Here is a 61,563-nt window from a genome sequence, read left to right as displayed (position 1 = left end):
TATCAATAACTTCAATCATATATTCTTAATCTTTGGTTAACATATTAATTGAGGGTTCATTTTCATCACCGTAACATTGGGATGTTGTATGTAATTCGCTCTATTTGTAATTCATCTGCTTTGTAGATGTATCATTTTCGAAGAAGTTGTTTCCAATAGAACCTTATTTAATTTTTGTTCTATTTCTTCATCTAGATTTAAATTATTGATTTTTCTTTTAATTTTACAATATTTTGAGATATGTCCTGGTTTTCCACATCTATAACATTTTATTGTTTTATCAATTTTGTTTTCTGTTTTTTATTGTTTATTTCCTTTTCGTGTTTTCTATATTTGGGTTTTTTATAATATTCTGAAATATTCTTTTTCCTATTTTTTGGCTTTACAGGGCAACATGTTTTTGAAGAAGAAGGTTCATTCCTAATGTCAAATTGGTGGCAGAATGATCCTAATTCCTTTCTACATTGATATCTTTCTTTCTTAAATTGTTTTTGTAATTTTAAATCTTGAAAAATTTTTAATCCTTCTTTTTGGGTGAAACTAATTAGTTCACCATATGTAAGCTTTTCATATGGAATAATACCTTTGTAATTTTCTCTTATTTGATTTCTAACTTTTTCTCCTAATAAAGTGGGAAGTCCTGCTAGAAACTTTTCTTTCCAAAATGGTTGTTGGTTATCATATCTTTGCATAACTCTAGTCATAAAGATATATTTATACCATTTAAAATCGGTTAATCTTTTGCATTTTAAATTTGATAATAGTTCTGAATTTCTATCTTTAAGATGAGAATGACCTCCTATAAAGTGTTTAGAAATTGAGAAAATTAAAGTTGCTACTACATCTTGGATTTCTCTTCCTTGTTCATCTAAAATAATTCTTCCTTAGTCATCCTTTTTTATTGCTTTTAAAATTTCTTCCTGTTAGGTTTTAGTGAGTGCATGATCCCACCATCCTTTTAATTGACCAATAAATCTAGCAACTAAAAGATTAGCTATAGCATGATCACTGATTAATCCATTTTGATTTTGGGTTTTATAAACATTTGAAACCATTGTCATTTGTTGTAATAAACTAAAAATATTGTATTCAGACATTCCATCTATATTCCATTCATAAATTGTATTAGCATTGTATTTATTCTGGAAAACAGGTTTTTCTTCTATGTTAAGATCAGATGCAGTGGTTTTTGGATAATATAATTTTTTGGTTCTTTCCAAGCCATCTTATTAATTTGTTGTTCATCTGACTGGTCAGAGTTAGATTGGGAGGATTGGTGTAATGTATTTACTGAATGTTGGGCTTGTATTGGGGTATCAGGGGCAATTAATTCAGACTTGTAACTTTCCAAAGCATCAAGTTTATTTTGGATTTCTGTTAAGAAATCATTTTGGGATTTTTGGAAAGGTTTTGGAATCTCATAAGGTGTGAATATTGGTTCTTTAGAACTTTTTTCAGTTATCTCTTTTACTGGTTCTTTCCTGATCGGTTGACTTTCCACCAAATTCTCAATATAATCTAATTGGTTTCCTATTGTATGAAGATTGATATTTGTATAATTATTTTATTCTACTATCATTTTAATATCTTTTGATGAGATTTGTTCTCCTACATTAGGAGCCCTCATTCTTAAAGGATTTGCTTTTGTTCCAGTATTTTTGTGAAGATATTGAACCTCCATTAAAGGGGGATGTCGAGATTCAACTTCTCCTTTATTAGTCTGCCATCTAGTATTATGTTTTATTGTATTAACAAATTCTGAATAATATTTTCAAACCATTCAAAGAATTTTATATGGATTTTATGGGTATTCATAAATTTATAATATTCTTGAAGAATACTTTCTTTTTTATCATTATAATTTTTAAAGTAATCTTCTATTTTTTGCTTATTTTTGTTGGAATAGAAGTGCTTTCTACACCATTTGATGTGCGCACGCTCTCATTTTCCTTCCATTTTCGTTCTTTTGTTTTACCCATATTTTACCATGACTATTTCTTTAATTCCTTGCTGTTTTCTTGTTGCAGGAACGTGCTTACAACATTCCTAGATCCGTAACATACGAAGATAGTCTGTTTCGTTAGGCTACATCGTATCACCATTCTTTGTTTATCTCAAATTTTTTTTCTAAAACAAATATTTCTGAATTTTCTCATTGTCTTGCATTATTAGTCATTGATGAATATGTTGGTGACATGTTAGGTGAATTTTGGGGACTCTCCTTCTGTCTGGCATAGATAGGTTGAGCTATATTTGAGGAATTATCTATTCCTTGTAAATTGGTTCTAAATGTTGTTAGGATAGAAGAGACAGAGGCTCTGGTTGTCTTAAAATCTATTGTTTGTGTTTCTGGATTTGACTCTTCTTCTAAATTTGAACTCTGAAAAGTTGTGCTGGCATTTCCTATTTCGAAGGAATATCTTAGAGGCATTCTTTATGGCCTGTTGAATTTTAATTCAACTGTGCCATCTTGGTGCTGAGAGATTTCACTTGATGAAGTGTTTCTCATGGGAGTTGGTGCCACAAGGTCTGTAGCACCCTCAAGTTTCCACTTATCAGGAAGGTTTATCTCATGCCATTGTATTGTTCTTGGGATTGTGGTATGAGATCTTGTGGTATCTGTTTCTATTAAGAGGGTTTCTCCTTTTGGGATTTAGAGTAAAGCCTTGGTATTAACAACAGAATACATAGCTTTGAAATGGAATCTATAGACTAATGTTAATACTTCCATACCAGGAAGTATTTTATAATTATGGGTATGTATTTGGTAGGTCAAAGTGTAACACCCCTAACCCGTATCCGTCGCCGAATTAGGGTTACGAGGCATTACCGAACAAATACAACCATTTTTTAAAACCAACTGATCACAAACATGAAAATTAAATCATTTTCGCATAGCTATTTATAATTTACAATCAACATCTAACCAACATCGTACTCAAACCTATACATGCCATAAGATCAAGTTCAAATATTTAACAAAATACCAAAAGGGGTCGAAAGTGTGATAGACTATGCTGATGATCCCCGAGCTCGTAATGCGTCTCCAAAATCTATAAAAACAAATGGACAAAAACAATCAAAGTAAGCTTTTATAGCTTAGTAAGTCTATAGCATATCTAAAATACATATAAAAGAATCATATAATTCTTAAAATAAATTTATTGAAATCACAATTATAAATTATAATTACTAATCGAACATTGCTATATTAAGTCATCTTGTTTAAATCTAAAAGGATGTGTATTTATCTAATACACATGAACGGACAAATGTATATACATTATATGCATATAATCAATTTACTAACATAATCATTAATCGCATATACTTGATTTCTATAGTACTTATTGTTCGCCTTCATCGGATCCATTTAAATATAATTGTTCAAATACATATACCAAAAGCATAATAATTTTATACTTGATCAACTATAAGTGCCGAATGCACATATACACCTATACCCACCTATGCCAAATGCATACATATATACACATATATATCCAATAATTTCATGACAACCGATATATATATACATACTCACTATTCACAAGGACTCGAACGATTATATACTCATCAACCACCTTAAAACAATGTTCATAAACTTATCCATTTCATATAAACAAAAGTATATATATTTATACCCAATGCATAGAATCACTTAATTTAAGCAGATTCACGGCACTTCACCGATAGGCTTATAGTTTAATTCAGGTTCACCTAAGACTTAGCACCGCTAGGCTTGTAGCTCGATTCAGTTCACCAAGCACTTAGCACGCTAGACGTATAGTTCGATTCAATTCACCGGCATTTAGCACGCTAGACGATAGTCCGATTCAATTCACCAGGCACTTAGCACGCTAGACGATAGTCCGAATAATTTCACGGCAATAAATCCGATAGTCATTTCTCGTTGAAATTGAATTATATTCAATTCAGCATAATGTACATGCACTTAAAACATACTTGCATAATTCACAACAATAATTTCAGTCAAAGAGTCAGTAATTCATATTCGAACTATATATGTATATAAATCTATACATAAAATTCAGCTCAAAATTTATAACCTATATCTTTAAACCACATAGGTACATGAATTTCAAACACCAAAATCCAGCTCAATAACTTCATGATTCAACCTAACAAATTTATGTATATAACTTTATATCTAATTTCAATACAATAACTTATACATGTACGTATATACATATTCGAATCTAACATATACATATATAATTTCATACTTAAATATATTCAAGACTTATTCATGAGTATACATGTATATTACAACTCACGTGTACATATATATACACATTCATACCTTTAACCAAGTCCAAGGCTTTATACATGTATATGCTTATATATATATTCGGACCTTATGTTTACATATATATTATATATATAAATACCTTTGATTAAAAACAAGTATTTATACATATATATATTTTCGAACATGATACATATATATATATATTTATATCATTCATACTTAAACAAAATTCAATCCATATACTTTCAATTTCAGCTCACCAAATTACTATAGATATACATCCATATATACTGATTTAATAACCTCAAATTGCTAATAGACTTACCTCGGATATCAGCGGACACGATCGACTATTCGATTACTTTCATTTTCCCCCGATCCAAATTCGTTTTCTTCTTTTCTTGATCTAAACATAATCAAATTTAACCTTTTTATTCATCAAAACATTCAATTAAGTTCAAAAATACATAAATGGGAAAATTACCATTTTGCCCCTAACCTTTTGCACTTTTTGCAATTTAGTCTTTTTTGCATAAAACACAAAATACACAAAATTTGCCCATACCACACAAGAGCCGAATATTCATGGTTCTCATACAAGTCCACACATTGCATTTATTTCACACTTTAGTCCCTCAAAAATTTATTTTCACAATTTAACCCTAAATACTCAAATTCATCAAAAATCCCAAGACAAAACATGTTAATCTAAGACATATCTTTCATTATTCATCATCAAACATCACAAAACACAAATATTCATCAATGGCATAACTCAAAATATTCATCAAAATCAGAAATTCAAGCATGGGTCGGGTAGTATTCAAAGCAACGATATCAAAACGTAAAATCATCAAAACCAAGCAAAAACATACCTTAATTAGACCTAGAGATAGCCGAACCTTGTTGTTCTCTTTTCTTTTCTTTTCTATATTCGCCAAGATGAAGAACATGGCATTTAAAATTTGTTATATTAAACATATATTAGCCTTATTTTTAATTTACTATATTAACCTTTACATATATATATATAACATATATAATAAGGTTACATTAGTCCTTTGCCACCCACTAACTTACATAGTGGACTAATTGCATAATAAAACCTCTAAATTATAAAGACAACAACAATTAGGTGCTTTTATAATTAACCCCTAAATTTTTATTTTACGCGATTAAGCCCTTTTATTAAATCGGACACTTAAACGACGAAATTAAAACACGAAAATTTCACACAATCAAATGCACACAAAATAAACACACAAAATAATATTAATAATATTTTTCTAATTCAGATTTGTGGTCCCGAAACCACTATTCCGATTAGGGTCAAAAACCGGGTTGTTACACAAAGATTGTAAAATATTTTTGTCAGTCAAAGAGACCATAAAATTTGGATAACAATTAAAATGTATCGGGCCTGTACGTAGGCTTGTTTCTATAGTTCCTAATAATGAGTCATTAAACATGATGTGTCTTTGGTCTCTTAAGACAACTAAAATTGAGGTATTTTTAATGGCTTCAACACTAAGAGGTTTGACACCAACCTGGATTAGTCCAAAATGAACATATTTGTATCTTTGTTCTTTGAGTTTATTAATGACGACTCTATCTAATAATTGGATTGTTTCATATTCTTTTTGACTAGGTAAACTCCTTTATTTTGTTTTTATAACGTAACTGCAAAAAGCATTTAAATTTTCAAAAGTTATTTTCTTGTAGACTTGGTTTGTTGGTACTCTTGGAAGAGTCCAATTATCAAATCTTTGGGGAATATTTTCATAATGTTCTTCTTGTTCATTAACAGTGTTATTTGAGGTTTGGTCAGATTTTTGAGATTGATTGGAAACAAAGCTTGTAGAAGAATTGGTTCTTCTAAGGAAAGGAATCATTCTTTGTCTTCTTATTTCCTACAACGGGGTTCTACTATCTGAATTTCCAGATTATTAAAGTTGACAACAGGGATACTTTGTCCTTGACACTCCTAACACATGGCTAATTGGACAGTGTATCAATTCTTAGCAAAATAATAACACATTAATGAAGACAGTTAAACCAGAACTCAGAAATATTGAAAACAAATTTAATATTTTTGAAACTTAAAAATACATGCTCTTCCTTGGCTCTGATACCATACTATCCCGAAGATCTGAGGATCGGGTTTGGAATGAGATAATTGTAATTTAAAATTTATAATAAAAATTTTAAAACTTAAATTTTGAAAACTTAAAAATTTGGAGAAACTTTGAAACTTTGGAGAAACGAGTTTTGATTTCTGAAATGGGTATTTAGAGTCCTGTAATCGTAACTTGAAATTTGTAATAAAAATTTTAAAACTTAAATTTTGAAAACTTAAAAATTTGGAGAAACTTTGAAACTTTGGAGAAACGAGTTTTGATTTCTGAAATGGGAATTTCGAGTCCTATTTTTCATTCTGAATCTAATAGCCTTTTATAGAGGGCTATTATCTCTTTACATCATTTGAACCGGGAAATTTTCCCTTTCATCATTACATTTTAGACTTTGATTAAAACTTTTCAGAGAATATATTCTCGATTACAAAAATACAAATTACAAAGAATATTTACTATTCATGCATCTTTTCTTGCAGAGGAATATTTAAATATATTAAGAAAATCATTACCTATTAAAAATATATATTAAGTATATTAAAATTTTAAATATATTAAAATTTTAAAATTGATTATACTTAACATTTTTTAATATATTTAAAATTTTACAAAACTTAAAAAAAATCACATTGGAAACTGGTGGCGCCAACTTATTTGGCTCCAGAAAATGGAAAATTTTTTTGAAGTCTCCCATTTTTTCAAAAATTATAGTATTTTCTTGATATTTATATAGGTGACGGCATTCTACATGGCTTCACCAAAAAAATAATTTTTTTATCCCGATTGCTAAGGTGGCATGTTGGTGGCGCCAAACTCTTTGGCTCCACCAACTTTCACTGTAGATTTTAGGTCATTTACGTATTTAATAAAAAAATTTGGTCATTTATGTAATTAATTAAATTTTTTAGGTTAATTTTATAAAAAAAGCCCATAAACTAAACATCTCATTATGGGTCCCCTTATATTATTTTTTATTTTAATATATATCATAATTAAAGATAAGTATTCTTTTATACATTTAATTTTTAATTATAATTTAACATAAATATAAATATTTTATCATTTAATTTAAATATATTTTTAAATAATTTATTATATATATTTCAATATGATGTCCTTAATAGCCATTTTCTATTACAGTTGCACTTAATCCAAATATATTGCACTATTGATTTTAATTTTAGTGCTTCAGTATCTCATCTCACCGCTATAATAACTAGTCTTATCGCAACCTCTGTTTTTAATCTTATCGAAGATAAACACATTACCCATCCAAAAAAGGCTTTACAATTTATTTTATTAGACTTGTGTTGTAAGTCCATTGATACATAGATGTCCATAACCCCCTCAAATTTATCCTATTGTAACCCTTAAAGAATGAATGCATATTTATAACCCCTAAATTTATTATTTTGTAACCCCTAAATCATTTATAGTACCTTAATATTGGTTATTAATGCTTGTAACTTATGGTACTTAAAGCCTTATAAATAAAAGGCATGTACAAGCTTATTGTATCCCAAGTGAAAATTGAATCATCCTTCCATTTATTTATCTTTCTTTTTCTCTTAATCTTGTAACTATAATACGTTATCGACGAGCCTCTACAAGTTCATAGTGAAGTTCACATCATTGAGACTATATATAACTTGCCCATAAAGCTCCAGTTGAACTATATATATTTTCATCATTATTTTATTGTTTATCATGCTTCAGAGAAAGAGAAATATTCAAAGCATGCAAATCAATTTTATATACATATTAAAATGATAATTATATATACATATTTTTAAGGTTACTAAAAGAAATTTCAATTATTTCAATTTGTTTTAAGTTATTATTACGACTATTCTTTTCTATGTCAATATTTGACATATTATTATTTCGCAAATTTGGTATATATATTTGGATTGTTTTATTATTGAGAATGTTTATTGTTTTACATTTTTTATTTTTATTTAGTGATTATAATGTCAAATTTTACCAAACTTGAATTTGTAGCCCTAAACATCTTTGGCAGAATTTATTTGTAATGGGTGTTAGATGTTGAAATTCACCTAGATGCTGAAAGTCTAGGGAATACTATATTAGAAGATGAAGAAACATCTAATCAAAACAAGGAAAAAGTAATGATTTTCATCTGTCATCATCTACACGAAGGATTAAAAGTGGAATATCTCACTATGAAAGACCCTCTTGAGTTGTGGAATAATCTGAAAGAACAATTTGACCATCAGAAAACGGTGGTACTCTCTAAAGCTCGTTACGATTGGATACACTTACGGTTGCAGGATTTTAAGACTGTAAAATAATATAATTTGAAACTTTTCAAAATTAGTTCTCAACTGAAATTATGTGGAGAAAACATAACTGAGGAGGACTTGTTAAAGAAAATATTTTCAACCTTTCATATTACTAATGTGCTCCTGCAGCAGCAATACTGTGAAAAAGGTTTTAAAAAGTATTTTGAATTGATTTTATGTCTTTTGGTGGCTAAACAAAATAATGAGTTGTTGATGAAAAACTACAGAATTCGTCCCACTAATTTTGCATCATTCCCTGAAGTGAATGTAGCAATACACAATAATTATGAAAATGGAAAATATAGAGGTTGCGGTTATGGTTGTGGTTCTAGACGTAATGGGGGACGTGGTCGAGGATGTACTAGTAACTGTTATCAGGTGGTCATAACTATGGTACTTTTAACCACCAGAAAAGGAATAACAATGAAGGACAAGAAAGAGGTGGTCAAAATAATCCTTCAAAGATTGTTGAGAATTTATCCTACCGATGTGGTATAAAAGGGCATTGGTCACGTACCTATGTACGTCTGAGCATTTAATGAAACTTTATCAAGCATCCATTAAGAGGAAGGAACATAATATTGAGACAAATTTTATATCTCAAAATGATGAAATGGAGGCAAGAGATGAAGATATTCACTATGACACTAAAACTAACCATGCCTATAAGGATTATGAATTTCATGACCTTAATGATATAACTCACCTAGATGTGGAAGATTTCTTCGAGAATCATTAGAAAAGTTTATATTATTTTGACATTTTTATGTTGTTTTAAGTATGTTTTATTTTTTTGCATAAAGAATAAGTTATATATATTCAATAAATATTTGCAATGTTTCTTATGTTATATTTTGTTTATTTTTATGAAGAATATGAATATTCAATAAAATTTTGATGGATTCAAAATCAATGGAGACATGTGTTTTGCAGATAGTGCTACAACACACACGATACTCAAAGATAAAAAAAATATTTTTCTCATTTGACAATAAGTGATGTAACACCCTAAACCCGGCCTCGACATCCAGACCAAGTCCAGAGAGTTATATCAACGATACTAAAACACCACATTTATAACACAGTCAGAATAAACCATTTAACACATAATATTCAACACAACAATTAAGTGAGTATACAATCTTTCCAAACATCATAATATCTTAGAATATCAAATCTCCTATTAGTAGTATTTAGAATAAAGATAAAAGCTTGACCTAGCTCCCATGGCACTGCCCCGTTCAAGTCTGAGAACCACCTGAAATTCAATCAATTATAAAGTGAGTTGTGAAATCAGTGCATAAAAGAAGTTTTTTCAACTAAAACACATTTATCAAATGGTTTTCAAATTCAAAGGTTCAATTTGGTAGCAAAAGCATTTCTAGTTCAAATTCGAGACAGATTAACCCGATATTCTACGAGCCAATATATTCTCAGAATCAAATCAAACTCATTAATGGGTAATTTCATTAGGTCAGCTGAAAATACCATACCCTAGATCTCTAGGGGTACTCATCTGTATACTCTATCAACCGAACTGACTAACCCAAAGGACAAATCACAGAGAACTCTCTAACAGTATTTTTAGCCACCAGACCTAAATTTGTAGAAACAACACTAGCTATATACGAGTGAGTAGAGTCAATATCAATGAGAGCATAGTATGAAATAGAATGAATAAAGAAGGTACCTGTAATGACTTCAGCATTATCGTTATCCTTGCGGTGTCTTGCCGCATAAACCAATGTCTGCTGACGAGTCTCAGCCTGACTTGCACCTCTACCTAATGCTCTTTGTCCTCTTCCAAACCCATTACCACCTCTACCGGTACCACGACCTCTAGATGGTTGCGAAACTAATCTCGGAGGCTGAACAGAACCCGAAGTTGGAGTCTGTGCTACGGCTAGCACCTGATTTGGTCGACGGGGGCAATCCTTAACCCGATGCTCTATTGACCCACAATGGAGGCACGTTTCTAACTTCCTCCAGCATTCGCCAAGATGGCGTTTCCCAAAATCACTACATAGTTGAATCTCAGTCACTACAGCTGGTGCCTTGGGCCTCGGGGGCCTGTCAAATTTTGTCTGTTTCTTAGGGCGTTGTCCAGAACTAAAGGGACCCGAATCCCTCTTAATCTTACTCTGGTCCCTCTCACGGCACGTCGCTCACACTTCAGTGGGCTTCACTTCTTCCACTATCTTTGATTTGTTAACCAGAATCACAAAAACCCACTCCCTTTGAGGAGCTATTAGAACTCGCAGAACATATCTCAATCCTTCCTCAAACCTCACGCACTTGTCATAGTCAGACGCTACCAAAGTCCGTGCATACCTACTCAGTCGTAACAACTTAACTTCATATTCAGCCATAGATTGGTTGCCCTACACTAGGCCCATAAACTTACGTCGGCGAACCTCAACATAACTCGCCCCCACATATTTACTCTGGAAGGTGTTCTTGAAATAATCTCAGTTAACCTATTTGTGCTGAGCACCTTGCTCAATTGTTAGCCACCACTGATAGGTTTCGTCCCGAAGTAAAGAGCAGCACTCCTCAATTTTTGAGTGGGGGTACAATCAAGATCAGTTGTAATACACTCGGTAGTCTCGAGCTAATATTCAACAACAGTAGGAGCGACTCTTATGACGCCCCTGAGCAATTCAGCCTGATTCAGAATAGGTCCCTGCGACCTTTTTCAATGCTTAATCATGGCCTGAGATAGTGCGTCATCCCTAGCCGTCGGAGTCTAGGACTCCATCTCAGCAGTGAGAGTACCAACTGTCTTCCCGGTCTCTAGGTTGGGCATACAACCTATAGAGGATGACTCTACTCAAGCTCCTTTTCGGCATTCTCGACGCCCTCAAGTACCACGTCCACGACTATCGCATGAACTTATTATGAAAATCTAGTTACAATGTTAGAGTGAACAAATCAGTTTAGACATCCAACAAGATGATTTCACTAGATCAAATCAAAACATTTAACCAGACAACAATTCAGGTAATATAATCATTATAACATAATTGAAATACTTACAAGGTCAGCGTCAGAGGCCCAATTATTCGCTAAAGTTTTAGTTTCCAAATTAAATAAGTTATCACCTAACTATTTTTATCACACAGTATGAGCCCAAGCACAGTTCGAGTGTTGACAAACCTGACTCTGATACCACTAAATGTAACACCCGACACTCGGCCTAGACATCCAAACCAAGTCCAGAGAGTTACATCAACGATACTAAAACACCACATTTATAACACAGTCAAAATAAACCATTTAACACATAATATCCAACACAACAATTAAGTGAGTATACAATCTTTCCAAACATCATAATATCTTAGAATATCAAATCTCCTACTAGTAGTATTTAGAAAAAAGATAAAAGCTTGACCGAGCTCCCGGGGCTCTGACCCGTTCAAGTCTGAGAACCACCTAAAACCTAATTAATACTAAAGTGAGTTGTAAACTCAGTGCATAAAATAAGTTTGTTCAACTAAAACACATTTATCAAATAGTTTCTGAATTTAAAGGTTGTAACAACCCGGTTTTTGACCCTAATCGGAATAGTGGTTTCGGGACCACAAATTCGAATTAGAAAAATATTATTAATATTAATTTGTGTGTTTATTTTGTGTGCATTTGATTGTGTGAAATTTTCGTGTTTTAATTTCGTCATTTAAGTGTCCGATTTAATAAAAGGGCTTAATCGCGTAAAATGAAAATTTAGGGGTTAATTATAAAAGCACCTAATTGTTGTTGTCTTTATAATTTAGAGGTTTTATTATGCAATTAGTCCACTATGTAAGTTAGTGGGTGGCAAAGGACTAATGTAACCTTATTATATATGTTATATATATATATGTAAAGGTTAATATAGTAAATTAAAAATAAGGCTAATATATGTTTAATATAACAAATTTTAAATGCCATGTTCTTCATCTTGGCCGAATATAGAAAAGAAAAAGAAAAGAAAAGAGAACAACAAGGTTCGGCTATCTCTAGGTCTAATTAAGGTATGTTTTTGCTTCGGTTTTTGATGATTTTTACGTTTTTGATATCGTTGCTTTGAATACTACCCGACCCATGCTTGAATTTCTGATTTTGATGAAAATTTTGAGTTATGCCATTGATGAATATTTGTGTTTTGTGATGTTTGATGATGAATAATGAAAGATATGTCTTAGATTAACATGATTTGTCTTGGGATTTTTGATGAATTTGAGTATTTAGGGTTAAATTGTGAAAATAAATTTTTGAGGGACTAAAGTGTGAAATAAATGCAATGTGTGGACTTGTATGAGAACCATGAATATTCGGCTCTTGTGTGGTATAGGCAAATTTTGTGTATTTTGTGTTTTGTGCAAAAAGGACTAAATTGCAAAAAGTGCAAAAGGTTAGGGGCAAAATGGTAATTTTCCCATTTATGTATTTTTGAACTTAATTGAATGTTTTGATGAATAAAAAGGTTAAATTTGATTATGTTTAGATCAAGAAACGAAGAAAACGAATTTGGATCGGGGAAAAATGAAAGTAATCGAATAGTCGATCGTGTCCGCTGATATCCGAGGTAAGTCTATTAGCAATTTGAGGTTATTAAATCAGTATATATGGATGTATATCTATAGTAATTTGGTGAGCTGAAATTGAAAGTATATGGATTGAATTTTGTTTAAGTATGAATGATATAAATATATATATATGTATCATGTTCGAAAATATATATATGTATAAATACTTGTTTTTAATCAAAGGTATTTATATATATAATATATATGTAAACATAAGGTCCTAATATATATATATATATATATATATATATAGCATATACATGTATAAAGCCTTGGACTTGGTTAAAGGTATGAATGTGTATATATATGTACACGAGTTGTAATATACATGTATACTCATGAATAAGTCTTGAATATATTTAAGTATGAAATTATATATGTATATGTTAGATTCAATATGTATATACGCACATGTATAAGTTATTGTATTGAAATTAGATATAAAGTTATATACATAAATTTGTTAGGTTGAATCATGAAGTTATTGAGCTGGATTTTGGTGTTTGAAATTCATGTACCTATGTGGTTTAAAGATATAGGTTATAAATTTTGAGCTGAATTTTTATGTATGGATTTATATACATACATAGTTCGAATATGAATTACAGCTCTTTGGACTGAAATTATTGTTGTGAATTATGCAAGTATGTTTTAAGTACATGTCTGTTACGCAGAATTGAATATAATTCAATTTCAACGGAGAAATGACTATCGGATTTATTGCCAGTGAAATTATTTAGACTATAGGTCTAGCAGGCTAAGTGCTGGTGAATTGAATCGGACTATACGTCTAGCAGGCTAAATGCCGGTGAATTGAATCGGACTATACGCCTAGCGTGCTAAGTGCTTATGAATCAAGCGCACATGCCTAGCAGGCTAAGTGCCGGTGAACTGAATTAAACTATAAGCCTATCAGGTGAAGTGCCAGTGATTCTGTTTAAATTAAGTGATTCTATGCATTGGGTATAAATATATATACTTTTGTTTATATGAAATGGATAAGTTTATGAACATTGTTTTAAGGTGGTTGATGAGTATATAATCGTTCGAGTCCTTGTGAATAGTGAGTATGTATATATATATCGGTTGTCATGAAATTGTTGGATATATATATGTGTATATATGTATGCATTCGGCATAGGTGGGTATAGGTGTATATGTGCATTCGGCACTTATAGTTGATCAAGTATAAAATTATTATGCTTTTGGTATATGTATTTGAACAATTATATTTAATTGGATCCGATGAAGGCGAACAATAAGTAGTATAGAAATCAAGATATGCAGCTTAATGATTATGTTAGTAAATTGATTATATGCATATAATGTATATACATTTGTCCGCTCATGTGTATTAGATAAATACACATCCTTTTAGATTTAAACAAGATGACTTAATATAGCAATGTTCGATTAGTAATTATAATTGATAATTGTGATTTCAATAAATTTATTTTAAGAATTATATGATTCTTTTATATGTATTTTAGATATGCTATAGACTTACTAAGCTATAAAAGCTTACTTTGATTGTTTTTGTCCATTTGTTTTTATAGATTTTGGAGACGCGTTACGAGCTCGGGGATCATCAGCATAGTCTATCACACTTTCGACCCCTTTTGGTATTTTGTTAAATATTTGAACTTGATCTTATGGCATGTATAGGTTTGAGTACGATGTTGGTTAGATGTTGATTGTAAATTATAAATAGCTATGCGAAAATGATTTAATTTTCATGTTTGTGATCAGTTGGTTTTAAAAAATGGCTGTATTTGTTCGGTAATGCCTCGTAACCCTAATTCGGCGACGGATACGGGTTAGGGGTGTTACAAGTTCGATTTGGTAACAAAAGCATTTCTAGTTCAAATTAGAGAGATTAATTACAGATGCAAAAATAATTTCATATACAGAACAAACCAGATTCAGATGCAGATATTCCTAACCCCCATCCACTACACATCATCTTTGGCCATCCCAACACATCATTAAGGGCATTTAATGCCCAGCCAACCCTACACAATATAGAGTGTTTGTTTGACATGTTTGTAGCTGCTAGATTGTAATGCGACGAAGCACTAAAATCATAATTATACGTATGGTGGCTTAGCCACTAATTCAGAGCAGATTACCTCATTCTTCACAATATCCCAACCTATGCAAATGCAAATGCAAATGCAAATGGAAAGTACAAATATCTACAATATGTATTCAATCATTCTAAATTATTTCACAAATGATAAAATAATTCAATATTAGAATAATATCACAGTACACATACAATTATGGCAGTCATACGTTAGTTATAGAGTATCAGAGAGTTCTCGTATAATCAAATTTAGATCATTTATACACTGGGGAAATAATATCAGTCTTAAGCAACACTCTTCACCTCAAAAATAGGTTTTGAGCCCTATTTATATGCCACACATGTCCTCTACCCGTGTAGTTTTAAAACATAAATAGATAGTTACACGGCCTGTACAATCGACCGTGTCCATGCCTGTGTAACTCACACGGCTTGGACACACGCCCGTCTACTTGACCGTATGGTCCTAAGTTACAAACAGTGAGTTACACAGCCTAGACACATGCCCGTGTCCTTTGCCTGTGTGAACCCTGCACTAATATGGCCACACACGCCCTAGATATACACTTACATGCCTTGCCCTGTGTCTCCAAATCGATGAACAGTGAGTTACACGACCACCCACACAGTCGTGTGGCTCACACAACCTGGACATACACTTGTGTGCTTGGCTATGTGGCGTTGACAGCCACCATTTTCACCGATTGAAACTCGTAAAATTAAGGTTTTTGGTATGCACCTGGTCTCGCTTTACCGGAAAAGTAATGCAGAGACTACCCGGAACCTAATTAACCATTTAGAAATCAATCAATTGACTAAAACAACTAGATTATGCAAACATTAATACTCAATCTGTAACAACCCGGTTTTTGACCCTAATCAGAATAGTGGTTTCGGGACCACAAATCCAAATTAGAAAAATATTATTAATAGTATTTTGTGTGTTTATTTCGTGTGCATTTGATTGTGTGAAATTTTCGTGTTTTAATTTCGTCGTTTAAGTGTCTGATTTAATAAAAGGGCTTCATCGCGTAAAATAAAAATTTAGGGGTTAATTATAAAAGCACCTAATTGTTGTTGTCTTTATAATTTAGAGGTTTTATTATGCAATTAGTCCACTATGTAAGTTAGTGGGTGGCAACGGACTAATGTAACCTTATTATATATGTTATATATATATATATATGTAAAGGTTAATATAGTAAATTAAAAATAAGGCTAATATATGTTTAATATAACAAATTTTAAATGCCATGTTCTTCATCTTGGCCGAATATAGAAAAGAAAAAGAAAAGAAAAGAAAAGAGAACAACAAGGTTCGGCTATCTCTAGGTTTAATTAAGGTATGTTTTTGCTTCGGTTTTTGATGATTTTTACGCTTTTGATATTGTTGCTTTGAATACTACCCACCCATGCTTGAATTTCGATTTTGATGAAAATTTTGAGTTATGCCATTGATGAATATTTGTGTTTTGTGATGTTTGATGATGAATAATGAAAGATATGTCTTAGATTAACATGTTTTGTCTTGGGATTTTTGATGAATTTGAGTATTTAGGGTTAAATTGTGAAAATAAATTTTTGAGGGACTAAAGTGTGAAATAAATGCAATGTGTGGACTTGTATGAGAACCATGAATATTCGGCTCTTGTGTGGTATGGGCAAATTTTGTGTATTTTGTGTTTTGTGCAAAAAGGACTAAATTGCAAAAAGTGCAAAAGGTTAGGGCAAAATGGTAATTTTCCCATTTATGTATTTTTGAACTTAATTGAATGTTTTGATGAATAAAAAGGTTAAATTTGATTATGTTTAGATCAAGAAACGAAGAAAACGAATTTGGATCGGGGAAAATGAAAGTAATCGAATAGTCGATCGTGTCCACGATATCCGAGGTAAGTCTATTAGCAATTTGAGGTTATTAAATCAAGATATATGGATGCATATCTATAGTAATTTGGTGAGCTGAAATTGAAAGTATATGGATTGAATTTTGTTTAAGTATGAATGATATAAATATATATATATGTATCATGTTCAAAATATATATATGTATAAATAATTGTTTTTAATCAAAGGTATTTATATATATAATATATATGTAAACATAAGGTCCTAATATATATATAAGCATATACATGTATAAAGCCTTGGACTTGGTTAAAGGTATGAATGTGTATATATATGTACACGCTGAGTTGTAATATACATGTATACTCATGAATAAGTCTTGAATATATTTAAGTATGAAATTATATATGTATATGTTAGATTCAATATGTATATACGTACATGTATAAGTTATTGTATTGAAATTAGATATAAAGTTATATACATAAATTTGTTAGGTTGAATCATGAAGTTATTGAGTGGATTTTGGTGTTTGAAATTCATGTACCTATGTGGTTTAAAGATATAGGTTATAAATTTTGAGCTGAATTTTTATGTATGGATTTATATACATACATAGTTCAATATGAATTACGACTCTTTGGACTGAAATTATTGTTGTGAATTATGCAAGTATGTTTTAAGTACATGTACATTACGCAGAATTGAATATAATTCAATTTCAACGGAGAAATGACTATCGGATTTATTGCCGTGAAATTATTCGACTATACGCCTAGCGTGCTAAGTCTTTGGTGAATTGAATCGGACTATACGCCTAGCGTGCTAAATGCCGGTGAATTGAATCGGACTATACGCTCTAGCGTGCTAAGTGCTTGAACTGAATCAAAGCTACATGCCTAGCAGTGCTAAGTGCCTATGAACCAATTAAACTATAAGCCTATCGTGAAGTGCCATGAATCTGCTTAAATTAAGTGATTCTATGCATTGGGTATAAATATATATACTTTTGTTTATATGAAATGGATAAGTTTATGAACATTGTTTTAAGGTGGTTGATGAGTATATAATCGTTCGAGTCCTTGTGAATAGTGAGTATGTATATATATATCGGTTGTCATGAAATTGTTGGATATATATATGTATATATGTATGCATTCGGCATAGGTGGGTATAGGTGTATATGTGCATTCGGCACTTATAGTTGATCAAGTATAAAATTATTATGCTTTTGGTATATGTATTTGAACAATTATATTTAAATGGATCCGATGAAGGCGAACAATAAGTAGGATAGAAATCAAGATATGCAGTTAATGATTATGTTAGTAAATTGATTATATGCATATAATGTATATACATTTGTCCGCTCATGTGTATTAGATAAATACACATCCTTTTAGATTTAAACAAGATGACTTAATATAGCAATGTTCGATTAGTAATTATAATTGATAATTGTGATTTCAATAAATTTATTTTAAGAATTATATGATTCTTTTATATGTATTTTAGATATGCTATAGACTTACTAAGCTATAAAAGCTTACTTTGATTGTTTTTGTCCATTTGTTTTATAGATTTTGGAGACGCGTTACTGAGCTCGGGATCATCAAAGATAGTCTATCACACTTTCGACCCTTTTGGTATTTTGTTAAATATTTGAACTTGATCTTATGGCATGTATAGGTTTGAGTACGATGTTGGTTAGATGTTGATTGTAAATTATAAATAGCTATGCTAAAATGATTTAATTTTCATGTTTGTGATCATTGGTTTTAAAAATGGTCAGTATTTGTTCTAGAATGCCTCGTAACCCTAATTCGACGACGGATACGGGTTAGGGGTGTTACAAGTTCGATTTGGTAACAAAAGCATTTCTAGTTCAAATTAGAGAGATTAATTACAGATGCAAAAATAATTTCATATACAGAACAAACCAGATTCAGATGCAGATATTCCTAACCCCCATCCACTACACATCATCTTTGGCCATCCCAACACATCATTAAGGGCATTTAATGCCCAGCCAACCCTACACAATATAGAGTGTTTGTTTGACATGTTTGTAGCTGCTAGATTGTAATGCGACGAAGCACTAAAATCATAATTATACATATGGTGGCTTAGCCACTAATTCAGAGCAGATTACCTCATTCTTCACAATATCCCAACCTATGCAAATGCAAATGCAAATGCAAATGGAAAGTACAAATATCTACAATATGTATTCAATCATTCTAAATTATTTCACAAATGATAAAATAATTCAATATTAGAATAATATCACAGTACACATACAATTATGGCAGTCATACGTTAGTTATAGAGTATCAGAGAGTTCTCGTATAATCAAATTTAGATCATTTATACACTGGGGAAATAATATCAGTCTTAAGCAACACTCTTCACCTCAAAAATAGGTTTTGAGCCCTATTTATATGCCACACATGTCCTCTACCCGTGTAGTTTTAAAACATAAATAGATAGTTACACGGCCTGTACAATCGACCGTGTCCATGCCTGTGTAACTCACACGGCTTGGACACACGCCCGTCTACTTGACCGTATGGTCCTAGGTTACAAACAGTGAGTTACACAGCCTAGACACATGCCCGTGTCCTTTGCCTGTGTGAACCCTGCACTAATATGGCCACACACGCCCTAGATATACACTTACATGCCTTGCCCTGTGTCTCCAAATCGATGAACAGTGAGTTACACGACCACCCACACAGTCGTGTGGCTCACACAACCTGGACATACACTTGTGTGCTTGGCTATGTGGAGTTGACAGCCACCATTTTCAGCGATTGAAACTCGTAAAATTAAGGTTTTTGGTATGCACCTGGTCTCGCTTTACCGGAAAAGTAATGCAGAGACTACCCGGAACCTAATTAACCATTTAGAAATCAATCAATTGACTAAAACAACTAGATTATGCAAACATTAATACTCAATCTGTAACAACCCGGTTTTTGACCCTAATCGGAATAGTGGTTTCGAGACCACAAATCCGAATTAGAAAAATATTATTAATATTATTTTGTGTGTTTATTTCGTGTGCATTTGATTGTGTGAAATTTTCGTGTTTTAATTTCGTCGTTTAAATGTCTGATTTAATAAAAGGGCTTAATCGCGTAAAATAAAAATTTAGGGGTTAATTATAAAAGCACCTAATTGTTGTTGTCTTTATAATTTAGAGGTTTTATTATGCAATTAGTCCACTATGTAAGTTAGTGGGTGGCAACGGACTAATGTAACCTTATTATATATGTTATATATATATATGTAAAGGTTAATATAGTAAATTAAAAATAAGGCTAATATATGTTTAATATAGCAAATTTTAAATGCCATGTTCTTCATCTTGGCCGAATATAGAAAAGAAAAAGAAAAGAAAAGAAAAGAGAACAACAAGGTTCGGCTATCTCTAGGTTTAATTAAGGTATGTTTTTGCTTCGGTTTTTGATGATTTTTACGTTTTTGATATTGTTGCTTTGAATACTACCCGACCCATGCTTGAATTTCTGATTTTGATGAATATTTTGAGTTATGCCATTGATGAATATTTGTGTTTTGTGATGTTTGATGATGAATAATGAAAGATATGTCTTAGATTAACATGTTTTGTCTTGGGATTTTTGATGAATTTGAGTATTTAGGGTTAAATTGTGAAAATAAATTTTTGAGGGACTAAAGTGTGAAATAAATGCAATGTGTGGACTTGTATGAGAACCATGAATATTCGGCTCTTGTGTGGTATGGGCAACTTTTGTGTATTTTGTGTTTTGTGCAAAAAGGACTAAATTGCAAAAAGTGCAAAAGGTTAGGGGCAAAATGGTAATTTTCCCATTTATGTATTTTTGAACTTAATTGAATGTTTTGATGAATAAAAAGGTTAAATTTGATTATGTTTAGATCAAGAAACGAAGAAAACGAATTTGGATCGGGGAAAAACGAAAGTAATCGAATAGTCGATCGTGTCCGCTGATATCCGAGGTAAGTCTATTAGCAATTTGAGGTTATTAAATCAGTATATATGCATGTATATCTATAGTAATTTGGTGAGCTAAAATTGAAAGTATATGGATTGAATTTTGTTTAAGTATGAATGATATAAATATATATATATGTATCATGTTCGAAAATATATATATGTATAAAAACTTGTTTTTAATCAAAGGTATTTATATATATAATATATATGTAAACATAAGGTTCAAATATATATATATATAGCATATACATGTATAGAGCCTTGGACTTGGTTAAAGGTATGAATGTGTATATATATGTACACGCTGAGTTGTAATATACATGTATACTCATGAATAAGTCTTGAATATATTTAAGTATGAAATTATATATGTATATGTTAGATTCAATATGTATATACGCATATGTATAAGTTATTGTATTGAAATTAGATATAAAGTTATATACATAAATTTGTTAGGTTGAATCATGAAGTTATTGAGTGGATTTTGGTGTTTGAAATTCATGTACCTATGTGGTTTAAAGATATAGGTTATAAATTTTGAGCTGAATTTTTATGTATGGATTTATATACATATATAGTTCAATATGAATTACTGACTCTTTGACTGAAATTATTGTTGTGAATTATGCAAGTATGTTTTAAGTACATGTCATTACGCAGAATTGAATATAATTCAATTTCAACGGAGAAATGACTATCGGATTTATTGCCGTGAAATTATTCGGACTATACGCCTAGCGTGCTAAGTGCCGGTGAATTGAATCGGACTATACGCCTAGCGTGCTAAATGCCGGTGAATTGAATCGGACTATACGCTAGCGTGCTAAGTGCCTTGAACTGAATCAAAGCTACAAGCCTAGCGTGCTAAGTGCCTATGAACCTAATTAAACTATAAGCCTATCGTGAAGTGCCGTGAATCTGCTTAAATTAAGTGATTCTATGCATTGGGTATAAATATATATACTTTTGTTTATATGAAATGGATAAGTTTATGAACATTGTTTTAAGGTGGTTGATGAGTATATAATCGTTCGAGTCCTTGTGAATAGTGAGTATGTATATATATATATCGGTTGTCATGAAATTGTTGGATATATATATATGTATATATGTATGCATTCGACATAGGTGGGTATAGGTGTATATGTGCATTCGCCCTTATAGTTGATCAAGTATAAAATTATTATGCTTTTGGTATATGTATTTGAACAATTATATTTAAATGGAACCGATGAAGTGCGAACAATAAGTACTATAGAAATCAAGATATGCGTTAATGATTATGTTAGTAAATTGATTATATGCATATAATGTATATACATTTGTCCGCTCATGTGTATTAGATAAATACACATCCTTTTAGATTTAAACAAGATGACTTAATATAGCAATGTTCGATTAGTAATTATAATTGATAATTGTGATTTCAATAAATTTATTTTAAGAATTATATGATTCTTTTATATGTATTTTAGATATGCTATAGACTTACTAAGCTATAAAACTTACTTTGATTGTTTTTGTCCATTTGTTTTATAGATTTTGGAGACGCTACATGAGCTCGGGGATCATCAGCATAGTCTATCACACTTTCGACCCCTTTTGGTATTTTGTTAAATATTTGAACTTGATCTTATGGCATGTATAGGTTTGAGTACGATGTTGGTTAGATGTTGATTGTAAATTATAAATAGCTATGCGAAAATGATTTAATTTTCATGTTTGTGATCAGTTGGTTTTAAAAAATAGTTGTATTTGTTCGGTAATGTCTCGTACCCTAATTCGGCGACGAATACGGGTTAGAGGTGTTACATTTTATTGGTATCAGAGCTACGGTTTAGTCGATTCTTGGACTAACGTAGCATGTATGAGTCTGGGTATACATGTCATATTTTTATACCGAGATAGTGTGATGACTGCTGATGTCTAAAAATGTGTTTTCGTATAGTAATGGATCCCGCTCGAGCCGTAGCCGATGATGTTGAGAGTATAGCGCCTGCTCCCGCACAAGGGACAGAGCCGGTAGGTTCTCGACCGACCTCGAGTAACCGGGAGGGAGAGGCTAAACAAGCCTTCTACCAAATGATGAATGACTGGTTTACTCAATATGTCCGAACTAATCCGGTTGCACAACAACCTCCACCCCCGACTAATCCAACTTCGATTCCTGTTAAACCTCAAGTAAGTGATCCGATGAGATTACTTAAGCCTCCTGTTGACAAAATTCGAAAACACGGGGCCGAAGAGTTCAGAGCTACTGATGATGATGATGCTGAGCGAAATGAAATCGCTTGATAATACTATTCGAGTGTTTGATGAGTTATCTTGCACCCCGATGAGTGCTTGAAATGTGCCATATCTTTGCTACGGACACCGTGATATCACCGGTGGAATACACTAGTATCGGTGGTTCCGAAAGAGTGAGTGACCTGGGAATTCTTTCAGATTGAGTTCCGTAAGAAATACATCAGCCAGAGATTCATTGATCAGAAGCGTAAGGAATTTCTTGAATTGAAACAGGGTCGTATGACAGTGACAGAATATCAGCAAAAATTTGTGAGACTCAGTAGATATGCTCGAGAATGTATTTCGACTGAAGCTATCATGTGTAAAAGATTTGAAGATGGGCTGAATGAAGAGTTGGTATACTTGAGATAAAAGAGTTCGTAGTACTTGTTGAACAAGCTTGTAAAGCTGAGGAGCTCGGGAAAGAGAAGAGGAAAGCTGACTATGAAGCTCGAGATTCTCGTAAAAGATCATTCAGTAAATCATTCCAGTCGACCTCAAGGAAATCCAGAGAGGATCATAGCCGATCTAAAGCTACTGCAGGGTTTCCTAAGTATGATCGAGATCGACCCCCTGTGAGTTCACGAGCTACTTCAGTTGCTAGCGTTGGTAGTGTTCGACAAAATAGATCAGAGTGCAAGCATTGTGGGAAATGGCATCCTGGAGATTGCAGATTACATGATCGGTCTTGCTTTAAGTGCGGTTCAAAGGATCATTTCATTCGAGAGTGTCCGATGGTAGCTGAGCAAAACACTATGCAGAATACCAGACCGAGTAATGTGCCAGTACGAGGTAGACCGCCGAGGCAATTGAGTAATGTAAGTGGCAGTCAGAGAGGAACAAAGGACACGGCAGTTCGATCTGAGGCTCGTGCACCTGCCAGAGCATATGCCATCCGTGCTCGGGAGGAGGCTTCTTCTCCAGATGTTATTACTGGTACTTTCACTCTTTATGATACTAATGTTATTGCATTGATTGATCTTGGTTCGACTCATTCTTATGTGTGTGAGACTTTAGTATTCAGTAAGACTTTGCCTGTTGAGTCTACTGAGTTTGTAATTAAAGTATCGAACCTCCTGGGCCGGTGTGTTTTGGTTGACAAAGTGTGCAAGAATTGTCCGTTGATGATTTGAGATTTATGTTTTCCGGTTGATTTGATGTTGCTACCATTCGACGAGTTTGATATAATTCTGGGTATGGATTGGTTAACTCTGCATGATGCTATAGTAAACTGCAAACGGAAAACTATTGATCTACGGTGTCAGAATGATGAGATTATTCGGATTGAATCTAATGATCTGAATGGTTTACCAAAGAATAATATCCTCGATGTCGGCTCGTAAGTATGTGAGAAAAGGTTGTGAAGCTTACCTTGCATTTTTTCTTGATAGTAAAGTGACCGAAAAGAAGATTGAATCTGTGCCAGTAGTGTGTGAGTATTCAGACGTGTTTCCCAAAGAATTACCGGGTTTGCCACCTATTCGAGAGGTAGAGTTTGGCATTGAGTTAGTACCAGGGAAAACTCCAATTTCGATAGCTCCGTACCGTATGGCACCGACCGAATTAAAAGAATTGAAAGTACAGTTGCAAGAGTTGACTGATAAAGGTTTTGCACGACCGAGTTTCTCTCCTTGGGGTGCACCAGTTCTATTTGTGAAAAAGAAAGACGGAACGATGAGAATGTGCATTGATTACCGGTAACTCAATAAGGTGACTATAAAGAATAAGTATCTGTTACCACGGATTGATGATTTGTTCGATCAGTTGAAAGGGGTTACTGTGTTTTCGAAGATAGATCTGAGATCAGGCTACTATCAGTTGCGAGTTAAAGACTCTGATGTGCCAAAGACTGCTTTCTGAATGAGGTACGGACATTATGAGTTCTTGGTTATGCCTTTTGGACTTACTAATGCACCTGCTGTTTTCATGGATTTGATGAATCGGATTTTTAGACAGTATCTGGATCGGTTTGTGGTAGTATTTATAAATGATATTTTGATCTACTCTCGTGATGAAACCGAGCATGCTGAACATCTGAGACTTGTGTTACAAACTTTGCGAGATAAATAGTTGTATGCAAAGTTCAGTAAATGCGAGTTTTAGTTACGTGAAGTTAGTTTTCTGGGCCATGTTGTGTCAGCATCGGGTATTCGGGTTGATCCAAGTAAAATTTCAGCTATACTTGATTGGAAACCTCCGAGAAATGTCTCTGAAGTTCGAAGCTTTCTGGGGCTCGCTGGTTATTATAGACGGTTCGTGAAAGGGTTCTCTATGATTGCGACCCCGATGACAAAGCTACTACAAAAAGACGTTAAGTTCGAGTGGTCAGAAAAGTGTCAGAAAAGCTTTGATCAGTTGAAAGTTCTTTTGACTGAAGCTCCAGTCCTAGTTCAACCCAAATCGGATAAAGAGTTTGTTATCTATAGTGATGCATCTTTAAATGGTTTGGGCTGTGTTTTGATGCAGGAAGGCAAAGTTGTAGCCTATGCCTCGAGACAGTTAAAGCCGCATGAAAAGAACTATCCGACTCATGATTTGGAATTGGCCACTATTGTATTTGCGTTAAAAATATGGCGTCACTATCTGTTTGGCGAAAGATGTCATGTTTATTCCGATCACAAAAGCCTGAAATATTTGAGGACTCAGAAAGATCTGAATTTGAGACAACGTCGATGGTTAGAATTGCTGAAAGATTACGAGCTTGTGATTGACTATCATCTGGGAAAGGCTAATGTTGTTGCTGATGCCTTAAGTCGAAAATCACTGTTTGCTTTGCGTGCAATGAACGCACATATGGTTATGTCTGATGATGGTGCGATAGTAGCTGAGTTGAAAGCAAAACCGTTATTTGTTCAACAGATTTGTGAAGCTCAGAAAGTCGATAATGATTTAAGTGCAAAACGAGCTCGCAGACTTAAATGTTGATTCGGAGTTTTTAGTTGATGCTGAGGATTGTTTGAGATTTAGAAACCGATTATGTGTTCCAAAAAATTCAGAGTTAATTCAGATGATTTTGAAGGAAGCTCATAGTAGTCGATTTTCTGTTCATCCGGGTAGCACGAAAATGTATAACGATCTGAAACAGCACTATTGGTGGCAAGGTATGAAACGAGACATTTCTGACTTTGTTTCGAAATGTTTAATTTGTCAGCAAGTTAAAGCCGAGCATCAGGTACCATCTGGGTTGCTTCAGCCGATCATGATACCTGAATGGACATGGGATCGAGTCACGATGGATTTTGTATCCGGTTTACCTTTGACACCGAGCAAGAAAGATGCAATCTGGGTTATTGTTGATAGGTTGACAAAATCGACACACTTTATTCCGATTCGTACAGATTTTTCGCTCGATAAACTTGCGGAATTGTATATTTCACAAATTGTGAGGTTGCATGGTGTACCTATTTCTATTGTTTCAGACAGAGATCCGAGATTTACATCGCGATTTTGGAAGAAACTACAAGATGTTTTAGGTACGAAACTACATTTTAGCACAGCTTTCCATCCGCAGACAGATGGTCAATCCGAACGAATCATTCAGATACTTGAGGATATGTTGAGATGTTGCATTCTCGAGTTTGAAGGTACGTGGGAACGATACTTACCTTTGATTGAATTTGCTTATAATAATAGCTTTCAATCTAGTATCAAAATGGCACCTTATGAGGCTTTGTACGGTCGTAAATGTCGTACACCACTGTATTGGATCGAGCTCAGTAAAAATAAGATACACGGGTTGATTTGATTAAAGAGACCAATGAAAGTGAAAGTGATTCGAGATATCAAAATCAAGATCGGATCGTCGTAAATCTTATGCGGATTTGAAAAGAAAGGATATAGAATTTCAGATCGGGGATAAAGTGTTTTTAAAAGTCTCACCGTGGAAGAAAATACTCAGATTTGGTCGTAAAGGCAAATTGAGTCCGAGATTCATTGGACCGTATGAGATTATAGAGCGAGTTGGATCGGTTGCTTATAGATTGATGTTACCGCCTGAGTTAGAAAAGACTCATAACGTATTCCATGTTTCGATGCTCCGTAGATACCGATCTGATCCTTCACATGTGATTAGTCCGACGGAGATTGAAATTAACTCTGATATGACATATGAGGAAGAACCGATTAGCATTCTGGCTCGTGAGATCAAAGAATTACGAAATAAGAAAATTCCGTTAGTTAAAGTGTTGTGGCATAAACATGGGGTTGAAGAAGCAACTTGGGAGTCAGAAGATACAATGAAAGAGCGTTATCCAAACCTATTCACCGGTAAGATTTTCGGGGACGAAAATCCCTAAGGGGGGAGAGTTGTAACAACCCGGTTTTTGACCCTAATCGGAATAGTGGTTTTGGGACCACAAATCCGAATTAGAAAAATATTATTAATATTAATTTGTGTGTTTATTTTGTGTGCATTTGATTGTGTGAAATTTTCGTGTTTTAATTTCGTCGTTTAAGTGTCCGATTTAATAAAAGGGCTTAATCGCGTAAAATGAAAATTTAGGGGTTAATTATAAAAGCACCTAATTGTTGTTGTCTTTATAATTTAGAGGTTTTATTATGCAATTAGTCCACTATGTAAGTTAGTGGGTGGCAAAGGACTAATGTAACCTTATTATATATGTTATAAATATATATGTAAAGGTTAATATAGTAAATTAAAAATAAGGCTAATATATGTTTAATATAACAAATTTTAAATGCCATGTTCTTCATCTTGGCCGAATATAGAAAAGAAAAAGAAAAGAAAAGAGAACAACAAGGTTCGGCTATCTCTAGGTCTAATTAAGGTATGTTTTTGCTTCGGTTTTTGATGATTTTTACGTTTTTGATATCGTTGCTTTGAATACTACCCGACCCATGCTTGAATTTCTGATTTTGATGAATATTTTGAGTTATGCCATTGATGAATATTTGTATTTGTGATGTTTGATGATGAATAATGAAAGATATGTTTTAGATTAACATGTTTTGTCTTGGGATTTTTGATGAATTTGAGTATTTAGGGTGAAAATAAATTTTTGAGGGACTAAAGTGTGAAATAAATGCAATGTGTGGACTTGTATGAGAACCATGAATATTCGACTCTTGTGTGGTATGGGCAAATTTTGTGTATTTTGTGTTTTGTGCTAAAAGGACTAAATTGCAAAAAGTGCAAAAGGTTTGGGACAAAATGGTAATTTTCCCATTTATGTATTTTTGAACTTAATTGAATGTTTTGATGAATAAAAAGGTTAAATTTGATTATGTTTAGATCAAGAAACGAAGAAAACGAATTTGGATCGGGGAAAAACGAAAGTAATCGAATAGTCGATCGTGTCCGCTGATATCCGAGGTAAGTCTATTAGCAATTTGAGGTTATTAAATCAGTATATATGCATGTATATCTATAGTAATTTTGTGAGCTGAAATTGAAAGTATATGGATTGAATTTTATTTAAGTATGAATGATATAAATATATATATCTATCATGTTCGAAAATATATATATGTATAAATACTTGTTTTTAATCAAAGGTATTTATATGTATAATATATATGTAAACATAAGGTCCTAATATATATATATAAGCATATACATGTATAAAGCCTTAGACTTGGTTAAAGGTATGAATGTGTATATATATGTACACGCTGAGTTGTAATATACATGTATACTCATGAATAAACCTTGAATATATTTAAGTATGAAATTATATATGTATATGTTAGATTCAATATGTATATACGTATATGTATAAGTTATTGTATTGAAATTAGATATAAAGTTATATACATAAATTTGTTAGGTTGAATCATGAAGTTATTGAGCTGGATTTTGGTGTTTGAAATTCATATACCTATGTGGTTTAAAGATATAGGTTATAAATTTTGAGCTGAATTTTTATGTATGGATTTATATACAATATAGTTCGAACATGTATTACAGCTCTTTGGACTGAAATTATTGTTGTGAATTATGCAAGTATGTTTTAAGTGCATGTCTGTTACGCAGAATTGAATATAATTCAATTTCAACGGAGAAATGACTATCGGATTTATTGCCAGTGAAATTATTCGGACTATACGCCTAGCGTGCTAAGTGCCTGAATTGAATCGGACTATACGCTCTAGCGTGCTAAATGCCGGTGAATTGAATCGGACTATACGCTCTAGCGTGCTAAGTGTCGGTGAACTGAATCAAAGCTACAAGCCTAGCGGTGCTAAGTGCTTGAACTCAATTAAACTATAAGCCTATCGGTGAAGTGCCAGTGAATCTGTTTACATTAAGTGATTCTATGCATTGGGTATAAATATATATACTTTTGTTTATATGAAATGGATAAGTTTATGAACATTGTTTTAAGGTGGTTGATGAGTATATAATCGTTCGAGTCCTTGTGAATAGTGAGTATGTATATATATATATATATCGGTTGACATGAAATTGTTGGATATATATATGTGTATATATGTATGCATTCGGCATAGGTGGGTATAGGTGTATATGTGCATTCGGCACTTATAGTTGATCAAGTATAAAATTATTATGCTTTTGGTATATGTATTTGAACAATTATATTTAAATGGATCCGATGAAGTACGAACAATAAGTACTATAGAAATCAAGACATGCGTTAATGATTATGTTAGTAAATTGATTATATGCATATAATGTATATACATTTGTCCGCTCATGTGTATTAGATAAATACACATCCTTTTAGATTTAAACAAGATGACTTAATATAGCAATGTTCGATTAGTAATTATAATTGATAATTGTGATTTCAATAAATTTATTTTAAGAATTATATGATTCTTTTATATGTATTTTAGATATGCTATAGACTTACTAAGCTATAAAGGCTTACTTTGATTGTTTTTGTCCATTTGTTTTTATAGATTTTGGAGACGCGTTACGAGCTCGGGGATCATCAGCATAGTCTATCACACTTTCGACCCCTTTTGGTATTTTGTTAAATATTTGAACTTGATCTTATGGCATGTATAGGTTTGAGTATGATGTTGGTTAGATGTTGATTGTAAATTATAAATAGCTATGCGAAAATGATTTAATTTTCATGTTTGTGATCAGTTGGTTTTAAAAAATGGTTGTATTTGTTCGGTAATGCCTCGTAACCCTAATTCAGCGACGGATACGGGTTAGGGGTGTTATAAGCTTGTGATTGACTATCATCCGGGAAAGGCTAATGTTGTTGCTGATGCCTTAAGTCGATAATCACTGTTTGCTTTGCGTGCAATGAACGCACATATGGTTATGTCTGATGATGGTGCGATAGTAGCTGAGTTGAAAGCAAAACCGTTATTTGTTCAACAGATTTGTGAAGCTCAGAAAGTCGATAATGATTTAAGTGCAAAATGAGCTCAGTGTGACTTAAATGTTCATTCGGAGTTTTTAGTTGATGCTGAGGATTGTTTGAGATATAGAAACCGATTATGTGTTCTGAAAAATTCAGAGTTAATTCAGATGATTTTGAAGGAAGCTCATAGTAGTCGATTTTTTGTTCATCCGGGTAGCACGAAAATGTATAACGATCTGAAACAGCACTATTGGTGGCAAGGTATGAAACGAGACATTTCTAACTTTGTTTCGAAATGTTTAATTTGTCAGCAAGTTAAAGTCGAGCATCAGGTACCATCTGGGTTGCTTCAGCCGATCATGATACCTGAATGGAAATGGGATCGAGTCACGATGGATTTTGTATCCGGTTTACCGTTGACACCGAGCAAGAAAGATGCAATCTGGGTTATTGTTGATAGGTTGATAAAATCGACACACTTTATTCCGATTCAGATGATTTTTCGCCGATAAACTTGCGGAATTGTATATTTCACAAATTGTGAGGTTGCATGGTGTACCTATTTCTATTGTTTCAGACAGAGATCCGAGACTTACATCACGATTTTGGAAGAAACTACAAGATGTTTTAGGTACGAAACTACATTTTAGCACAGCTTTCCATCCGCAGACAGATGGTCAATCCGAACGAATCATTCAGATACTTGAGGATATGTTGAGATGTTGCATTCTCGAGTTTGAAGGTACGTGGGAACGATACTTACCTTTGATTGAATTTGCTTATAATAATAGCTTTCAATCTAGTATCAAAATGGCACCTTATGAGGCTTTGTACGGTCGTAAATGTCGTACACCACTGTATTTGACCGAGCTCAAGAAAATAAGACACACGGGTTGATTTGATTAAAGAGACCGAATGTAAAGTGAAAGTGATTCGGACGATCCGAAATCAAGATCGGATCGTCGAAAATCTTATGCGGATTTGAAAAGAAAGGATATAGAATTTCAGATCGGGGATAAAGTGTTTTTAAAAGTCTCACCGTGGAAGAAAATACTCAAATTTGGTCGTAAAGGCAAATTGAGTCCGAGATTCATTGGACCGTATGAGATTATAGAGCGAGTTGGATCGGTTACTTATAGATTGATGTTACCGCCTGAGTTAGAAAAGATTCATAACGTATTCCATGTTTCGATGCTCCGTAGATACCGATCTGATCCTTCACATGTGATTAGTCCGACGGAGATTGAAATTAACTCTGATATGACATATGAGGAAGAACCGATTAGCATTCTGGCTCGTGAGATCAAAGAATTACGAAATAAGAAAATTCTGTTAGTTAAAGTGTTGTGGCATAAACATGGGGTTGAAGAAGCAACTTGGGAGTCAGAAGATACAATGAAAGAGCGTTATCCAAACCTATTCACCGGTAAGATTTTCGGGGACGAAAATCCCTAAGGGAGGAGAGTTGTAACAACCCGGTTTTTTACCCTAATCGGAATAGTGGTTTCGGGACCACAAATCCGAATTAGAAAAATATTATTAATACTATTTTGTGTGTTTATTTTTTGTGCATTTGATTGTGTGAAATTTTCGTGTGTTAATTTCGTCGTTTAAGTGTCCGATTTAATAAAAGGGCTTAATCGCGTAAAATGAAAATTTAGGGGTTAATTATAAAAGCACCTAATTGTTGTTGTCTTTATAATTTAGAGGTTTTATTATGCAATTAGTCCACTATGTATGTTAGTGGGTGGCAAAGGACTAATGTAACCTTATTATATATGTTATATATATATATATGCAAAGGTTAATATAGTAAATTAAAAATAAGGCTAATATATGTTTAATATAACAAATTTTAAATGCCATGTTCTTCATCTTGGCCGAATATAGAAAAGAAAAAGAAAAGAAAAGAGAACAACAAGGTTCGGCTATCTCTAGGTCTAATTAAGGTATGTTTTTGCTTCGGTTTTTGATGATTTTTACGTTTTTGATATCGTTGCTTTGAATACTACTCGACCCAGGCTTGAATTTCTGATTTTGATGAATATTTTGAGTTATGTCATTGATGAATATTTGTGTTTTGTGATGTTTGATGATGAATAATGAAAGATATGTCTTAGATTAACATGTTTTGTCTTGGGATTTTTGATGAATTTGAGTATTTAGGGTTAAATTGTGAAAATAAATTTTTGAGGGACTAAAGTGTGAAATAAATGCAATGTGTGGACTTGTATGAGAACCATGAATATTCGGCTCTTGTGTGGTATGGGCAAATTTTGTGTATTTTGTGTTTTGTGCAAAAAGGACTAAATTGAAAAAAGTGCAAAATGTTAGGGGAAAAATGGTAATTTTCCCATGTATGTATATTTGAACTTAATTGAATGTTTTGATGAATAAAAAGGTTAAATTTGATTATGTTTAGATCAAGAAACGAAGAAAACGAATTTGGATCGGGGAAAAACGAAAGTAATCAAATAGTCGATCGTGTCCGCTGATATCCGAGGTAAGCCTATTAGCAATTTGAGGTTATTAAATCAGTATATATGCATGTATATCTATAGTAATTTGGTGAGCTGAAATTGAAAGTATATGGATTGAATTTTGTTTAAGTATGAATGATATAAATATATATATGTATCATGTTCGAAAATATATATATGTATAAATACTTGTTTTTAATCAAAGGTATTTATATATATAATATATATGTAAACATAAGGTTCAATATATATATATAAGCATATACATGTATAAAGCCTTAGACTTGGTTAAAGGTATGAATGTGTATATATATGTACACGAGTTGTAATATACATGTGTACTCATGAATAAGTCTTGAATATATTTAAGTATGAAATTATATATGTATATGTTAGATTCGAATATGTATATACGCATATGTATAAGTTATTGTATTGAAATTAGATATAAAGTTATATACATAAATTTGTTAGGTTGAATCATGAAGTTATTGAGTGGATTTTGGTGTTTGAAATTCATGTACCTATGTGGTTTAAATATATAGGTTATAAATTTTGAGCTGAATTTTTATGTATGGATTTATATACAATATAGTTCGAACATGAATTACAGCTCTTTGGACTGAAATTATTGTTGTGAATTATGCAAGTATGTTTTAAGTGCATGTCAGTTACGCAGAATTGAATATAATTCAATTTCAATGGAGAAATGACTATCGGATTTATTGCCGTGAAATTATTCGGACTCACGCTAGCGTGCTAAGTGCCTGGTGAATTGAATCGGACTATACGCTCTAGCGTGCTAAATGCCTATGAATTGAATCGGACTATATGTCTAGCGTGCTAAGTGCTTGAATCTAATCGAAGCTACAAGCCTAGCGAGGCTAAGTCTTGAACCTAATTAAACTATAAGCCTATCGGTGAAGTGCCAAAGAATCTGCTTAAATTAAGTGATTCTATGCATTGGGTATAAATATATATACTTTTGTTTATATGAAATGGATAAGTTTATGAACATTGTTTTAAGGTGGTTGATGAGTATATAATCGTTCGAGTCCTTGTGAATAGTGAGTATGTATATATATATATATCGGTTGTCATGAAATTGTTGGATATATATATATACACATATATATGTTACTTAATTTGTCATTGATAATGTTTTATTTTTCACTAAGTCTCAAAGAAATTTATTGAGTTTTAAAGATATTCGCCTTAATGGATATCATATTAAGACTATCAATGAGAAAAATATTGAATATCTATATGTTACGAATGTTGAATGTAGAAAGAAATATGTTTTGGAAAGACTATCTATTTTTTCATCAGATTTATATTATACACATATTAGTGTAATTGAAAATTCAATTGGACACCCATTAAAGAACCAGAAGATTCTTAAATTCAAAGATTTCTCTTGTGTTACTTGTTTTCAAGGTAGATTGATTATTAAGCCATCATTAGCTAAACTTGGAATTGAATTTCCTGCATTTCTGGAACGTATTCAAAGTGAGATATGTGGGCCCATTCATCCATCATGTGGATCATTTAGATATTTTATGGTATTGATAGATGCATCTAGTAGGTGACCAGATGTGTTTATAAGAAGATAAACTCATCTTAATCAAACCAGACCAATGAAAAAGATGAAGAAGAACGGAAAAATGAAGGAACCCCTCGGAGAATAACATCTTTCCCTTATATACTACTCACGCATTTCCTTCACCGATCCCAAACTCAATAGCCAAGTGTACATGTTCATAATCATCATGTCTCCCACTAAAAATATTCCTAGTTTAAACTCAACGAAACCAATGTTGAAATACAACCTTTTCACAACCAGTCTGTCATTTCTTCTTATTTCTACAAGAACCATCTCAATTTATAAACTTTTCAAATAAATCCCCAAAATTACTATTCCAACCTTAATTTAATGTTTCGAGGTGTGACAGTTAAGGAAAAAATAAGATGAATAGTGACAGTGATAGACAATAATAGAAAAATGATGATGTGGTGTGCTAACTCAAATGTTGTGATGGAGTTGATAGTCGAGTGACTAAAACGTAAAATTTCTCTAACGGTAGTGACGAAATTTAAAGGATTTATTTGAGTGACCAAAATGAAAAAAGTTTGGTGAACAACTAAGTAGTTTACCCTAATATATAATACATATTTATATGTGTGTGTGATTTATATGGGTAAAAGTACCACAAAACATTTTGTACTATATCATGGATTGCATTTTATCCCCTCTACTAAAAAATAAGCAAATTAGTCCAATATGTTAGATGGGTGAGTAAAATAACCCTTTCGTTAGAATTTGGTTTTATATATAATGTATAATAATAAATTTAGCTCTCAACCTTTATACATTTATTCAATTTGACCCTACTATTTTATTGGAAGTAAATTAGTAAAATTTGAAACTATTAAGGTCAAAGGATAAAAAGACCTTAGTAATAATTTTTAACAAATCAATTAGACCTTTTAAAAATTAAATATTAAAAAGTAAAAATCATAAAAAGTTCTAAAATTTTTAAATAAAAGAGTAAAAATCCATTTAAATAAATGCTTAAAACTTAAGTGTTAAAATTGTTGTTATATCTTATATATAAACACCAAATTGTTTTACTTGCTCTGAGTTAATTATTATTTTTCAGTAAAGAATAATAACTTTTACCGATTTGATTGAATATGTACAATTCTTACTTAGATATATGTGGGGGAAAATGTAATATGGTCTCCCACTCCCATGTTCATGTTCTACTTGTAGTATTATATCTGAATATCTAACTCGTTTCAGGACCAATGATTCATCATTATTGTCTTTCCATTAAAGAAATGAATTTCCAACCTCCAGTGATGGCCATTTTTTATTGAACAGAAAAAAGAAAAGGAAAGAGCCATTTGGAGTGCTTTATCAAAAAAAGAAAACAACTTATTAATCATTGATCTATGGGGGAAAGTTAACAAAAATTCAAGTTAAAAATGGAAATATCAGTTGGATTAACAATGGAATAAAGTGGCCTTAAAATGATACTTCTTAAACCGGTACCGCTCTCTTTCGGTCTGGGTATCGTCCCTCTCTTCAGTCTTTACTTTTCGAGAAGCTTTGACCCAAACCCTTTTCCTTTCTCCTACATTCTTAAACACAGGTTTCATACTTTGGGTCACTTTCCCTTTTTATTGTTCTTTTTTGTACACAATAAATCCACCATTTGATTGCTACTTGTAATTTTGTTTTTTGTTGTTTAGGGGTTATAATAAAAGAAGGAAGCTATGTGGGCTGTTTCAAGGCGAAGAGTTTCTTCTTCTTCAGTTAGTTTTTATTTACTTTCTTTCTCTCTTTATTCAACTACTAATATTCTCTGCGATTTTCTATTTTTATATCTATTCGGTACTTATATTTTTATTAAAATTTTGTGTTTACTGGTGGTTTCAGGTTTTGGGCCAATCATTTCGAAATGCTCGACCTTCACGTTGTTACAGTTCTTCCTCAAATGAGGTCAAGCTTCAATTCAAACATTGTTGATTTGTATGATTTGTTTCACATTACCATGCTTGAATCTGCTATCAAATCATTTCTATTTATGGCTTCTTCTTTATTTAGTATTTGTTTATGCTTTTATAGGCCTATGCAAAGACTTTAGTTTCTAGAAAAGGGACATCACAAGTTGCAGGGATTGTGGGTTCTCTAGGTAATTGGAAATTAAACAACATCCATCCTTTTCCTTGTAAAAGGAAAAACCAAATATGTATCCATGCTCCTTTCATTTATATGGGTTCATGTGTTTTCAGGGTTTCCAGTTGGCTCAAGGCCTCTAAGGTTTGTTTGTCATATCTTCTTTCTCTATTTATCACTGGGTTTTGTATGTTGAAACAATTTCCATTTTTGTTTATGATAGTTTAAGTTGAAGTTTGCTTCCTCTCCATAGATTTTAAACTGACTGGAAAGAAGTTTCCCTATGAAATATTAGAAGTAAACACACGCATGCATGAAGTAACTTGTAATAAATTAATAAAATAAACACTGATTATCTCCTACCATATCAAATTTTGTCCTTTTGTTTCAAGTCTTATCATATTTTTCCTCCAAAATTTTCTGTAATTTACAGGGACGTTATTTTATTTGTTCAAAGATATCCTCCAATATTTGTCCACACTAGGTCATTTTCTGCTGATAGTGGTAACGTATTCTCGTAATTCCTTCATGATTTTCTTTTTCTTCTTTTCAAAAATCAGTTTATGTTCTGATCCTAAACTCAAATGCCCTTTCTTGGCTATGAAGGTGAACTTGTTGATGCTGTTGTTCCTTTCATGGGGGAATCCATCACTGATGGAACTCTAGCAAGTTTTTTGAAGCGTATGTTGTGCAAGTGGCTACTATTGAACTTCCTTTTTCATTTTTCTTTTCATCATGACACTATATTTTGTTTCAAAGGATGCAAATTATGCACAAATTGTTTTTTAAATGAAACTTAGGCATCTTGGATGATGCATGTTAAAGCACTAATTCATCTTATATTTTGTGATTTGGGAGCAGATCCTGGTGATCGTGTAGAAGTAGATGAGCCAATTGCACAAATAGAAACTGATAAGGTACTTTTTAGCTAGGTGACATTTTTTCTAATCATCTATACCCTTAGTTTTGACGTTACATAGCTGTGTTGTGGTGGTTGCTCACCTCATCCCTTAACCATGTGGTCGGGGGTTCAATCCCTGCTCATGGGAATGAAGCACATTTCATGACCAGCCGTTTGCCTTTTCGGAGAGCACCCATAGTGAGGGGATTAGTCACTGCTGCCGGTGGTGAATACCCTGGTTATGACCCCCCCCCCCCAAAAAAAAAAAAAGATATTTCACAGTTTGCATTAACTGCAAACATTATTTTCCTTATCTATTCTGAATAAATAAGACTTTTACCCCTTATATGATATGAATAGGTGACGATTGATGTGAGTAGTCCTGAAGCTGGTGTAATTGAACAGGTAAATATCAGATAGATCACAAGCTTGTCCATTTTTTCGGAAAACTTAATACTTGGTATGATCTTAAACTAATGGTTATCTATTTTCAGCTGGTAGCCAAAGTAGGTGACACTGTGGAGCCAGGTACGAAGATAGCTGTCATTTCAAAATCTGGCGGTGTAACTCATGTTGCTCCATCAGAAGACAAGCCTAGCAAGGAAGCCTCTGAGCCCTGTCCTGCAAAAGCAAAGAAAGTAGAGACTAAGAAGCCTAAAGCAGAAACTCCACCCAGCAAAGAAAAGCCTACAGCACCTTCTCTGCCTCCTCCCAAACCTTCAGCCAAGGAACCTCAACTTCCTCCTAAAGAGAGGGAGAGAAGAGTAAGTATCATAGGGCTTTTTTTTTTTTTTTTTACATATATACTTCTTTAGATAAGCATAGAATGTTTGCTAACCGTTTCTTTTTGCTGTCTATGGTACATATCATCAAAAGGAAATTTTGTTGTTAATATAACATGTGATTTATGTAATTTCAGGTACCTATGACTAGACTTAGAAAACGTGTTGCAACACGTTTGAAGGACTCTCAAAACACTTTCGCAATGTTGACAACATTCAATGAAGTTGATATGTAACTGCCACCCCTTCTTATAGTAATGTCGTAGAATGTGAATTGCTGTTCTTCTCTGTTGCTAACTTTTTGTTCTTTCAGTCCTTATGATTCACCAAGACATAGAATCTATGCTGTTTGGCTTAGACTAATCTTTTGGTCATGTTTCAAAATGGATACACATCTCTTATTGTGATATTATACATTCACAAGTTTCTCATGTAATTTTAAGCCGGTAATGACTTAGTTTTGCATATTTTCCCCTCTCCTTTGACCTACAATTCCAGGACCAGTTTGATGAAGCTCCGTTCTGACTATAAGGATGCTTTTTTCAAGAAACATGGAGTAAAGTTAGGACTTATGTCGGGATTTGTAAAGGTAACACTCACCAAAACCTAAAGATGCATGTGCATTTGTGTCTGTGTATAAATATACAATCTTCATTTAAAATGTCTTATCTCCATTCAGGCAGCTGTTAGCGCTCTTCAGAATCAACCAATTGTCAATGCTGTAATTGATGGGGATGACATAATATATAGAGATTACATTGATATCAGTATTGCTGTTGGTACTCCGAAGGTCTGTCAGTTTCTCTCACTCTATGTGAAGTGATTTGGCAATGTAGTTATCAGACACCATTTATTCCTTCAAAGTTCCATCTGAAGATAATATCTAGCTTCTTTGGGGCATCTGAAGCCTTAAATATGGTAAAAGAAATACTTCTTTAAGGAAATGATTATTGTGAAAGTTGAATTCTATACAAACTAATAAGAACTTTGAGTTTGTAGATTCATGGTTTACTTAGCATTCACCTTAAAGGTCAAACTGGGGCTAGATTGCTAGAGGTTGTAATATATGCCTTGGGATCATTCACTTCCATTCTAATTTGATGTGTCATTGCTAATTGATGCCATTTTGTGCTTGTGTTTTCAGATAAAAATAGTAGCTAGATTCCAAAGTACACCATTTTCTGTTATTTACATCTGTATGTACTAATGCAAATGCGATTGGTTGTTTGCTCGCCACTCTTTATCTGAACTTCCCACTTTGCTGAGTGGAGGTATTCTTTAAGATGTTGCATAGTTGAGATTTTGTCAATTGTTGTATCATCATTGAGATCTCGGGAGTGGATGCTCCTTATGATCTCTAAATTTTGTCATTTAGTTTTTCTTTTGTTTTCCTAGTCTAGCAAATTAAGATATGTTAAGGAATACTCTTATTTCTATTTATCATTGCTTTTCATATTCTCTGCCTGCACACTGCACCACCTTTTTCATCATAAATGTGCTAAAGTCCTCAACTGTGTTTTGGTTTCCAGTTCTCCATCTATATCTGAAATTGCGTTGCTTTCGCTGACTTTTTTCCAGGGCCTTGTAGTTCCAGTAATCCGAAATGCTGACAGAATGAACTTTGCTGAAATCGAGAAAGGAATAAACATCCTTGCTAAGAAGGCAAATGATGGGTCTTTATCAATTGATGAGATGGCTGGGGGCTCATTCACAATATCCAATGGTGGAGTTTATGGAAGCCTCTTAAGTACTCCAATTATTAATCCCCCTCAGGTGAGATGCTTTACAGTCAATTTACTCCTCCCCCTCCTCTCCCCCATGTCTCATTCGGATGAACTTGTAATGTATAACAAGTGAAGCTTTGTTTTCTGGGAAATAAGCCGATTATCCATGTTTAATGCATTTTTTACCAGACATTCATGGCTTTGCATTCACAATAAATATGCTAGATCCGATATCTTTCTTCCATGTTCTCTTTTTACTAACAGTTGTTTGTTTTTTCTTTGTAAGTCGGCTATTCTGGGAATGCACTCCATAGTTAGCCGTCCAATGGTTGTCAGTGGAGAAGTTGTTCCAAGGCCAATGATGTACATTGCACTGACATATGACCATCGACTGATTGATGGAAGGGAAGCAGTATTCTTCTTGCGTCGCATTAAAGATGTCGTGGAGGATCCACGGAGACTGCTGCTTGATGTATAAGGAAACCATATAAACAACAGTCTATTTATAGCCTGGATATGGCACACATTTTCTTGGGTGTAGAATAAATAGCAACTGAGATTTCCAGGGCTCTTATATTTGCATTTTCTTGGTGTGCCATAACATTTTCCCATTGTATCTGTTAAAAGGCCTATGCTGGTCGATCATCTGCTCCAGAATAAAGCATTCCTTCGCTTTTTATTGATATCATTCTAGTTAAATGGAGAAAACAAGCAATGGAGTCATTCTTCCAAATAGTTGAAGGTGAACTCTTCTTTATAAAAAGGAACACATTTTCTTTAGGGACAAACAAAGTACTTACCAATTTCAATGAAACTGTTGATTAGTAAAACAATCACATGAATTTTTCGATTTAAAGAAATCAGAGCCACCAACCAACCAAGAATGGCTTGGGTTAAAAACATTTGTTAACAGCTAATAGTTGACCCCGCCAACACAGATCTCACCAACTCCCCATTTCATTCCTTTTTTGTGGTAGATTAGTGTCTCCATACTATAGTGATCTCTCAACTGCATGGGTCCCCCCTATCTGAGACACTAATCCAATGTATTCGTTTCTAAACTCAGTTCAATTACAGACCAGTTACATTAGACCTTGTTGGCACTGTAACAGAGACAGACAATTTTAACCTCGGACAAAATCAGCAACATGCCTTAGATTCCTTGTCATGACAGCCGTTAGATGAAGTTGAGTAAGACATGCAGAGAAAGGAGACGAGGATTTGGGAAGTGATGAAATAGCTCTAAAGCCCTCTAAGCACCACTCGCTGAAGATTTGGTTTTTTTTTTTTGGATTTGGCAGAGAAACCCCCTCCTCCACTCACTCCTGTGCTACCAACCACTTTCCTCATTTTTTTTTTAAATACCCAAAATAATATTTTTATATCTAATTTCTTTGGCGCATATATAAAAGGCTATCCTTTTTTACTTTCATCTTTTGGCCCAGAGTTGGCAGAAGAATGCTCTTTTGTGCTCTCTGATTTGCTCTCTTTTTGAAGAACGCAAACAAGGGTTCTGTGTAAGCCTTTTCTCTCTCTTATTCTTTTTCTGTGACTGCATTTGTAGCTTGACGTTGTCTTTGTGATTCTGTGATAAACGGGATTGGGATCTCGATAACTTGATAGCATTGGTTTCTTTTCTTGATTTGCTAAATACCCTTTTCAGTTTTGATCATTTGCATCTCAAAAACTGTGGTATAATGTCGTGGTTTTCATTGTATTGTCGGATGGTCGGATTATTTGGTGAAATGTCTCTATTGGATACTTCAGTGCTGATTTTAGATCGTATTGGGTTATCATCTGTCAGGAAATGCCTTTGATGCTTTGCTTGGGAATATGGTGTTGGATTGTAACATTAAGATTGAATGGATTCGTTAGATTATGGCATTATGCTTATGATTTAGAAGCCAATAAATATTTTCAATAAATGGATGTGTTGTTTAACCCCATATAGGCTCAATGCTGTTAAAAATCACTTCTCCCCTTTAAATTTGAATGCTCCTAAAAATCTTTGTAGTGGCAAGTGAATGCTGTTCTTAGTAGTACAATATTGTCTTGTTTCTGAGAATTTACTCTTCATCAGATATTTCAACTTTAGAAGATGAGGGGAAGTCTTTGGCAACTTGGGCAATCGATTATTCGTCGTCTTTCAGAGGCTGACAAGAAGGCTGTAGCACGTCGGTACTTTGCTTCAGAGGCAGATCTGAAGAAAACTGTTCTTTATGATTTCCATGTTGCTCATGGTGGGAAGATGGTCCCATTCGCGGGATGGAGCATGCCCATTCAGTACAAGGACTCGATCATGGACTCTACTGTGAATTGCAGGGTGAATGGTGGCATGTTTGATGTATCCCATATGTGTGGGCTGAGCCTTAAGGGAAAGGACTCTGTTTCATTCCTTGAAAAGCTCGTCATTGCTGATGTAGCTGGCCTTGCCCCCGGAACTGGAACTCTAACTGTTTTTACAAATGAGAAAGGAGGGGCAATCGATGATTCCGTGATTACCAAAGTGAAAGATGATCACATATACCTAGTTGTGAATGCAGGTTGCAGGGATAAGGATCTGGCTCACATTGAAGAGCATATGAAAGCATTCAAGGCCAAAGGTGGTGATGTCTCATGGCACATCCATGATGAGAGATCTCTTCTAGCTCTCCAGGTTAATCACTACACCCTTTCCATTTATAGGTCTCCATATTTGATTCTAGTTACGGATTCATTTGTTTTGCTTCCATGCAATTTGCCAGTGATTGTTGAGCCAAACATGCATACTTTTCATACTTTCTTGAGTTGTAGTCCACACAAATGTTCTCCATTTATTCTTGAATAATTTGGTAACTAGCACAGATTTGCAGGTTTGTGCAGAAATGACTTTCCTGTAGCATTTGAACAGTTTTGAAACATATTTTTCTATTACAGGGTCCTCTTGCTGCCCCTGTTCTTCAACACCTGACAAAGGATGATTTGAGTAAGTTATATTTTGGGGAATTCCGAATATTGGATATCAACGGTGCAACATGTTTTCTCACTCGGACAGGGTAATCTTCAATTTTGTTTCCTTCATATTCCAAGAGTACTGGTTTGGTTGGCAGGTTGAATGTTATCATATCTTGGGATGCTATGGAGGATAACTGATAAAGTTGTCTCTTATCTATCTATTTTTCAGGTACACCGGTGAGGATGGGTTTGAAATCTCAGTTCCTTCAGAAAATGCTCTGGATCTTGCCAAAGCAATCTTGGAGAAATCGGAAGGAAAGGTAAGGTTGACAGGACTTGGAGCTCGAGACAGTCTCCGACTCGAAGCTGGCCTATGTTTATATGGCAATGACATGGAACAACACATTTCACCAGTCGAAGCTGGACTGACATGGGCCATAGGGAAGAGGAGAAGAGCAGAAGGTGGATTCTTAGGAGCTGAGGTAATCCTGAAACAACTGGCAGAGGGTCCGTCGATCAGGAGAGTCGGCTTCACCTCCACTGGCCCACCTCCAAGATCTCACAGTGAGATTCAGGACGAGAAAGGGAACAACATTGGTGAAATCACCAGCGGAGGATTTAGCCCCTGCCTGAAGAAGAACATAGCAATGGGATATGTGAAATCTGGATTACACAAGGCAGGCACCAAAGCTAAGATTTTGGTAAGAGGAAAGGCCTATGATGGAGTTGTCACAAAAATGCCTTTTGTACCCACAAAATATTACAAGCCATCCTAAGATGGAATTTGCGCTTTCAGCTCCTCAGTTTTCCTGCGTTGTTTCATCTGCAATCAAATGCCAATGCCCTGTTTCTCTTTTAACTGACATGACATTACATGAACATGCTGTTGTTTATTGCTTGTATTCTGTTCAATTCCAATTTCTCGAATAATGACAATGAATTTTATATATCAGTAAGAAAGGGAAAGATTGAAACCTGGCAAAGTTTCATAATGGCTTGGCATTTTCTTTTATCGAGGTTTTATCTCTTACTCTGTCTAAGTGACTTGGAATGTCTAAACAGGTAGAACCGCAATAAATCAAGGAATTTATGCAGTCTTATTCAAGTGATAGCAAGCTTTTCATCAATGATGGAAGTCTTTTTTGGATGGGCAGAGCGTTTTATCTGTGATTAGTGTAAAAACAGTAGTGACGGTGAAATTAAATATTATACACCGCAATAGTGATAAATACCCGTCCAAAGAAGCCCTTAAATCTCATTGAGAATGAGGTCTAGTCAGATTATGCACAAACATGTTTGTTTGAAGAAAAGATTCATGGGATAGGCATGAGTATGATGATGATTCCCAAAAACGACGGCGGATAGGGGGAACGTCGCTATATTTGGTTGCTTGTGACAAATTAATAAGTTCTGGGTCTTGACGTGCATCTCTAGGCAATAAAAATCTTGGTATTTGAGGACTCCAAATAATTCACGTAAATTGCTTTTAAAATTTCGTTTTAAATTTCCTTCAAACAACTGAATCTCTGGGAACCATTCAAATAACAAGTGGGGTTAAGCTTTAGCCCATTTCCAAGATTCTTCCTTTTTACGTTTTCTTCAAATATTCTTAATTTCAACCCTTCTCTCCAACACAAAATCCTCCAAGGTAATATATTGATTTTCTTTTCTTTTCAGTTTAATAAACACGCTTTTTTGATCATCTGTATCCTCTCTTTGGTTTCAATTTAATTTTTCTAAGCGCCTTAATCAAGAAAGAAAATAATCGCTTAGCGATGATGAGATGGGTTTTTTTTCTCCAAGTTATAAAATTCCTCTTAATTTGCAATCATCTTATTTGTTCTTGTTTTATTTCCTCATTTGAAGGCTATAAACGTAGGATGGTTCCATGATGTTGGTGGGAAATCCTCCGGGAACAATCAACCAAACCCAGACATTTCTGGGCAATACTCTTCTTCATTCTAAACTACCTTCTGTTTCAAAGCCTGCAATTCACCATAGCTTACCAGGGATTCACTCTAATAATGTAGTTCATATTCGTAGTTCATTGCCTTCATGGAAAGATTCCAGTAAGCTTACAACCTATCTTGTACCACATCGAGTTGCTCCAAAGAGATGGCTGGTTAGGATTTTATTGAACCTGAACTCTTCCATTTTACTTTGTCTTTTAGAAATAAAATTGAGTGTTTTCATGTTTGGACTATGATTTTTTTAACTGTAGTGTCAATCACATGGTTCTGCTTCATCCGATGATGAGTATAAATCGTCGCGAAATATAGCAATCAGCTTGTTTAGGCGGTACAGGAATGTCATCGATCGTGGAGGAGGTGACAACCTAAAAGTATATTCATTGATTTGCTTGCTTGCTTGATCTGCTCTTTGTTCAAACGATTTTACCCATATATGTTAGCCTTTCTTCATGTAATACTATTGGACTGATGTTGTATCTCAGGAGTTCATTAGTGCTGGGGTGAATGCATATGCATTGGGCTGCACTGATGAAGGATTGCGGAAAGAACTGATTGCCATGAAGGAATCCGGTATTGAAATCGATGTAATGCATAGTTATGGCGGAAGCACCAGTGTAAAATCCAAGATTTGTGCAGAGGAGGTCAGCGATGATCTTACATATTTTAGCTCTTACTTTTGTTCTAGAGATCCTTTAGTTTTACAAGCGATATTCCATAACTTAGCTGCGGTACATTCATTTCTCTGAAGCACTATAAACCTATGTTGCTTCAACTCTTCATTTCTGAATAAGTATTTGCATCTGACACCTAATCCAACACATTTTTTTTATATTGGTTTGTGATATAATCCTCTAAGAGCCCTCCAAGTACATGAAAAAACTAAACCGACCCTATATTTTTGCTGAAGGAAAACATTCTTTCTCACTATGCAGGTTAATGAGTGTATTTTATGGCTGAGCATTATATTCATTACCATATTGTGTACACCACAACCAACTATAGTCCGATGGTCATCTACACCACCAGTATCAGATGATGTCTTGCATCAATGGAAAGGCTTTTGCGCTCTCATAGCGAATGCATACTTCATAAGAGGAATGGCATGGTGAGATATGCTTTTGGCAATGCTGATTGAAAAAAAAAAACCTAACCACCATTTTTTTAAAATGTTAGACTTTGATCTTTTATGCATTGTTTTAAAAGAAAGAAATGCTGTTATTTCTTTGATTATCCTAGAATCTGCTGTTTCGATATATTTAAACAGTAGCGACTGAAAGATGGATTGTTGTTTTTGCCATAGGCTTCCTGTGAAAACTCTCCAGCTCGAGCAAATGGCAGTGGCCGGACGTGCAGAAGAGCCTTCAGTTGTTGCTAGCCGAATGCGGTTAGTTTTTAGCACACTTGAGGTGAGTGAATTGTTGTTGAGATGGATGATATGACCCAGGACTTTGAGCTGCCGAGGGATTTCAAACGATTAGGATCTACGTAGCTGAATAAGTTTTAATGGTGATTATTGTTGAGGGGAAAACATGATTCCACATTGATGAAATAAGGATTTTTAAAGCAAGAATCACCCTTCCCTGTAGAACAAAACAGTGAGGACAGTTTTCAAATCTTCGAAACGAACAATACCTCGACAATGCTATTCTTTTTGGACAAAACTGTGAAGACAATATTTAAAGGGACAAATAACTCATAGCAAGCACCAGGAATATCCTTACATTAACAATTATAGATCTTTAAGTTGAACATATATGATAGATTCTGATTGTTTTTAATGGCTGTTGCAGGTAGTTAGTCCACAGTGGCCAAGAGTGTAACCAAGTAATTCAACGTTGTTGTGATCCGATTTTCTCAGGAGCATATGTCGAGCAGTGGTTCCCTGTATATTAATAATGTAAGAACATACGACACTCTGTGTCTGCTTGTATAATCTTGTGTTCATTACCCGTATTATAAATTTAATTTTCCAAACCTATGTAGTTATCTTCTTGAGAAGTGGATTTGATGATTTTGACAATTTATACCTAATACAGGAACTAGGAACAGTAGTAGAAGGAATGGTGAATGTAACACCAAAGAGTTGATAGACAAAAATAAGTAGAAAGCGACATTTTTTATTGCCATAGGAATCTCCACTCTCAGTACTTGATTCGTAGTAGAAAATAAAGAAAGAATAGGGTGTGGTGACTTAAGGCCCAAGGGTGATACCTCCCAACCAATACGGGGATGGGAATTTAGATGTATGTTTGGTTTAGGGATGGCCATTATTATTATTTGAGTCTTTACCTCCGCCTGTTCCCATGCCAAAACCAAATCCAATGCCCATTCCCATCCCCATTCCAAATCCCATGTTCATTCCTTTCTTATCACCATTTGAACCCCCTCCGAAGCCCACCCCTTCTCCTCCTCCACTTCCACCTCCGCCTCCACCTCCACTCGAACCACCTCCTCCCCCCCCTCCTCCACCACCAGCTCCCCCTCCAATGCCTGTTATACCAATGCCACCACCAGCACCATAACCATTACCATTGCCATATCCTCCATTAGAGCTTCCACCACCCCCACCTCCACCTCCACCACCACCGCCACCACCACCTCCCACCTCTATGCCTGCACCTGCTCCAAAACCACTACCATAACCAAACCCTTCCCCAGAACTATCATAACCATTGCCACCTCCTCCACCTCCTCCACTAGTCCCAACTCCCATACCAGCACCATATCCACTACCATGACCAGACCCTCCATTAGCCCCACCTCCACCTCCACCTCCACCTCCTCCTCCCCCACCACCACCAACGCCCCCTCCGTTGCCAACACCACCACCACCACCTTCACCATAACCATTACCATGGCCATATCCTCCATTAGAACCTTTACCACCCCCACCTCCCCCTCCCCCTCCACCACCACCACCACCACCACTACCACCTCCCACCCCTTCGCCTATGCCTGCTCCAAAACCACTACCATGACCAAACCCTTCCCCAGAACTACCAGAACTACTGCCACCTCCGCCACCTTCTCCACCTCCACCACCACCACCAATACCTTGCACACTACCTCCAGCTCCAAAGCCTTCTCCGTGACCTGACCCAATACCACCAGCACCAGCACTAGCACTACCTTCACCACCTCCACCACCACCTCCTCCCATTCCACCACTGCCACTACCTCCTCCTGCACCATGCCCCTCTCCGTGTCCTACAGCATTACCAGAGGCACCTCCTCCTCCGCCTCCTCCTCCACCTCCACCTCCCCCTCCAGCACCACCGTAATTCTTACCACCTCTGCCAAAGAAGCTGCCACAACTTCGCCAACTTCTATATGAGCAGTAATTATCGTCTTCATCATTAACATCACCTCCTACAACACCACGATTCAAAGTAGCAACAATGCATAAAAGAAGAATAGCCATGTACCAAACTTTATCAGAAATGGAAATGGCGGCCATTGTTTGATGAATAGAGTCTCCAAGAAGTAACAAGGCTAAGTAAGGCCTAATCTCAATTAAACTTTGCTTGGTTTTCATCCTCGATCTCCATGGTCACATATTTATACTACACAGAGTAGGCTGTAGACTGCATTTCCAAGGGATAAAGTAATACGTGAAATTTGGCGGGCAAAAACATAAAAATAAATAAATAAATAAATAAAATAGGCATTGAAGTCAAGAAGGAAAAGGGGTCCAAATTGTGTAGTATGAAGTCAACCATAGCCGACAAATAATATTACATTATTACTATGTATACAAGAAACTTGTGCAAACATAAACTTCCAATTTTACTAAAAATAATTTAGTAGTGCTATGAATCAACCAACTACATATAGTGGAGTTGGTATTTGTATCTTCTTGGAAATTCAGGCAGAGTATGGGCATGAAATATTTTATCCTAAATTTGAAGTTGATTGCATCTATTATAGCCATTAGGGTTTTAGTATTCAGAAGATCTATAAGTAGAACAACTTCTGTTTGAAAAGTTCAAAGTAGGATTAATTAAAGATATTTAAGGAAATTGAAGATTAGCAATGGAGTAGGTTTAATGAGCTGGCGCAAAATGCTAGCTGTCTCACCATGAACCCTAAATCTTTTGAAAGATTTTTCACTTGTTTTAGCCCACGTTGCTCCTAGTTTTTATGTTCGGGGTCTTAGGCAAACATGGGATTCTCACCATAAACAACTAATCCAATTATAAAATTTGGAAGTGGAATCCAGTGTCCTCATCACTTTCAGAAACCAAAACTAAAGATGTTCCATCTTTTGGCTACTGTTTTATAAATATATACCTCACCTTTCATATCATTACTACCATATAAATATTAAATTTTAGTTATATTTATAATAAATGGATAACTTAAGCTTAATTATTTAAATCAATTCATATTATTTTTAGTAATTATATATATGGATATTTCTTTTATTTTATTAAATTTTCAAATGCAAATAACTCAACATCTTTTTAATATGGGTTAACATTTGGTACACTAGTAATGTGCTTTTCTATTACACATGCAGTTTTACAAAATTGACATGCGTCTCTTTTTCTTATATATTTTATTATATTCCCATAAGACACTTGTTAACCTCATGACTACTAAATATTATACTATAGTATAACATAATTAACTTTGTGTGATATAAATTACTTAATACATGAAATAAAAGAAAATTATTATAAAAGTCGAACTCAAGTTTTGAATATTAAAAGTCGAGCTTGACCTATATTTTAAAAATGTCTATTTTTTTTTGGGTCTATACTTAATTTTAAACGGTGACAACTATACTAAAAGTTTTATAATGGAACCACGAAACTAAAATATTCTCAACCCTTGGATCAAAATAAATGTTTCTAAACCTTAAATTTATCATTTATCCTATTTATTAAAATAAAAGCCTAACACCCAACTTGGATTTGCACAGTAAAAGCATTCTTGAGATTCTCTTTTCTATCACACTATAGATTGAACACTAACTTTAGGATAAATGAAAATTTTAAGACATAAAACATTTATTTTGATACAATGATTGAAAATATTTTACTTCGTATTATAATTTTATTTTATAAAATTATATATTTTATCCAAACATTTTTAAATATGAAGCAAGACCCCAACATATATGGGAGGATACTTATATTTTATCATTTGCTCTGTTAAATTTTTTCTTAATCAATCATATTGTATATTTTAAATTAAGTCATATTAAAAGAAAAAAATTAATTATAAATTTATAATTAAACTAAAAAAGATAAAGTTCAAGTTTTTATTTTCTATTTTTTTTCTTTCTTCATCTTATCCTTTTTTTATTTTCTAGTCATTTCTTAGGTTTTCTCAATCACCAAACAGATTTTCTTCCTTTCACGAAATGGCTTTCCTTGAATGGAAAAATCAAGATCATCTTAAGAATATCAACCTACACTTTCCTTTAAAGCTATCAATAGAAATCCAAGAAAAAGGTTTGAAATTTAGAACTATCAATATTGCTTTGGGATAGGACGAAACTTGTAGGAATTTGAAACCCCTAAATATGGGGTTTGGAATTTGCTCATAAGCCAAAAATCTCTATGTATTTGAAACCGATGAATTTTTTTTTTAGGAAAATATCTTAAAATTGTTTGTGAAAGTTGGTTTAATGTGAAACTTTATTTATCAATTTTAATTTTGTACAGTTTTATACATTAAATTTTGATTTAATTCAATTCTCATAAATTATTAGCATAATTATTAATATTATATCATTTTATGTTTATATATAGCATACACAAATAATTATATTTAATTAATATAAAATAAATTAATGTATTTATTTTTGAAGTGAATATTATTGAATTAAAATTAAAGTTTCATGTATGCATTTAAACTATAATCAAAATTTCATATATATAATTATATCAAATTACGCGTTAAATCAAAGTTGATATATAATTTTAAATTTATTTTTATAATTGCCAAATATTCACACTAACTAAATCTGTCATTGCCATCCACACGAAGCTTTTGCTAGAGTTGTACGAAGAGAGAGATTCATGACACCCATGGAAAAAAATTAGTACATAAAACCAAAAGTGAAATTGAGAAATCATTGGTCGGTTCGAAAAGTTAGAGGATTTGAATAAAAATATAGGTTCGAAAGATGGGTTTAGACAAAAAAAAAAAAAAGGTTTGTTTTCTAAAAAGCTGTTGTTATTTTCCTACTGTCTTGTCATTGTTTTGCTGTCATTTTGTTATTATATTGCTACTATTTTGTTATTATTATTTAGATATTGTATAATTCTTATTTTATTGTTAATTTTGCTTGCTAAATTGCATCTATATTAGTGTTATTTAATTATAATTTTTTAATTTATTTTCAATTTATTGGGAAACATTTATTTTAATATTTTTAGTGTATTTGATGTATTATATTTTAATATTTTTATTTTCCTATATGGTTAAAATTAGTTTTTTATTACGTGCTATGCATGGGTGGTTATATGTATTAATTAAAATATATTATTTTTAATTATAATTTTATGAATAATATTAAAATAATAAAAGATGTTATCTTAATAAAATTGTTAAAATTAATTAGTGCTAATATTTTGCAAAATTTAAAATAGAAACTTTGGTATAACAAAAAAGGATTATCTTATTTTATTAAATTAATGAAAAGAAAAAAAAGAAAAGAGATAACATTGTATGATGTCTTACTTTATTAAATAAATCATGAAAATCCTTCTCACCAATACACTTACATCCGATATTGATAAAATTATAAGTATATTAATCAAATATATTTTTGTAGCCTTCGGTGACGAAGCACTCCTCAAATAATTTAACAATTAATTTTTCAAAGTGAATTAACAAATACTAAAAATAATAATTTTATTACAATTTTGAAAATTTTAATATAGCACAAAATATTTTACAATCTCATAATCAAGATAAAATTATAAATGAAACAAAAGCTAGATGACCACCTAAAATTACAAATAAATTAAAATTATTTTTAAAAGGAAATTAATTTATATTACATATTTGTTGATTTTGTAGAAATGAAAAAAGAAAGAAAGAGAGATTTATATTACATATTTTCATGTTCAAAATATATACCAAAAGAGACTTGAAACTTTGAGAGTTGATGTAATCTTCGTGAAGAAGTACTCCATGTACCTTCTATCTATTTTCTTTCACCTACGTTTTAAACAAACACGTTAAGTTAGTAAGTACCTAATTGAATTCAATCTTACCATTTTATATAAATTCAATTTGTTTAATTTTAAAATATTTATTCATATAATTTCTTTCACTAATATACATATACTTTTAATTGCTTCCAAAACATAAAATCATTTGAATTAACTTTATCACTTATAGTTCTCGCTTTAAAATATATTATTGCTAATTAACTTTTACGTTCACATACCAAAATCTTTCTCTCATTTCACAAACATAACATAAACACTTAATTCACATATAACATTTAATACTTTATTCACATTGTTGACACCATTTTTTTGATTGAAAACGGGGTCGACTTGGGTTTTGACAAATGAAACGAAAATGGGAGTCGCCACCAATCCTTTTTAATGAGGTGTGATTGGATCACCTCGAAAAGTGGTTGTTTTTAATAAACGATTTTGATTTTATTAAAACAATGATTTTGGTCCACGAAATCTAGAAAAATGGGTTCGGGAGTCGGTTACGTACGAGGAAGGATTAGCACCCTCGTAACGCCCAAAAATTGGTACCTAGTTGATTAGTCAATATCTTAATGTCGAAAACTAAAAATTTTAAAGAAATTTAAAATACGATCCTTTGTCTTAAAATGACTTGTATAAAATAGGTTGCTTATATTAAAAAACTCCTACAACAAAAATTAAAAAAGGATATTCAATTGTCCGAGTCAGATGAGGAAATCGCAACCCAATACGTTAGGGCACAATTTTTCAACATTCCGAACATTGAACATTGCCTTGGTTGTTTTTAAGAAAATCCTCATCTCGAAAAATCAACGTGTCACATCCAATGCGTTCGGACACGACATATTGAATTCCTGATACTGAGCTTTTATTTATTTTTATTTTCATTTTTTTAAAAAAGTAACCTTGATTATTTAGATTCAGCAAAGAAAATCGGAACCCACTACGTTAGGGCTCGATTCTCTTGAAGATCCCAAATACCGAGTGTTGCTTTTATTTTGAAATTTTTTGTTCTTAATAAATTCGAGTAAAATGGATGTAAAATAATAATAATGATGACAATGTAAATAAAATGATACAAGTAAAACAATAAATAATAAAAAAATCATACGGGCAAGGTAACAAATACTTAGGAACTAAATAAAGAAAACAAATAATAATAAACATGCAAATAAATGAACAAAATTAACAACATGATGCAAATATAAAAATATATAAACACATATATATAAATAAAATAATGAGAATATGAAAACATGTGTATGTTTACATATTTGAATTATTATACATTAAAAAATGTAAGTGTGTATATATATGTATTTATGAAAATGAAGTATAGACGTGTATATAGGTATATATAAATAAAATATAGAAACATATATGTGTACACATATACATAAAATATACATAGGTATATGTACATATATTATGAGAATAAAGCTAAAATAATAATAAATCACTAAAAACTAGTTAAGGCATTAATAAGATTGTAATGACTAAATAAATGGGAAATAAAACCAATAACAATGAATAATAATATCGATGGTAACATTAAAATAATGAACAAAATGATAAATTATTAAAAGGGACTAAATCAAAGTAAAAACAAAAATACTGGGCGAATTCAAAATAAAAAAATAAAAAAAGGACCAGATTGCGACACACGTCGAAATAGGGGGACCAAATGGGTAAATAACCGAAGCCCTCCAAAATGCAACGCAGCGGTGGGCTAGATTGGAAGAAAAAACGTTGTGGGGCTACATTAAAAATAAAAGGAAATAGCGAAATAGGATCAAATTGAATCAGACCAAAAATGCGGAAGGGCCTGAGGCGCAAATAACCCCTTAATAGAAAACACGCGGATCGCCTGAGTTGGGTCGGGTCGACGCGCGGATCCCCTTATCCAAAACGGCGCCGTTTTAAAATTAATATAAATACTAAAAAAAACACTAAAAAACAGTTTTAAAACCATTTTTCAAAAAAAAAAACAGATAGGAGCTCTCTCTCTCCCTCGTTCTCCTGTGCCTTGGCCTTGGGTCATTGGCGATCTAGGCCTCAGCGCATTAACCACGAGATGCGTTTCTTGGCGACTCAAAATCGGATCTTTTTATCCTTTTTGAAGCCGGGCTTCTTAGGCACAAATCCAAGGCCAAACCTCGAAAAAAAGAGCCAAGCTCAAGAACGAGAGAGGGCATCGTCTTCTCCTCCCCGACACTGCCAGCAGTAAGGTCCCTTTCTCTTATTTTTATTACGTAAAAAAATCATACAAAAGAAGAGAGAGAAAAATGAAAATAGAGTAAAAAAAAAACTAAACAGAAATGAGAGAAAATCACCTCTTAAATTTTCTTGTTTTTATTTCTTTTTTGTTAATGTCTGTTTCTTTTTTTGTGTTACAAAAGTTGTTGGAACCCCCCTTAAAATTACATATTGTTGGCTTTTTATAACCGATTGTGTCATCATTCTCCATTGCTATGATTGTCCCTTCTTTCTTCTTCGCAGGCGTTTGAAGCAGGTGGTAGTAGGTGCGACGGTGGCATGGGTAATGGAGGCTGAAGGCAGTAGGCTAGGATCAAAGGGGCGGAGCCTAGGGTTTCAGTCTCTAAAACCTTAGGCAGATATTTTTTAGGGAAATTGGGCCTGGCTATTAGGCTTCGGGTTTGGGTGTAAATGGGTTTTGGGTTTAACTGTTTTGGGCTGAGGGTTAATGGGTTAGTTTAATTGGTTTGGTGTATTGGTAGGGTTAATTGGGTTGTATTGGGCTTTGGGCTAAAAATTTGTCTTGTACAGCTGTCCCTCTTTGCTCGTTTTCGTGTAACGATAACAGAGCAAAGACTAAGAAAGACCAATTTTTGCCCGGTCTCGCCGAGGAAATAAGATTCGCCATTGCGGCTTCAATCTTTAGTTGTAATATCGAGAAAATAAGATTCGCCATCGTAGCTTCAATCTGTTCCGCTGCATCGCCTGGGAAGTAAGATTCGCCGTTGTGGCCTCAATCTTTTAATTGCAATGTCGAGGAAGCGAGATTCGCCGTTGTAGCTTCAATCTGTTCCACTGCATCGCCAGAGAAGTAAGATTCGCCGTTGGCTTTGATCTTTTAAATTGTAATGTCGGGGAAGTGAGATTCGCCGTCGTAGCTTCAATCTGTTCCGCTGCATCGCCTGGCAAGTAAGATCCGCTGTTGTAGCTTCAATCCTTTTAATTGCAATGTCAAGGAAGTAAGATCCGCTGTTGTAGCTTCAATCTGTTCCATTGCAACGTTAGGAAAGTAAGATTCGCCGTTGTGGCATCAATCTTTTGAATTGCAATGTCGGGGAAGTGAGATTCACCGTCGTAGCTTCAATCTGTTCCGCTGCATCGCCTGGAAAGTAAGATCCGCTGTTGTAGCTTCAATCCTTTTAATTGCAATGTCAAGGAAGTAAGATCCACTGTTGTAGCTTCAATCTGTTCCATTGCAACGCTAGGAAAGTAAGATTTTCCGTTGTGGCCTCAATCTTTTGAATTGCAATGTCGGGGAAGTGAGATTCGCCGTCGTAGCTTCAATCTGTTCCGCTGCATCACCTGGGAAGTAAGATTTGCCATTGTGGCTTCAATATTTTAAATTGTAATGTCAGGGAAGTAAGATTCACCGTCGTAGCTTCAATCTGTTCCGCTGCATCGCCTGGAAAGTAAGATCCGCTGTTGTAGCTTCAATCATTTTAATTGCAATGTCAGGGAAGTAAGATCCGCTGTTGTAGCTTCAATCTGTTCCATTGCAACGCTAGGAAAGTAAGATTCACCGTTGTGGCCTCAATCTTTTGAATTGCAATGTCGGGGAAGTGAGATTCGCTGTCGTAGCTTCAATCTGTTCCGCTGCATCGCCTGGGAAGTAAGATTTGCCATTGTGGCTTCAATCTTTTGAATTGCAAACCATGGTTTCTTCGGTCTGCTTCGCTGTCAGTACAGGAAGGCAATATCTGCAATCTTCATTGAACTGTTCTCTGGGGAACATGACCTGTATAATCCATTTGATGGACCTATTTATGCCTAGTGTTTAGGATGTCATGAATCAAAATTTCCTAACTAGATCTATATGAATGATATTTGCATGAATGCAGAATGTCATGAGAATGATTCATTTTTAATGTTTGAGTTGTTATTGCTTATTTTTTTATCACTGACGTGTCACAACGCCTTCTTGCTCGGCTGGCATATCCAAAGAAACACTTAATCAGATTGCCCCTACTGTAAACCTCCAAGTTCAATCCACTGGGTGCAAAATTTGAACCATCTTTCTCCCGCTGTAATCCAAAGAAAGATCTGACCTTTTCTCGATCCTCTGCTATCACAATTCAAGAATACAGAATGTGAAGCTCTTTGGTCATTTACCCCATTCCCATGGTGTTATCCCAAATGTTTATGCACAATGAAGAATCTTCTCCCAGAAGACCTTTTCTTATTACTTGGTGAACATCGCTTGTTTGTTCATTGAAGCTTTGCCACCAACACGACATCTTGTCATTTTGTTCAATGTTTGAACAAAATTTGAAAGGATAGTCTTGCCTTAGACTTTTCCCTTTTAGACACTTTGAATTTGGTGTGTTCTAAACAACAGTCCTGTTTCAGGTTCCTTCGTTATTTAGAAATTTCTAGAGTAACATGCAAAACTCCATTTGCTTGGACATTCAGTTTATTAATAGTTATTCTAAATGTTTTTTCGAAGAAGATTATCACAATGAACAAACAAAATGTTATTGAGAACAAATCTCGAAATGAATGAGTTAATCAAGATAACAAATTTTGCTAAGATAAAATGGAATAAGACAATAGACAAAATGAAATTTTATTGGGGATCAAAGCTTGAAATGAATACATTAATCAAGATAACAAATTTTGCCAAGATTCAAAATATAAGATGACAACAGGTGCCCCAGATATCGCAGCACGAGCTTCCCTGCATAAGTTTTCTAAAGACCATTTAATATATGTTTAGGGAATCTACAGTATTTTGTTAATACCCCAAGATATCACCTACTCCTTCTTGTGGTTCAGGTATAGTAAGACCACCACATGCCCCAGGTCCTAATTGAATTTTGAGCTATTTTGTTCACCCCACGTTTCTTCAAAATTTGAGCCGCCTTTTTCAGGTTTTCAACTCAAATCCCCTTTGGTCTCAAGGTGCCCTTTAAGGGTTTTCACCTTGGCCTCTCCTTTTTTTTTTGAGTGCCCCTTTTTTCAAGTGAAATATTTCTTGACTGAGTCTGAATTTACAGGATTTGGCAGGCTTTTACCATCCATCTCGCTCAGGATTAAAGCTCCTCCCGAAAAGGCCTTTTTTACCACATAAGGACCTTCCCAATTTGGCATCCATTTTCCTCTAAAATCCTTTTGTAGAGGAAGAATCTTTTCAAAACCAGTCCCCTCAGAAAATTCTCTGGGACGAACTTTTTTGTTATAGGCTCGCATCATTCGTTTCTGATACATCTGACCATGACGAATAGCTTTTAACCTCTTTTCTTCTACCAAGTTTAGCTAGTCATATCGAGATTGAATCCATTCAGCCTCATCCAACTTTAGTTCAGCTAATACTCGGAGAAAAGGAATTTCAACTTCTATGGGTAAAACTGCTTCTATCCCATAGACTAGAGAAAACAGTGTTGCCCTAGTAGAGGTCCTAACAGAAGTACGATATGCCAGGAAAGTGAAAGGTAATTTCTCGTGCCAGTCTTTGTAGGTTTCAGTCATTTTCCCTATAATTTTCTTGATGTTTTTGTTAGCTGCCTCCACGACACCATTCATTTTTGGACGATACGGTGACGAATTGTGGTGTCTGATCTTGAACTGACTGCAAACTTCCGCTATTAAGTTGTTGTTTAAGTTCAGCGCATTATCGGATATGATCCTTTCAGGCGTCCCGTATCGACATATGATCTCTTTTTTCAGAAACTTGCTAACTGCTGAGTTTGTGACATTTGCATATGAAGCAGCCTCCACCCATTTAGTGAAGTAATCAATAACCACAAAGATAAAATGATGCCCATTAGAAGCTTTTGGAGATATTGGCCCGATAACGTCCACTCCCCACATGGAGAAAAGCCATGGAGAAACCATAACATGAAGGGGTGAAGGTGGTGCGTGCATTTTTGTCACTATAAATTTGACATTTATGGAACCTTTTGGCATAATTAATGCAATCCCCTTCCATGGTAGACCAATAGTACCCAAATCTCATAATTTGTCTGGCCATCGTGAAGCCGTTGGCATGCGTTCCGCAGATACCTTCATGCACTTCTTCCAAAACTTTCTTTGCCTCGACAGCATCCACACACCTCAACAATACTTGATCTTTTCCCTTTTTATACAAAATTTCCCCATCTAGGACATAGTCAATGGCTAACCTCCTTAATGTCTTCTTGTCATTTTCCGTTACATGGTCAGGGTACTCACGACTTTTCACATATCGTAATATGTCGTGATACCATGGGTGATCATCATTTTCCTCTTCATTGTCAATGTTACAACAATGGGCTGGAGCCTCATAGATGCTGATCTGGATAGGCTTCATATCCTCTAGTTTGTTCACTTTGAACATAGAAGCTGGGGTGACCAAAGCATCTGCCATCTGGTTCTCATCTCGTGGGAGATAGCTAAAGGTGACACTATCAAATTCCTCAATCAATTCTAGAACCAATTTTTGATAGCGAACTAACTTTGGGTCTCTTGTTTCCCATTCCCCTTTGAGCTGGTAAATTACTAATACAGAGTCCCCGTATACCTCTAGCACTTTAATTTTCCGCTCTATAGCTGCCCGGATGCTCATAATGCAAGCTTCATACTCAGCCATGTTATTTGTGCAATCAAAGTCCAATTTGCTAGTGAAAGGATAGTAATCTCCACTAGGAGACACGAGTACTGCCCCAATTCCGTTGCCTATAGCATTTGAAGCTCCGTCAAAACTCAACTTCCAAGGACCACCTTCTTGGAAATCTCTTTCTACAGTTGCAACATACATCAAATCCTCATTTGGGAAATCAAAGTTCAATGGCTCATAATCTTCCAGAGCTCTACTTACTAGGAATTCCGCTATTGCGCTCCCTTTGACCGCCTTCTGGTTCACATAAACCAGGTCGTATGGTACAACATGTACTGTCTCAGTCTCCGAATTGTCCAGATTAGGGCACAACATAATTTCTCAATTGGCGAATATCTTGTTTTGCATTCGGTGAACTTCTTACTGAGATAGTAGATTGCTCTTTCCTTTCATCCTGATTCATCATGTTGACCAAGCACGCATCCCATGGAATTTTCAAATACTGCCAAATACAGTATGAGCGGTTTGTCTGGGCAGGGTGGTATCAGCACTGGGGCGTTGGATAAGTAATGTTTGACTTTTTCAAAAGTTTTTTGACATTCATCATCCCATACACTTGGATTATGTTTCTTGAGGAGGCGAAATATGGGGTCGCATTTCTCGGTTAGCTGTGAGATGAACCGAGCGATATAGTTCAGCCTTCCTAGAAAACCTCGAACCTCCTTTTGAGTACGTGGTGGGGGTAATTCTTGTATTGCTCTTACTTTGTCAGGATCAATCTCAATTCCTCTCTCACTGACCACGAACCCAAGCAATTTTCCTGATCTGACCCCAAATGTGCATTTTGCTAGATTTAGCTTTAGCTGAAATTTTCTCAACCTCACTGCACATGTTCCTTTTCTGTTTTAGATTTGCAATCATGTCATCAACATAGACTTCTAACTCCTTATGCATCATATCATGGAACAGTGTTACCATGGCCCTCTGATACGTTGCCCCTGCATTTTTCAACCCAAATGGCATCACTTTATAACAAAAAGTCCCCCATAAGGTTATGAATGTAGTTTTCTTCATATCTTCGGGGTGCATCTTAATTTGGTTATATCCAGAGAAACCATCCATGAAATAAAACAGTGAATGCCCTGCCGTGTTGTCTACCAAGGCGTCGATATGCGGCAAGGGAAAGTTATCTTTTGGGCTAGCCTTATTTAAATCTATATAATCTACACACATTCGTACATTCCCATCTTTCTTAGGGACAGGTACAATATTGGCTACCCACTCAGAATATTTGACCACTTGCAGGAATCCAGCATCGAATTGCTTTTGCACCTCCTCTTTTATTTTCAATACAACATCAGGCCTCATTCTTCGGAGTTTTTGCTGAACCGACTTGCAATCTTCCTTTATAGGAAGATGGTGAACTACAATATCCATATTTAAGCCAGGCATGTCCTGATACGACCATGCGAAGACATCTTTGAACTCTCGAAGCAATTCAATGAGGTTTTGTTTTACTTCTTCAGCTATGCACGTGCCAATCTTTACCACCTTTCCCTCTTCCAGGATCACAGGATTTGTTTCTCTTCATGCTCTACCATCCTTAACAAGTCCGGAGATAGGTTGCAATCTATGTTATCTTCAAAATCTTGAGATTCCTCTAAATACATATCTCGTTCAAAAAGATTTTCTAAGTCCATAGTAGAGTCACTCATGTCATTGATATCTTGGGACCTGTTATAAGTATCAAAGAATGTAAAGGGAATGTATGAATTTAAGGATTCTTATTTAGTGTGGTCATAAATAAAAGAATGATTCGAAATAAAAGCATTCAAGATGACTATTCGTTTGAAAGAATGAAAAGAATTTTAAAAGAATATATACTCAAAATGCGAAGATATATTTCATTGAAATCACAATGTCCAAATATAAGCCCATTTCAGTTCACAAAAAGTTTTCATTCTCTCTAGGCTTAGAACAATTAATATGTTTTGAATATTACTCTGGAAAAGCTCTAAAAACTTCAGGCATTTCTTCTGCAGTCCAATTGTTTAAAACACTCCCAAGTTCAACGGGATAGATGCCTGATGTACTTCCTTCTTCAGATTCTTCTTCAAATATGGCGTTGATGTTCAAGTTTCCTAACATTTCCTCTGTGATCTTCTTTCTTGGAGTCCTCAGTCCAGAATATATGGTTCCTCCCGATACGAATGTCCTGGATATGTGAGGGAAAGCCATACGTTCCCAATCAACTTCTTTTCCGTTCAAACGTGCCTTCCTCCTCTCTTATCTTTTTTCTAACTCTTTCCTTTTCTG

The 61,563-nt window shown here is 34.0% G+C and overlaps 5 protein-coding genes across 6 annotated transcripts; 3 read left to right on the top strand and 2 right to left on the bottom strand.

The window, feature by feature from the left end:
* Positions 1-36,132: 36,132 nt before the first annotated feature.
* Positions 36,133-41,055, top strand: LOC105772642 (dihydrolipoyllysine-residue succinyltransferase component of 2-oxoglutarate dehydrogenase complex 2, mitochondrial). Its single transcript, XM_012594037.2, has 15 exons — positions 36,133-36,438; positions 36,539-36,601; positions 36,726-36,788; positions 36,915-36,981; positions 37,082-37,109; positions 37,399-37,469; positions 37,572-37,646; positions 37,827-37,882; positions 38,227-38,271; positions 38,361-38,630; positions 38,786-38,880; positions 39,147-39,237; positions 39,328-39,438; positions 40,227-40,421; positions 40,659-41,055. The coding sequence occupies exons 2-15, from the start codon at positions 36,563-36,565 to the stop codon at positions 40,848-40,850; spliced, it is 1,398 nt and encodes a 465-aa protein (XP_012449491.1). The 5' UTR covers positions 36,133-36,438; positions 36,539-36,562; the 3' UTR covers positions 40,851-41,055.
* A 665-nt stretch (positions 41,056-41,720) lies between these two features.
* Positions 41,721-44,298, top strand: LOC105772643 (aminomethyltransferase, mitochondrial). Its single transcript, XM_012594038.2, has 4 exons — positions 41,721-41,889; positions 42,453-43,028; positions 43,289-43,407; positions 43,536-44,298. Exons 2-4 carry the CDS (start codon positions 42,471-42,473, stop codon positions 44,080-44,082), a joined length of 1,224 nt encoding a protein of 407 aa, XP_012449492.1. The 5' UTR covers positions 41,721-41,889; positions 42,453-42,470; the 3' UTR covers positions 44,083-44,298.
* A 472-nt stretch (positions 44,299-44,770) lies between these two features.
* Positions 44,771-47,250, top strand: LOC105772641 (uncharacterized). 2 transcript variants are annotated; one of them, XM_052632514.1, is made up of 7 exons: positions 44,771-44,954; positions 45,173-45,428; positions 45,528-45,647; positions 45,759-45,917; positions 46,209-46,381; positions 46,577-46,660; positions 47,067-47,250. In XM_052632514.1, the coding sequence occupies exons 2-7, from the start codon at positions 45,195-45,197 to the stop codon at positions 47,068-47,070; spliced, it is 774 nt and encodes a 257-aa protein (XP_052488474.1). In that variant the 5' UTR covers positions 44,771-44,954; positions 45,173-45,194; the 3' UTR covers positions 47,071-47,250. The 2 variants fall into 2 exon arrangements, with proteins under 2 accessions (XP_052488474.1, XP_012449490.1); XM_012594036.2 differs by having other exon boundaries at positions 44,774-44,954; positions 46,577-46,682.
* A 280-nt stretch (positions 47,251-47,530) lies between these two features.
* On the bottom strand, positions 47,531-48,733 carry LOC105772062 (glycine-rich cell wall structural protein 1). Its single transcript, XM_052632069.1, has one exon. The coding sequence runs from the start codon at positions 48,731-48,733 to the stop codon at positions 47,531-47,533; it is 1,203 nt and encodes a 400-aa protein (XP_052488029.1).
* Positions 48,734-59,696: 10,963 nt separating this feature from the next.
* LOC128041756 (uncharacterized mitochondrial protein AtMg00860-like) lies at positions 59,697-60,699 on the bottom strand. The gene is made up of 2 exons (XM_052632068.1): positions 60,479-60,699; positions 59,697-60,147 (listed from the first exon to the last, which is right to left on the bottom strand). The coding sequence occupies exons 1-2, from the start codon at positions 60,697-60,699 to the stop codon at positions 59,697-59,699; spliced, it is 672 nt and encodes a 223-aa protein (XP_052488028.1).
* Positions 60,700-61,563: the final 864 nt, after the last annotated feature.

The sequence above is a fragment of the Gossypium raimondii genome, chromosome 6 (genome assembly GCF_025698545.1).
Source record: "Gossypium raimondii isolate GPD5lz chromosome 6, ASM2569854v1, whole genome shotgun sequence".
Classification (NCBI taxonomy): domain Eukaryota; kingdom Viridiplantae; phylum Streptophyta; class Magnoliopsida; order Malvales; family Malvaceae; genus Gossypium; species Gossypium raimondii.
Note: the sequence above shows the minus strand (reverse complement) of the source record. Positions and strands in the feature narration are given on the sequence as shown.

Bases quoted from the DNA above. Each gene is read 5' to 3' on its own strand.
- LOC105772642 (XM_012594037.2), top strand. From the start codon at position 36,563: ATGTGGGCTGTTTCAAGGCGAAGAGTTTCTTCTTCTTCA. The intron at 38,881-39,146 runs GTAACTGCCACC...CTACAATTCCAG, and splicing joins ACATTCAATGAAGTTGATAT to GACCAGTTTGATGAAGCTCC. The intron at 39,238-39,327 runs GTAACACTCACC...ATCTCCATTCAG, and splicing joins TTATGTCGGGATTTGTAAAG to GCAGCTGTTAGCGCTCTTCA.
- LOC105772643 (XM_012594038.2), top strand. From the start codon at position 42,471: ATGAGGGGAAGTCTTTGGCAACTTGGGCAATCGATTATTCGTCGTCTT. The intron at 43,029-43,288 runs GTTAATCACTAC...TTTCTATTACAG, and splicing joins GATCTCTTCTAGCTCTCCAG to GGTCCTCTTGCTGCCCCTGT. The intron at 43,408-43,535 runs GTAATCTTCAAT...TCTATTTTTCAG, and splicing joins TGTTTTCTCACTCGGACAGG to GTACACCGGTGAGGATGGGT.
- LOC105772641 (XM_012594036.2), top strand. From the start codon at position 45,195: ATGATGTTGGTGGGAAATCCTCCGGGAACAATCAACCAAACCCAGACA. The intron at 45,429-45,527 runs GTTAGGATTTTA...TTTTAACTGTAG, and splicing joins TTGCTCCAAAGAGATGGCTG to TGTCAATCACATGGTTCTGC. The intron at 46,382-46,576 runs GTGAGATATGCT...TTTTTGCCATAG, and splicing joins TTCATAAGAGGAATGGCATG to GCTTCCTGTGAAAACTCTCC.
- LOC105772062 (XM_052632069.1), bottom strand. From the start codon at position 48,733: ATGGCCGCCATTTCCATTTCTGATAAAGTTTGGTACATGGCTATTCTT.
- LOC128041756 (XM_052632068.1), bottom strand. From the start codon at position 60,699: ATGCCTGGCTTAAATATGGATATTGTAGTTCACCATCTTCCTATAAAG. The intron at 60,148-60,478 runs GTGTGTAGATTA...AATCTAAAACAG, and splicing joins AAAGATGGGAATGTACGAAT to AAAAGGAACATGTGCAGTGA.